The sequence below is a fragment of the Phocoena sinus genome, chromosome 16 (assembly GCF_008692025.1).
Source record: "Phocoena sinus isolate mPhoSin1 chromosome 16, mPhoSin1.pri, whole genome shotgun sequence".
Lineage (NCBI taxonomy): Eukaryota > Metazoa > Chordata > Mammalia > Artiodactyla > Phocoenidae > Phocoena > Phocoena sinus.
The window spans coordinates 2,292,210-2,364,298 of NC_045778.1; the positions used below are offsets into that span (position 1 = coordinate 2,292,210).

Here is a 72,089-nt window from a genome sequence, read left to right on the forward strand (position 1 = left end):
TACAATGAGAGCCACTTTTTTATACTTCAGATAAGTAAAAATTAAAAGAATAATACTATTCTGAGCTGGCGTGTTGGGGGAGGGAAGGAATTAGGGAGGAAAGGTCTTCTCCCTCAAGGTTGGTGATAAATTAGCACAGTCAACTTGGAGAACATGGCAGACACCAAAATCTCCACGTGTGTCCCTTCAATCCTGCTACTTGTCCGTCCTCAGCTTCTTACCCTAGTGAAGCACCCAAGCGTGTGTACAAAGAGGTGCAAACCTGAATGCTCCTGCAGCTTTTTTTTTTTTTTTTTGTAAATAGTTACAGATTAGAAATAGGTAGTTTCTTCATAGGTGACTGGTTGAAAAGCTATGGTACTCTGTGGAGATCATACATCACTGAATATACTAAAAACCTCTAATTTATAGACTCTAAACATTTCATGGCATGTGAATCATATCTCAATAAAATTGTTAAAAAATAGTAAATCAACAGAAAGGACTACACACAATGCAGCTGTAAAAAAAAGCTATTGAAGGTGATGAAGAAGCTGCCTGGGACCTCATAAGTGAAAAGACAAAATGGAGAGTGTGGTATGTTTAATACGCTGCCTTTGGGGCAAAAGGGGTAAAAAATACCAAGATGTATTCATATTTGCTTATACCTGCATGAAGAAATACTGGAAGGGGACACAAGAAACAAAAATGAAGTCGGAACAGATGGGAGAGGAAAGAGGGAGACCGGGATGGGGTCATAAAAAGACATCATGACATATATCTTTGTTCTGTCGTTTTGATTTTGAACCAAGTGTTATGTGTGACCTAATGAAAAACACAATAAAATAATAAACTACCATAAAATTCCTGCAAGTTCTATTTCTGATTCAGTTACATGCTCTGCAGTCTTAGAAATACTATGATACTTTCCTGATTTTCAGTCTTTTCTTCTGTAAAGTTGTCTCTGATCTCTTGGCAGTTACTGAGAATGTCTCCTTAGGGCACATACACCTGGCAAAATGTTTGCCTGGCTGTCCCCCCAGCCATACTCCACCTGTTACCTGCATCACAGGTCTGGTGTCTAGAGAGCACCGAAGCCCCCGAGCACTTGATCCACAGAACGTCCCACCACATGACTGCGGGGGGCGAGGGACCTCGGTGACTGAGAGCAAGAGCCCGTCTGGTCTCACAGATAAAATCAGTAAAACTGGAAATGGGAGGAAACACAACTTTGCGACAGCAAGAGGTGGCCAGAAAAGGGCGAGAGTCAAGACAGCTGGGGTACGAGGGTGACAAGGCAGAGACACGCAGATAACTCACGCCATCATCTCAGATTCAGGGTTGACTGTGGACCTGGACAGGATAACAGAGCAGCAGAGACCCTCTCGGGGCTCTCCCTGCGGCCAGTGCCCCGCCCCTGCCTGCACATCGCCTGCATCCCTGACTCCCCTGCACCGCAGCACCCACTGGATCACGGCTGCGCCTCCAAAAGACTCCTGTTCACAACAGACATGTAGCCAAGTGACGGGGCACTCTTGCGTGCATCAGCACGGTGACAGCAGAGCCCTTAGCGCCGATGCGGAAGGAAGCAGGACCTGGAATGGAGAGAGGAAAGAGGTGTGGGGAGGCCTGGGGGGCACCCCTGAGAGGGCAGCTGAGAGGCAGGAAGAAGTCCCGGTGCGCGAGAGGAGCTCGGAGGCCAGCAAAGGCTACATTTGCCTGGTTGACACTTAATACTTGGAAAGCTGTTGAGTTTCATTTTCCAGAAGGCATGCTGAACCGGAATTAAAAGGAGGAGGTGCACGGGTTCCTGGAAAGAACGTTCTACTGGGGCTGTGACACCAGACAGGCTGGCTCCTGGTGCAGGGGGCTTCCCGCCACTTGGCACAAGCAAGCCGGGACGTCAGCCTGCTGTCAAGGAGGCCCAGCTGCAGCGTCCACCCCTGGATGCAAATAAGCATCGCCAGAGGAGCTCATCACACATCAGCTTCCCTAACCTCATCCCTGGGGACCCAGGAGGCTTTGGTGCAGCGGTGCGGGAGCTGGCACTCGGGAGACACTTCGATAAATAATCTAAAAACGGTTCACTTCAAGATATTATTTTCTCTAGAGTTTGCCCTGTCCCATGGAGAGGTCAGTTATAATAATCCTTTCTATCTCTTTCCAGGGGAGAAAAGGACTTGGTCCTGCCACCTTTGTCTCCGTGCCATTTCTCATTGACTTCTGTATTTCATCCCAGCCCCACAGGAGGACACAGGGCACCGTAGCACTCCGCAGGGGAGCCCTGCGGTCACCTGGGGACAGGCTCTGCTGTGGTGCAGTGCCCTCCCTGGAAAGGACACCTGTCCTCCTCCAAGGCGGCTTGTCATTGCCCCTGGCAGCTAGACACAGTGCTGGGACCAGGGGACCAGGGCCTGCATCTTTTGTGACCTGACCCCTGGGCACATCGCCAGACTTTCCTGAGCCCCCGTTTTCCACCTGCAAACTAAAGCAGTTGCAGGAGGTGATTTTTCAGAAACAATTCAATTAAATCTGAAACTATAGTAACTACCATTTTCCGAGTACTTACCATATACAAGGCACACGAGGGGTCTCTCTCTAAGATGCGTGTGTGAATATATTTATATGCAGGTGTGTGTACACAATGTGTGTGCACATCCATGCACGCGTACATGCACACGCATGTGTGCTGTGTGTATACATACCCTATTTGGGTATATGCAATGCACACGTGTAGATACACACACCTGCGTATGTAAGTATATATGCGTATATATATGTGTGAAAGAAAATTCACATTTTATGGCAAGGCAAGAAAAATGTAAACATACAAAATCTTCTTTGCCCTTTGGCCTCCTCTCTCCCCATGCTGTGCCTTGTGTGTCTGCATTAGGCATCCACCAAACCTCCCCCACGGGCAGAAATCAACGCTAGGACCAACCTTCTCCCAGCGTCGAGACAACTCCTTGAAGATAACGTTCCTTCTTGACCTCGTAAGGGGCCACGATGACACTTAGATCTGGACTGTGTAAACTGTCAATAATATGTCATTTGCCCTCTGTCTCAAAAAACTTATATAACTGTGCTTGGACTGCAAACGGGAGGGACAATTCTTGGGACTTTCTGAGATGTTGTTCCCAGGTTATAAGCCTCAAATGTGGCACGAATAAAAATTTCCATTTTCTTCTTAAATCAATACATTAATTTTTCATCGACATATGTAGACACACAGGCATATAAGTATATACACACAAAGATACTTGCGCACGTGGACATACACCTATGGCTGTGTGTACGTGTCTATTTATTTCTCTTCCTTACAGTAGCCCCCAAGTCGTCATTATTCTTGTTTTGTGGCTCGGAAGGTGAAGCCCCAAGCCTGCGGGCCTCTTCAGGAAGGTCTCACGGCTGGTGAGCAGCTGAGCTCCTAGTTTGGAATCACCCGCCCTGGACTCCCTTCCTTCCAGGCTCCCTTGCACCGTCCTCCTTTGACAGCCGGGTCGAACCGTGGGGCTCCTTAGAAAGCGCCGTGGTCTGCACGCCACTGTCTCAGGGGCTCCCGGGCTCAGCCTCACAGATACACACCCTGCAGCCCATCTCTTGCAGGGGGCTTCAGGCTGCTCTGTCCTCCCCTTGTCCTCAAGGAGATAGCAGAGGACCCCTTTTTTTGTGCCCACCTGCACTTGGACCACTGACTTTAGTCTCCCTTGGCTGGACACCTCCCGGCCCCAGGCTCCCCTGCCTCACCTTCCCTACCCACCTGTCACTGCACAGGAGGAGAAGTTGAGCTGTCACTCTAGTCTGTCTGACAGTGGCAGCACCCAGGAGAGCTCTGGAGTTTTCCACGAGGAACCTCTCCTTCCCCAAAACAACTCCAAGTAGACACCGAATCTAAATTGAAGCAGTGGTCTTGCTACAGAAGTGCAAGTTCAAGGCAATCTCCTGTATCTAATTGGCAAAGATCAGAGTTTGATTATGTACTGGATGGACGAAGATGTGAGGAACAGCCCCTCATACATAACTGGTGAGATTGCAAATTGATTATACCTCCAAGGAGAACGATTTGACAGGATCTATCTAAATGTCAGAAGCATATACCCTCTGAGCCACCTATTCTACTTGTAGACATGCAGCAGCATAGTCGTTTCCAACTGCTTCTGTAACAGATGACCATAAACGTGGTGTCGAAAATAACGCAGATGTATCATCTCACAGTTCTGTAGCTCAGAGAGTCAGAAGGCTCAGCTCGTGTATCTGCTCCGGGTCCCACGAGGCTTAGATCAAGGGGGTGGCGGCCTGACCTCTTACGCAGAGGCTGTCGGGGGGGAATCCAGCGCCAGGCTCAGCCAGATTGTCAGCAGAATTCAGTTCCACGCGACTGTGGTGCTGAGGGCCCCGCATCCTTGCTAGCAGTGGGCCAGGACGCATTCTCGGCTTCTAGAGGCTGCCCGCGTTCCCCAGCTCGAGGTCCCCGCCACCTTTACAGCCAACAGTGGTGGGCGGAGTCCTTCTCACGATTCACATGTCTCTGGCATCTCCTCATCTCTACCACCTCCAGCTGGAAAAAAATCTGTGCCTTTAAAGGCTGATGTGATTAGGCTGTGCACCCAGGGAACTCAGGACCATCTCCCTTCCTTAAGGTCTAGACCGTAATTCCATCTGCAAAGTCCTTTTGCCGTGGAACGTAACGTATTCACAAGTACCAGGGATTAGAGCACGAGCATCTTGGGGGATAGGGGTGGGGGGGACCGTCTGCCTACCACAGCCTCACTTGTGCAAAATGGTGTATCTACCAGAATATTCCTTGCAATAACAAAACAATGGAAACAACCAAAGTGTGAAGCGGTAGGCGGCAGTGTATACAGTGGAATATACTATGCAGTTGTTAAAAAAATGGAAAGATCCCATTTTTGTATTTGGTGCAAAAAGGAAGCATAGAAATGCTGCTAGTTGTCTGAAGGAAGAATATGTAACTGTGTTATATATTTAACATACTATGCATGTTCCTGTGTGTATGTAAATGTATAAATGCCACGCAATATTTTTTTGGAAAAGATCCACAAGAACTGTTGACAGTGGTTGCCTAGAGAGAGAGGAGCTGGGATCCTGGAGGACAGAGCTGTCAGGACCTCAAGGTGAAGGGCCCGGAGCAGGGGGTGGGGCGCGGGGAGGCTGCCTGCATCCCAGCCCGGCTCTGCCCCCGCTCATGGAGTTTGGGAAGCTCATCTCTCTGTGCCTTAATCTCTTAACCTGTTCATCTTCTAACCTTCATCACTCTGGCCTCATATCCTCCTCTGTGAGTCGGGATGATAACAGCATCTCCCTCTGGAGTGGCTGGAAGGCTTAGATGAATGAATGCGTGTAAAGGTTTAGAGCAGGGCCCGGCGAGTAGATGCCATACACATGTTTGCTACTATGACCTGTTCACGTAAATGAATGAAACGTGGAGGGTGTGGGGAGACCACGGCTACACCCAGCAGCTTCCCTGGGGAATTTTGGGCCCTCCTGCTGATGCCTCAGGGTGAGGCTCAGAGAAGGGGGTGACTCACCTAAGTCACTGGGGGACGTAGGAATGTGGGTCGCCGTGGGCCAGGCCAAGTAGGGTCTCCTAGCTTTGGATCTGATGGCCCGTCCCCTCCCCCATCAGTAGCAGGAACAGGCACCGGAGAGGCGGTGAGCCTCTGCTCTCTTCTCATCGGCGAGGGCTTCCTTGGGGTTTTAGTAGCTGTAATAAGAATTTTCAGGAGAGGACATGTCAACCCAGGGTCTCTTTCCTGCTTCTCCTCGTGTACTCCTCTTGAACGGCTCTGGGTCTCAGGGTGTGTGGGCCAGATCTACCTGAACGGGGCCTTTAACGTCCCTCCGTCTGGCTTTGCAGGCGTGCAATGCGAGGATCCGCACAGTCTGAGCCCGAGGCTCTCAGGTTCTGTACAACTTTCTGAAGCTCTGAGAAATGGCCTCAGAGAAATACAAGAACCTTTTTAGAAGCAGTTATGACTGACTGCCAAGGAAAGTTCTGGGCCATGATCCTTTAAGGGGAAAATCCAGACATTCCCATGATTAATCAAAAGGGAAGTAAGGGAAACGGAAATAAGGAATTTGTACTAAATCATTCTGCTTGGAGCAGATGCTTCAACCTTGGCAACGGTTTCTCAGCACTAGTTCTACCAAAGGAAAAAAAGAAATAGCGTGCTGAAAATTTTCTTCACCTTTTCTCTCTTTCTCCTTCTTATTTTTTCTCCTAAAGGCCAAACATATCATCCAAGCTGCCTCAGGAAATACCTGCCTTCCCCTCAGAAGCTGACAAGGCATTGCTGAAAACGAAGCAAGTTGGTGAAAGAGGAAAGACCTCGGCCGACGGGCATCCTGGTGACCAAGCCCAGAAGGGACGCCCACCCCCTGGAGGCCGCATGACAGTCTGTGCAGAAGCAGACACTGTCACCAAGTTTGAAGGACTCTGCTCCTTTGTTTTCTCTCTTTTGGCTTCACATTTTACTTCAGCCTGTGGTGAATTATTTACCTGGGGTGGACCCAGGAAAAATATGGAGAATTCCGCGCCTTGGGGGCACTGAGGACATAAGAGGACACACGCCGCAGTGCACTTTCCAGCTGGGAAGCAGAAGACAGGGGTCTCTTTTTAAAATCTTACCGAGGCACAGGTACAGTCGATATTTGTGGAAGTGGGGCTTTTGTCACACTGTCAACATGTAGTAGCCATCCGCCAGGATGTGCCCAAGCCCTGGGGACCCACGGCAGGCCAGGCAGAGGGGACACTCCATCTCCCTACGGGGCGTGAGTTCCTCCATGGCAGAACCCACTTGGTAGAGTAAAGAAAGGGCCTGGGTTTTGCCCACACAGTTGCTAAACAGAATGAGACGTGGCCTCTGAACAGGGCTCCATGGGAACGAGACGTGAACCCCGGGGCCCCTGTGCTCAAAACGCCCTGTTGTTTCTAATTAAGTCGACTTACCTGCGCCCAGATGCCCGCCACTGGTGGATCAGGGGTGCCTGAAAAGCTCCATTCTGAAAAACTTAACACAACTTCCAAAGACTCATAAGCCTCACCAGCCATGAGACGCTGCTTCCACTTGACGGATGAGCAGCGGCTGGTGCTATTTTTGGTCCCATTTCCAATGTTTGCCGGACGTGAGCTAAATCACTAATTTTATGCTGGGGTTTTGAGTTATTTTCTCTGGAAGCTCTGTGCTGTGTGCTGGATGGGAGGTGCTAGTGGACTGGGTCCGGGGGGTGCCTCGGGGGACGCGGAGAGTTGAAGGACGCAGCAGACGGGACCCCCTCTCCTCTGCTCGGTGGCCAAAGAAAAGTCAAGTCCTGCTAAGAGTTACGTCCAGAGGGCAATGCTAGTTTTCATTCTACATCTCACAGCATTCTTTTTTTTTTTTTTCACTGTGCCAATAAGGAATATTTATTGTGTGCCTATTACATGTCAGACATTGCTGGCATTATTTTTAGAATTTTTATTGGAGAATAGTTGCTTTATTTATTTATTCTGCTAGTTTAGCATATATGTGGAACCTAGAAAAATGGTACAGATGTACCGGTTTGCAAGGCAGAAACAGAGATACAGATGTAGAGAACAAACGTATGGACACCAAGGGGGGAAAACAGGGTGAGGGTGGTGGTGGGATGAATTGGGAGATTGGGATTGATATATATACACTAATATGTATAAAATAGGTAACTAATAAGAACCTGCTGTATAAAAAATAAGTAAATAGGGCTTCCCTGGCGGCACAGTGGTAGAGAGTCCGCCTGCCGATGCAGGGGACACAGGTTCGTGCCCCGGTCCGGGAGGATCCCACATGCCGCGGAGCGGCTGGGCCCGTGAGCCATGGCCGCTGAGCCTGCGCGTCCGGAGCCTGTGCTCCGCAGTGAGAGAGGCCACAACAGTGAGAGGCCGGCGTACCACACACACACACAAAAAAAGTAAATAAAATTCAAAAAAATATATAAATGCAAAAAAAAAATTCTGTTACTTTATACTTTACATACAGCATTCATTTTTCTTTAATTTTTAAAAAATTTATTTTATTTAATTATTTTTGGCTGCATTGGGTCTTCGGTGCTGCGTGCGGGCTTTCTCTAGTTGCGGCGAGTGGAGGCTACTCTTCGTGGCGGTGCGCGGGCTTCTCACTGCGGTGGCTTTTCTCGTTGTGGAGCACAGGCTCTAGGAGCACGGGCTTCAGTAGTTGTGGCACGTGGGCTCAGTAGTTGTGGCTCGTGGGCTCTAGAGCGCAGGCTCAGTAGTTGTGGTGCACGGGCTTAGTTGCTCCACAGCATGTGTGACCTTCCCGGACCAGGGCTCTAACCCGTGTCCCCTGCATTGGCAGGCAGATTCTTAACCACTGCCCCACCAGGGAACTCCCAGCATTCAGTTTTGACTGAATGGAGGTAAGGGAGATAAGGTTTATGATGAAAAATACGGACTTGCCATAGAGTTATTCTTGTTGCATTTATTTAGAATCAGACTACCTGTGTTTGAATCCCTGCTTGCACGTTCGCCATCTCTGTGGCCTTCAGCACTTAATGTACACAAACGCTCCAGACCTCATAGCAGGTGCTATAAGTATCCTCATTGTATAGACTGAACAACAAAGGCTTAGGAAAAGTAGATGACTTGTTCAGGATCACAGAGTTAGTAAAGAATTTGATCCCAGGCCGTCTGAGTCTGAAAAGAATGTAACCAGCATGGGTCCTGGAACAGTTACAGTTACAGACACGCCCTGTCTTAGTCCCCTGGGGCTGCCATAACAAAGTACTGGCTGGGGGACTTAAACAATAGAAATTTATTTCTCACTCCTCTGGAGGCCGCAAGTCCGAGATGAAGGTGTCAGCAGCGTAGTCCCTCCTGAGGCCTCTCTCTTTGCTGTGCAGACGGCTGCTCTCTTAATGTGTCTTCACATGACCTTCCTCCTGTGGCCGCACTTCCCTGATGACTCTCTGTGTGTTCAAATTTCCTCTTCTTATAAGGACGCCAGTCAGATTGGATTAGGACCCACCCTGATGGCCTCATTTTAACTTAATTACCACTTTAAAACCCTGTCTCCAAATATAGTCACATCCTGAGGCACTGGGGGCTAGGGCTTCAACATATGAATTTTGGGAGGACACAACTTAGCCCATAGCACCCCCATTTCTCCGATGAGGAAACCAAGGCACAGAAAAGTTCAGTCACACAGAGAGCAGTGGTAGGACCAGCATTTGGATGTGGGCAGAGCAGTTCCAGGGTCCCACTGTTACCTCCACACCAGCCCCTCGTGCTGGGTCAGAACATCCCTTTACGTCTTTGAGGCCATGACACTGGACGTTAGAAAAAGAGGATGCTGGGACTTAGGAGGGCTGGTAGAGTCTAGCATCGGCACCCTATACCCAAGGCAAGAACAAAAAGGTGCCTCAGAGATTAAGTGCCTGATCCAAGGTCTTACAAGAAGGTCTGCAGGGAGAAGAGAGGTTTCCAGAAAGCAAGCCCTCTGGGTCAGCTTCTTCCAAGGGGCCCAGGTATCCAGACCCTAAAACCTGGTCCTGTTGAGAGCTTCGGCTGGAGTCAGACCGGGTTTCTACCAGCCTCGGGGCTGATGGTGAGTGTGGCCTGAGCTAACGAGGCTCCAAGCCCTGTGCGCGATGCCCGTCGACCACGGTGCGTTCTCGTGACAGTGAGCCCACGTCCCAGGCCCCCTTCCGGTGCAGCCGAAGGAGCTGGGAGAGCGGCGATGCCCAGGCTGTGAGGAAGTGGCTTCAGGCTGCGGCCTCGAGCCTTGATCTGAATCACAGCCTCCCCGGGAGTGAGGAACCCGAGGCTGACTCTCCTGCTTCCAACCTTCCCGGGGCCGCAGGCAGAGCCAGATCTGCTGAGAAGCTTAAAATTCCAGATGGCTTTCTTCTCTCCAGTGGTTTGCAAAAGCTGTGAGTTTGAAAAGAAACAAACTCAGACTCTGAGAGCGAGAGGGGGCAGTGGGCCATGGCGGGGAGGTGTGGGGGGAGGAGGTTGATGGAATTTTCTCAACAAAGAAACAAGTGGCACAGGCAGTGTCCCAGCCTTACTCTTGCACCGAGGGGACAGCAAGATTGCTTTGGCCTGGAGCCGAACTAATCCTCGTTTCCTGCCTTGGAATCGCAGTGGGCCGGAGCAAGATGCTGGTCCACGCAAGAGAAGGAGGCAGCCCCCTGGGGGCTGTCCCCGAGGGCCGTGAATTGCGATGGGACCTCCCTGTGCCCCGGACTGAACAAGAGGCGTCCTGCCTGGGCTCTAGGCAGAGCGGGGTCTCCAGCTGATTGCCTCGTGGCCCAGGGGAGGCCCTGTATCTCCTTCCCCGGAGGAGCACCTCCTCGTCTAGGAAGCCAGGCTGACGAGACCAGCACTGCCCACACATCCTGACACTGGCAGCTCTAAATAAGATGGAGTGAGTGCGAGAGACTTGTGAAAATAACGAAAAGGTGCTCCACAGAATCCAAGACGCTCCTGTGACCTGGTGCTTGGGCATCCTCCAAGAATGCAGCCCAGCCATCTGCGCCTCCCCACGTACCCAGTGCAAGCTGCAGGGCCCTAAACAGTTCATGGTGCCTGAAATAGTCAGCAGATACAATTGTCGTGAGCTCAGGGCCGTGCATTTTCCTTTATTCTCTCCCATAGGAAGTGGGTAAAAATAATGACACAAAATAAGATTATTATAATCACAAGCTCCATCAAATCAACAAACATTTATTGAGAAGCAGCAAGATATAAGACCAGGCTGTGTACTGCAGAGGACTCCAGAATAGAAGTGGCTTTGCACTACACCCACTTGTCCATTCTTCCTTTATTCAGTCCATAAGCACCTGTTTATTACCCACTGTCAAGCACAGTGCCAAGTTCTGGGGCCTCACACACTGTGATACAATCATACGTGAACATGATAAATGATTTGATGGATGAACAAAGTACCAAGGAAGAATACAGAAGGGAGTTAATCCTGACTTAGGAAATCAGAGAAAACTTCCCGGAGGAGGCACCACTTGAGCTGGTCTTAAGTGATGCTGGACTTTTAACACCTAGAGACAGAGAAGAGCTGTGCAGACAGAGGGAAGTGTCAACACGAGCAATGAGTCAGGAGGGCCCCTGGTGCCCGTCGGGGAAGAGCAGGAGATAAGACAAGAGCTCAGGGCTTCCCTGGTGGCGCAGTGGTTGAGAGTCCGCCTGCCGATGCAGGGGACGCGGGTTCGTGCCCCGGTCCGGGAGGATCCCACATGCCGCGGAGCGGCTGGGCCCGTGAGCCATGGCCGCTGAGCCTGCGCGTCCGGAGCCTGTGCTCCGCAACAGGAGAGGCCACAACAGTGAGAGGCCCGCATACTGCAAAAAAAAAAAAAAAGAAAGACAAGAGCTCAGGGTTTTCAGTCTGCCTTGGCTCCCCCCATCCTCCAGCCCCTCGCTGGACCCTCCTTCTCTCTTTCCCCAGATTCAGCTCTGCCCCAGTTCCTGCCACAGGCAAGAGGTGAAGAAAGGAATCATTCACCTCACTGCCCTCCACCCATCACCTCTGGTTCCTTTGGGGACCTGGGTCAAGCCCTCCTGCTGGGCTCTCTCCATGGGCCCTCACCTGACTTTGCATCACTACCTCCCCAGAAACTGAGGGGCCACGTGGGTGCCCCTCGGCTCCCAGGGCTTGTCCCAGCTTTCTGGACGCCCCAGCCCTGGGCCTGCCTGGGTCCAATCTGCTGTTCCCTCTCCGCCACTACTTCAGGCATCTCAGAGTGGAGCAGATGAGAGCCTGATCTCGGAGAGATGGCAGTGAGTGGTCCTGAAGCAGATCTTACTTCCCTGGCCAGGAATTGAACCTGGGCAGCCTGAGTGAAAACCAGGAATCCTAGCCACCGGTCCACCGGAGGCTAGAGGCGAGAAGCAGAGCCGCCCTGGCTCTTGTGTCCTTATGAAAACAAGAATTTTTCAAGGAGACAGAAGCTGTAAAAACAGGTACAAATTTCATTATTAGAGACAACGTGCGGGAGAGCACACAGAGAAGTCGTTTATTTATTTAAGACAGGAATACACACTCGAAGAAGGGTGTGGGCATCCTCTCTAACGAGGAGGAGAGCAGTAAAGGGGTGGTTAAATCACTTATATGGGGCAGGTCTTCCAGTCTTTGTTCTCCCCTGCCCGATCATCTCACTTCCTTTCCCACATCTGACCTGCCCTAGGGCCCTCCCCTATATGTGTGCACATCTTTTTGCCAAGATGGATTCCAGCACAGAGGCTAATGGGAGGTTTGAAAACACATGTTATGGGATGGCTCCCCCCTCCTTTTTGACCCCTGAGGAGCCTTCCTGCGCATGTGCAGTTGGGGAGGTTTCCCTGACCTCAGGAGTGGTAGATGTGGTCGTCTTATCTCTTTGCTCCGGCAGAGCTCAGCTCCGGCCATTAACTTGGTCCTGGGAATGTCGACGGAACACAAAGCTTCACTTTACTCTGCTTGACAGGCTCCAGCTGCCCAGCCCGGGGGCCCGTCTACCTCCTACCTCAAGCCCACCTGTGCCCCTCCTCAGAGCACAGACCTGGGGCAGTATTATGCTAACGGAGGAGCAGTTTCTTTCCTCCCTTTTGCCAAGTCCCCCACAAGGAGCAGGTGAGGGGAAAAGCCCTGTGCTCACCACACATGCCATGCTGATCTCCATCCCAGATTGACAGCATCTCATAGACAGATCTTAGGAGCCGTGGAGGGGATCTGGGCAGGGCAGGTGCACTTTCTGAAGGTGACCTGGAGTCCAGGGCCAATAGATCAGGGTCGGGGAAGGAGGGAGCAGGCAGTAAGGCAGTCTGGAGGCTTCCGCGTTATCCAAGGGAGACGTGGTGAAGAGCTGTACTCAGGAAAAGCCAAATGGCACGGAAAGAAATGAAGACGTGAGAGAGGCATCCTGGCATCGCCACGGCCTGCGGTTGGCAGATTCGGGGGAGGCAAGGGTTACAGACCAAGCTGAGGTTTTTGAGGCTGGAGGATGTTTGTACTGATAACTGAGTAAGGAAAGAAAGGGAAGGAGGAAAGCCTGAGTGTGTGTGTTGTGGGGAGAGGGGGCGAGGCAGTAGGCAGTTTGGTCGGGGCCCAGCTGAGGTGGAGCAGGTCTCGGCCGTGCTCTGGAAGAGGCTGCAAGGTTGGTTGGATGGCCCACCTGGGGCCATTGGTTCTCCACACTCCGTACAAGGTCAAGCCACAGGCCGGGGAGGAGAAATGGGGAAGGCCAAGGTCGCTGGGCTTCAGCACTGGCGGTACCACGTCCCTGCCCTCAGCCTACCACTCAGAGGGAGCTCCCAGCAAAGTCTGGTGTCCGAGAAGGCTGCCCAGAGCTCTGTGACCCCAGACCAGAGCAGAGCCATTTCTGCCCATCACGGATGTCTGTCTTGCGAGTCACATTCAGCACTCTGGGATTTTCCTATGGACGCCAGTGTGAAACTACAATTCTAGATAACGAAACCTCTTTCAGGGAGACTCTTTGGAAGAATGATGAGTCGCCGTTGGGTTGGTCCCCATGGCACGAGGACCAAAATTCGTCAGCAAATCCTAAAAGACGGCAGGTTAGAAGCAGACAGAGTACTGAGTTTTGCTGAAAGTGGGCTGGACGCGACAGGCGTTCTTATTTCTTCCCGGGGCTGGTTGTCGCCCATAGTGTTTGTCACCATTCGGCCTCAGACAGCAATGAGTCATCTGAACTTCCTGCTTCTCGGACTGAGCAGATGGCCTGAGGGAGACGGCAGGACCTTAGCTTTCCTTTACATCTTGGGTGAATGTCCAGCTCAGAATTGAAGGTAGGGGAGGCGAACTTTCTCCCCACTCCCTGGCCTGGCCCCTGACTGTCCCCCAGGACTGCGTGCTTTCACCAGTCACCAGCCTGGAGCAGCCTGCCCTGTGGCCCCAGCTCCCCAGGTGTGGCCTTTGTCCTCCCATGTGCCCCGTGCCCCCACCCCTGGGGTCCATATCCCTTGTATTATTAGTCAGCTAGGGTAACAGGGAAGAACAAACCTGACTCCACATTGGACGTTTCTTTTACATTAACCTTTGTATTCTGTTGCTTTGGCTACAAGTTCAGAATGTTGCCTGTAGCCTGAAACATACAGGGTAGCCCATTCTCAAGGCCCTGACCTTTAAAGGTGTAACACTTTCCATTCACATAGAGACATAAAGCTGCAGAACAGAGAATTACATTTGCCTTGTTGGAGGTTTACAGGGACATGGTGACCTGACCCACGTGGCCGAAGATTCCCGCACCAAGAATACTGCACCAACGAACCCAACCACACTTCCCCTGCTTTTAGTATAAAAGAATCCTGAATTATTTCTCAAGTAACATGGTTCTTTGGGACACTAGTCCACCATCTTCTCCGACTGCTGTCTTTTTGAATAAAGTCACTATTCCCTGCCCCAAGGACTCATCTCCTGATTTATTGGCCTGTCGAGCGGTAAGCGCTGCAAGCTTGGACTTGGTAGCGCAAGGTGTTGGTAACAGAGAACCCCAGACTGGGTGACAACAGAAATTGACCCTCTCACAGGTTGGGGCACAGAAGTCGGAGACCAAGATGTCGGCAGGGTTGGCTTCTCCCCATGGCTGAGGGGGACGTCTGCCTCAGGGCTCTCCCGTAGTTTCTGGGGATTTGCTGACCATCCTTGGTGCTCCTTGGCTGTGGAAGCAACACCCTGATCTCTGCTTTCTTCATCATGTAGTGTTTTCCCTGTGTGCATGCCTGTGTCCAAATTTCCCCTTTTTATAAGGACACCAGTCATACTGGATTAGCGGCCCAGCCTCGTCTTAATGAACGACATCTGCAACAGCCCTACCTCTGATTAAGGTCACATTCTGAGGTACTTGGGGGACTTCAACATGTGAATTTGGGGGCTCACAATTCAACCCGTAACAGCTCTCCTCTCTCTCTTTCAAAACCTTTTCTCAAAGCCCTCATTCCCAGCAGGAATAAAGGGTTGCTAACAGCCAGAGTGCCCCAGTCCTTCCCAGTATTTGCACACTAAAGGGGGACCAGAACTTTCCAGCCACTGAAGGAAGCTCCAGGTTGGAAACTTAGGCACCTGTCAGGGCTTATCTGAGCTTTGGGGAGCGCCAGAAACCTTAATGCTCCAGCACGTTGCTAGACCAGCTGTGCTTCCCTTCTCTGGAGACCTTAGAGGCAGGACCCACATCCAGGATTATTTCCCCTGAGAGAATTTCAGTCAGTCCTGGGTTCAGATGTTTGCTGGTCTATCCACTTAAAATATCCCTTTGAGTAAATATGATTCAAAGAAGACTTGGAGCTTTGGTCAGTGTAAAAGGACAAATAATCCGTTCCTGGAGTTTTCTGCTAATAAAACGGTTTCCCCTTCTTCTTCTAAACTGCCTTCATGCTTGGTACCCTCCTCGGACCCCCTCATCCATGAGATTTCAGAAGGACACCCTGTGGTTCGGGGCAAGGAACTTGCATCTAGCAGCAGCTGTCATCTTAACTCAGAAGGCCGTCTTGGGAGACATGGCTCGTGTGATGCCTGCGGAGAGCCCAGCCCCAGAGAGCCTTGCTAGAATTTCTATGCAGACCAAGACCAGTTTGCTGAGCACCCCCCGCCATCTCCAAAGGAAGCTCCAAATTATCTATGGGGAGGGGGGATTTGGGGTGGCATCAGTGCTGGAAGGCACAGCTGGGGATTCATCTTGAAGCCACATTTTCATAGCAAACACAATGGTTTTGCGGGCAGAATGTTCTTCTTTGTCTGACAGGTGTTTATGGAGGGAGTTCAAGGCCACAAGAGCTTTGGTGGAGCGGTGGACCCCTCTTCAAACTGGGCTTTCTTCTCAGTCTCCAGCTCTTCCCTGAGAGCCTGAGACCCAGAGTCACAGCTGCCTCTCACAGTCAGGCTGATCGACTGTTCCCACGCCGTTCTCCCCCGCCCTTCACCGCCTTTTGCAGGCCACACCCAGGCCCATGCCTAAGAGTGTGGACACAGCGTAAAGCGGTGGTCCCTTGGACCCCTGCTGAAGGCATTCCTCCACAGGTCACCTTCCTGCTTCCTGGGAAGAAACGCTTTCTAGATCTCTATCCTCTCTTCTCAAACTGCTTGTCTCTGGCATCTTAAACTGGTTTTGCCCAGTTTAGGTTTGCCAGTCAGCTTCTTATTTCCACTGACTAGAAGCCCCACAGGACGTGGCCTGTAAGCCCCTTACTCTGCAAGCAAGAGCCCAAGGAGCACGAGGTGACCCATCTAAAGCTGGGACACTGCTCACCAGTCCATCCCAGCTCTCTGAGACTTGGACTCGGTAACTGCAGCCACCCCAGTTTTCTCAAGTGTAAAATGGGGATCAGAATAGCATCCGCCCTGCAGGTCGTAAGGATGATGAAATGGGCGCAGCCCCGGAGAGCCCCCGGTGGAGGGCCTGCTGTGACACTGCCGCTGAGTCATTATCACTGAATGCCACCACTGCTGTCAGGGCGGCTCACACGCTCGACACGGCCGTGCCAGAGCCTTAGGGACGGGGACCTCCAAGAGCATGCGGTTCTGACCGGGTTCCCTGCAAGGCAGACCCTGAGCCAGGTTCCTGGGCGTGGTTGTTTGTTTGGGTGTCGACCCAGAGCAGGAGTGTGGGAAGGAAGACACATGGCGGGGGGCCCCTCTGGGAAGCTGAGGCTCCACCCACCCACTTCCCCATCAGCGTGGCTCCTGGGGGCTTTGAATCCCCCGGACTTCAAACTCAGGGCATCAGTCAGGGTCTGGGGTAGAAAGCAGAAGCACACAGGCCTGCGGCAAAACTCCAGGGTGGGCCGGTGGGCGCTCCAGGGGCGACCGCTGCAGGGCCTGAGACCCGAAAATGAGGCCACCATCCCCACAGCCGCTGAGTGTGTATATGGGTGAGCCTTTACTTCCTTATTTTAGTTTATTGGCCTTATCTTGTTTTACGAAAGAAATACACGATCATAGTAAAATTCAAATCATTTATAAGATTGTCAGATGTAAACCAGGTACAAGATGCCTCTCTTATCCAAACCTTTCTTCCCACTCTCTGAAGGACCTCCATTTTACAGTTTCTTGCATTCCCTTCTCGGTGCTCTATGCACATAAAAACACAAATACCTGTGTCTACCCACTTTTGTTTTACCCAGAATGAATTCCGACCATACATACCGCTCTTCTCGTGAGATAGCATCTCCAGACCCTATTTCACGTCAGCACATAGAGATCTGGTTCATTCTTCTTAACAGTTGAATTATTATTCGTCCATCGTGTGGTTCTACCGTAACGTGTGTAACTGTTGCCTATTAATAGACATTTGGGTGGGTTCCAGATCTTACTATGATAAACAATGCTGCAAGGACCATTCTTATGCGTATATGCTTGGCTTGCTTCTTCAAATATCTGTATATTTGAGTAAAATCTTGGAAATTGTTTCATGAAAGCTACTTTTATTTAAGATCTCGACATTCATTTAAAAGCTCTCTAAACAGGGACTTTCCTGGTGGCACAGTGGTTAAGAATCTGCCTGCCGTTGTGTTTTCATTGTTATTTGTTTGTGGGTATCTTTTGATTTCCTCTTTGATTTCTTCAGTGATCTCTTGGTTATTTCGTAGTGTATTGTTTAGCCTCCATGCATTTGTATTTTTTTACAGATTTCTTCCTGTAATTTATTATCTAGTCTCTTAGCGTTGTGGTCAGAAAAGATATTTGATATGATTTCAATTTTCTTAAATTTACCAAGGCTTAATTTGTGACCCAAGATATGATCTATCCTGGAGAATGTTCCATGAGCACTTGAGAAGAAAGTGTATTCTGTTGTTTTTGGATGGAACGTCCTATAAATATCAATTAAGTCCATCTTGTCTAATGTATCCTTTAAAGCTTGTGTTTCCTTATTTATTTTCATTTTGGATGATCTGTCCATTGATACAGCCACTGTGGAGAACAGTATGGAGGTTCCTTAAAAAACTAAAAATAGGACTACCAATACGACACAGCAATCCCACTACTGGGCATATACCCTGAGAAAACCATAATTCAAAAAGAGTCATGTACCACAATGTTCATTGCAGCTCTATTTACAATAGCCCGGACATGGAAGCAACCTAAATGTCCATTGACAGGTGAATGGATAAAGAAGATGTGGCACATATATACAGTGGAATATTACCCAGCCATAAAAAGAAACGAAACTGAGTTATTTGTAGTGAGGTGGATGGACCTACAGACTGTCATAGAGTGAAGTAAGTCAGAAAGAGAAAGACAAATACCATATGCTAACACATATATATGGAATCTAAAAAAAAAAATGGTTCTGAAGAACATAGGGTCAGGACAGGAATAAAGATGCAGACGTAGAGAATGACTTGAGGACACAGGGAAGGGGAAGGGGAAGCTGGGACGAAGTGAGAGAGAGGCATGGACATATATACACTACCAAACGTAAAATAGACAGCTAGTGGGAAGCAGCCACATAGCACAGGGAGATCAGCTCGGTGCCTTGTGACCACCTAGAGGGGTGGGATAGGGAGGGTGGGAGGGAGGGAGACACAAGAGGGAAGAGATATGGGGACATATGTATATGTATAACTGATTCACTTTGTTACACAGCAGAAACTAACACACCATTGTAAAGTAATTAAACTCCAGTAAAGATATTAAAAAAAAAAATACCCTTCTTCCCAAATGCTTCCAAATGCTGAATTCTAATAATGCTCCAACTTACCAGGACCCTTTCAGTCCCATGGGGTTCTGCCCAGTTAGGTTGTTGCATTTTCCCTAAAGCTGGGAAGAACCGATTGGCTGCAGACAACCTCCACTCCCAAACTGCCCGAGGGTGACTGCCTTTACTTCCTGCGACTTTGCCACTTGCACTGATCGTCACAGATTGCCCCTTTGCGAGGAGGTCAAGGTGGCTGCTCGCAGTGACCTTTTCTTTTTTTAAGTCACTTTGGATGAGGAAAAGAAATGGCAGTCTTGCCTCTAAGATGGTGAAGGCAGAGACAGGAACAAAGTATCTTACACTCAACTTTCAGGTAGCTTCTTACAGCTCTGCACGTGACCTTTTAGTTGACGGAACTCCAAAGTGAGGATGGAGCCTTGTTTATCCCTGTCCTCCTTTCCAACATTCCGACCCCCTCCCCTGCCCCTGCTTAATTTTTCTCCATTGCATGTGTCATCCTGGAGCATACTGGACATTTTATCTGGTTATTTATAATCTTCATGAGGACAGGCATTTTTGGTCTGTTTTATTCACCATTATCTTACCAACACTTAAAAGAGTTGCTGGCACAGTTTACACGCTCCATAAATATTTATTGAATGAACAAATGTTGAGAATATTGCTCAAGCTCTCTCCGTGTTTGTTTCACATGGAGTATTTCTGTAGATTTACTTCTTTGCTGATAAATTTCCTTCTTCCGCATCCTTTGTGGCAACCTGCTCTTTCCCTGTGGGTTCAGTTTCCTTGCTCCTGAAACATATATTTAGTCATTCTTTCAGCGAGTTTCTGTTAACAGAAAACCATTTTAGGGCGTCCCTGGTGGCGCAGTGGTTGAGAGTCCGCCTGCTGATGCGGGGGACGCGGGTTCGTGCCCCGGTCCGGGAAGATCCCATGTGCCGTGGAGCGGCTGGGCCCGTGAGCCATGGCCGCTGAGCCTGCGCGTCCGGAGCCTGTGCTCCGCAACGGGAGAGGCCACAACAGTGAGAGGCCCACACACCGCAAAAAAAAAAAAAAAATCATTTTAGTCCTTGTTTGTCTAGAAATATCTTTGTTTACCCTGATTCTTAAATAATGTTTATATTGACATAGATTTCTAGGATATCAGTTATTTTCTTTTAGTACTTTGAAATGAAATTCCAATGTATTCTATCTTCTGCTGTTGCTATCGAGAATTGTACTGTCAATCTAATAGTACTTACTTTTTATACTAGGTGTCTATTTTCTCTTGTTTTTTAGAGCTTTATATTGGGTATTCTGTAGGTTCTGTATGACGAGTCAGCACGTGAATTACTTCTCCTGATCTTGCATGGGACACACTGTACGTCATGAATCTGAAGATGTGTGTCTTAAATCAATTCTGGAAAATTCTCAGCCGCTTTTCTTCAAACATCAATCTTTCCCTCTTCTCTCTTGAAAGTCCTATTAGACAGAGTTAATTCTTGTTGTTTGCGGTAGTCACATTCTGCAAAGTCGAGAATCACTGCATTAGTGAATCATTGCTCCCAGGGAAAATACAATTAGGTTCCTGCGAGCCTCTGGTCACAACATTTTCGTCAACTGATCAACACATAATTTTGTTGTCTGTGTGTGTGTGTTTAAGGATAGTTTACTAAATATTTTTGTGTATTCATTAAAGTTGAATTCACAGCCAACAGTTCTATAACTCATGCCTGAATGAGGCTTATCGAACACGTGTATTTTCTCCATAAGGCATGTCACAGCTCTGTCACACTTAGGAACACCAGACTGCACTTCAGCATGACAGTTGGGAGCCATTTTAAACAACGAAAGCAACAACACAGAGCACTTAAATGTGAAAATGTAGCACTAAACAGACTGTAGAAAGGACACCTGTCTATAGTGTGAGAGCCTAGACTAGAGCATCACCTTGATCAGCCTCAGCTGGCCGTGCACACAGGGTGACTCACATTTTTTTTTTTTTTTTGGCTGATCTGTACACATCTGCACATGACCATGGGTGCTCCCCAAGTATTGATTTGGGAGTTACAAATAAATTCTGCAAATAAGTAAATTAGCAAGTATGGGATACATGAATAATGAGGGTCACCTGTAGCTATTTGGTTTTGCCTCTGGGGAGTTTTCCTAGTTGCTTGAAAGCTTGATTATGCATTTCAATAAACAGTTGTGTCACCGAACCAAACTTGGGTCCACTCGCCCGCATGAAGTAAAACCAGTCTACTGACACTGGGTTGTGGTGAAGGAACGTGCAGCGTTTATTCCAGTTGCCAAAAAAGGAGTCTTGGCCGCTGGTGCTCGAAAAACCGGAACTCCCTGACGGGCTGCAGGGAAGCATTTTTAAAGGCCATGTGAGGGAGTGGGGGCGTCAGAGGGTATGTGAGCAGCTCATGCATAGTTCTCTGATTGGCTGATGGAGAGGTAGCAGGGTGGTGTCACAGGGGTTCACATCATCAATCCCCAGGCTCCAGCTGGTCTGCTGGCTATGTGCTCGTGGTCATCACGCAGTTAACTTCTTCGACCTGGTGGGGGTTTTAGCACCTGTAAAACTCAGGAATGTGCACCAGACACTGTTACCTATGTTCTTCAGGGAGGAAGTAAAGAGTCTGTGACTGCTATATGGCTGATCTATAGTTTAAATTGTTATCATTTCTCCTGGCCCAACTGCTGTTTTTTTGTTGTTACTACGTGTTCACATTCTTTTGACCATTAATTCTTGAGCCAGGCTTTTGTGACTCAGGGGAGGCCTGGGAGACTAAGGTTTTCTACAAGCAAGAGGCAGGTGGAGGATGTGGGGTCTCTGCCCTGGGAAGGACCCACAGGGTTCAGCTTGGTTACAGTTGTAATATTTTGATCATTGTTTCCAGGACCTTCTATAAGCAGGAAAGTCTTCAGGTTGTCTAATCCAGCATATTGCCAGAAAAGAAAGTCTTTGCTATCACAAGTGAGTAATGAACAAATGCATCTTGGTCTCACTGTATCTGAACAAGCCACACAGGAAAGTGTCTTGCAAGTCAAGTGGGCCCACCCATAAAATAATCCGGAAGGTCTAGCCATTCCCCTCGGCAGGCTGCATCTGCTCATTCAGCTGTGTGTGAATGACAGCGAATGTTCACTGAGCACCTACTACGTACGAGGCTCGGAGCTAGGAACTAGGAAAAAAGAAAATGCTGTGCATCCTTGGGGCCCTCACAGCCTAGCTGTGAATATATTGTGGAGAGAACAGTGAAATCACTTGGGGAACACACGGCCTGAGCGGCTCACTCTGGGAAGCTGAACTTGGAATTGCAAGCCTGGGTTCAGCACCTACTTTCCTCTAGGTACTACACTGGGCCTGGCAACAAGGTATAAATCAGGAAGACCCAGTCTCTTTCTGGAAGATACTTCTGGTCCAGTGGGGGACCTGGGTCAGGCGTATCTCCAGACCTCTCGGTTCCGACATCCCCTGGACCTTCCAGGGACAGACCCACGGTGAACTGCCCTGGGAATCCAGCTGTCTCCCTGGGTTCAGAGTTGATGTCTTCTCTTGCCACTTCCAGACATGAGGTAAAGGCCACCACACTGGTCTGAAAGTCCAGCTTCAAGTGGCCGGACCATGCAGCCCAGGGACCAGTGGAGAGAGAGCAGGACAGAGACCCCACGCTCCCTTGTCTCTGGGTGGCCTGTCTGGCAGCAGTGCTGCTCTGGGGGCGGAGCAGGGGATCCTGCTGAGTGGCCGGCTGTGTCCCCTGAAGTCCCCAGAAGCTGCCCCAGCGAGCAGTGTATCACCGGGCACGTGACGCCTGCCCCCCACCTCTCTTCCTTTCTCTCTCTCACTGCCTCGAACTTGTACCTCCCGAATACGTTGCCACTAAATCTTGGCCTCGTTCTGTTTTCCAGGGAACCGAAGCTAAGGCAATAATCTTAACTTGTGCTGGGTTCTCTGAAAGAAATAAAGGGAAAAGCCTTCCCCGACCATTGCCTTCTCCAAGGAGGTGACTTTTAGGCTGAACCTGGAAAGAGGAGAAGGGTGGAGCCCAGAGGAGCAAAGGTGTGTTAATCGTGTTTTTTAGTTTCTGTTTTCTGATGTGTTGACATCTGGGCCTTGCTGACCCCAGAGGCACTGCCCCCTGGGCTGCCCATTTCCTACAGAGTGGACAGCTCTCCTGTAGGGCACCTTTCAAATGCAAACCAACCACCCAGAGCCCACAGCCCACCACCTCCTCTGTGGTTCTCACTCTCCAGGCCACTGTCCCCTGCCCTAAGCACCAGGGCTGGGTACCAGACAACCAGGGCCAGCTCCTGTGCCCCAGAGCCTGAAATGATCCAAACCAGCCAGTCCTGAGCCTGCTGACCCTGCCTCACCTGTTCCTTCCCCCAGAAACCACAGTAAAGGCTCCTGCCCATGTTTCCCCCCTCCCTCTGCCCCCTGACCGACCCTCGTGCTTCCCCCACATGCCCCCCACTCACCCATGGCATGGTGTGCCCCCTTCTCTTGGGATGTGTGAGTACAACTGTCTGAGTATATCTGTCTCAAGGCTGCTATAACAAAAAACCACAGACTGGGTGGCTCATAAACAAGAGACATTTACTTCTCACAGTTCTGGGGGCTGGAAGTCCAAGATCAAGGTGCCAATAGACTCAGTGTCCCGTGAAACCTGCTTCCTGGTTCCTCTCACTGTGTCCTCAGATGGAGAAGGGGTGAGGGAGCTCTCTGGGGTCTCTTTTTTCAGGGCACTAATCCCATTCACGAGGGCTCCACCCTCATGACCTGATCACCTCCCAGTGGCCCCACCTCCTAATACCATCGAACTGGGCATTAGGTTTTCAATATAGGAGTTGAAGGAAAGATACAAACCTTCAGTCCACAGCAATAGCAGACTCTTTTCAATGGCAGTCGTCTCCTGATCTGTTGGCCTCACCATACTTGAATAGTGATGAAATCTACAGCTTAAAACAAAGGGAGGGGGCTTCTCTGGTGGCGCAGTGGTTGGGAGTCCGCCTGCTGATGCAGGGGACGTGGGTTCGTGCCCCGGTCCGGGAAGATCCCGCATGCCGCGGAGCGGCTGGGCCCGTGAGCCATGGCGGCTGGGCCTGCGCGTCCGGAGCCTGTGCTCCGCAGCGGGAGAGGCCACAGTAGTGAGAGGCCCGCGTATCGCAAAAAAAAAAAAAAAAAAAAAAGGGAGGAGAGCACTCCTGACACCGAGAGGACTAAAATCAAAGAACCTGGTGGGTTCCAGAAACTACCAAGCCCAGTGGGGTTGCAGCAGGGAGAGGGGGCTTCAGGGGCCCATCCCTGGCACCCAGCAAGGCCCAGGCTTAGATGAGACCAGGGGCCTCAGGCCCTCCTGTTATCTTTCTGCTTCTACCACATTCCGCTATTTGCCAGACTCCGGCGACCTTGTGTTTCCAGAGGCCCTTCGCTATGGGACCTCGCTGGGCCTGTCCCAGCCTGGCCCCTGGAATCACGCCCTGTTACGGATCTTCCTCTTTTCCCTGAACCCATTCCCCCTCCCCCCAGAAAAGTCTGTGACTTTTGTCCCACCACTTGATCATGGATTTCTAGGGTGAATTCATCCAGGCTAATTTATTGTTGGGTACCACTGGGTTACTATCACATTGCTGGTCCAGGAGACACATCCATCCATCCTTTCAAAGACTATGTAATGTATTTATTAAACATATACTATGGGAGGGCTATATCACAGTTACAAGAGGGCATTGCAGAAAAAACATAAAAACAAAAAACAGCTGCATTTAAAAGAGTGACCCTAATGGGAAAAGAATAAGGACACCACAGGAAGCTGTCAGCGCAGAAGCTTTGGGGGCAGACACCTAAATACGCCAAGGGGCTGCCCTGCTTACCACAGTCCACTACTCATGTTATTTCCAGGAGGCCCAAGTCCATCCTCTGGTCATTGTGGATCCTCTGTATCTCTACTTGTCTCCTTTATTTAAAAAGCAAACCCAGCATCATCCAAAAGTCTACAAACAACACATGCTGGAGAGGGTGTGGCGAAAAGGCAACCCTCTTGCACTGCTGGTGGAAATGTAACCTGATACAGCCACTATGGAACACAGCATGGAGGTTCCTTAAGAAACTAAAAGTAGATCTACCATGTGACCCAGCAATCCCACTCCTGGGCATATATCCGGAGGAAACCATAATTTGAAAAGATACACGCATCCCTATGTTCATTGCAGCATTGTTTATAATATCCTGGACATGGAAGCAACCTAAATATCCATCAACAGAGGAATGGATAAAGGAGATGTGGTACATATATACAATTGAATATTACTGAGCCATAAAAAAGAATGAAATAATGCCATTTGCAGCAACGTGGATGGACCCAGAGATTGTCATACTGAGTGAAGTAAGTCAGACAGAGAAAAGACAAATATCATATGATACTGCTTATATGTGGAATCTAAAAAAAGGGTACAAATGAACTTATTTACAAAACAGAAGTAGAGTTACGGATGTAGGAAACAAACTTACGGTTACCAGGGGGTAAGCAGGGGGAGGGATAACTTGGGAGATTGGGATTGACATATACACACTACTGTATTTAAAATAGGTAACTAATAAGGACCTACAGTACAGCACAGGGAACTCTACTCAATATTCTGTAATGATCTATGTGGGAAAAGAACCTAAAGAAGAGTTTCTATACGTATATGTACAATGGATTCACTTTGCTGTACTGCAGAAACTAACCCAACATTGTAAATCAACTATACTCCAATACATTTTTTTTTAAATAAATAAGTAAAAAGCAAACTCTTTACACTGGATGTTGCCTCAAACAGGGTGCATCAGAGGGCGCTGTCAAGCTTGGGTACCATTGGGTCTCCCGGCTTCTCGTCTTCTTCGGATGAGAAGAGCCTCTTGGCCCCGACGAGAGGTTTGGGTTTCAGTGGACAGGAGTCGATAGAGAGCCATGGAAGGGTCTAAATCCCAGGAGTGGCTTCAGGAAGCTCATCCTGGCAGCACCTCAGAGCGTGTCCTAGAGGAGGAGAGCGATGAGGCGTCAGAGAAGGCGTGTGCTGGGAGGCAGGGCGGGGCGGGGGGGCGGGGCGTGAAGAGGAAGTGGCAGAGTAGAAATGGGAGCTGAGTGTGGGTGACGACGTGAACGATGGTGGCATTCGTTAAAAGAGAAAAAATAGTAGGAGGATATTTAGAAAAGAGGGCAACAAGTTCAATGTGGGGCAGATTGAGTTCGAAATGTCTGGGGGACATTTGGTAAGAGATGTAATAGGTACTGAGCTTTGAGGGCCTGGAGTTGCATGGAGAGGTTCCGAGTCATGGCCTGAGGTTTGAAAATTGTGAGGGAGCCGCAGGCAGTTAGAGTCAAGAGAGCAGACAAGAAATACTCACATCTAAGAGGCAGAGAATTCGGGAAGGAACTGCCTATAGATGAGAGGAAAGCAAGGATTGCTTCGGCCCCAGGAGCCGGAAGAGTCCAATAAAAAGGAATTTAAAGCTCTGCATTGGATGTAACAACTGGAGGGACTGGGGGGGACAGTTTCAGAGGACGGTGTTGTGGGCCAGCGAGCAGGTGGGGTGAGCCAGGCACCAAGGACGCGTGTGTGATGTGGGGAGTCTCCAGGTTCTCCAGGTGAGAATGACGGGGTGAAGGGAGCCGCAAGGGCAGGCCGACTGCAGCAGGAACGAGGTCAGAGGAGGACTGCTTTCCCTCGGCATTGAGAGCATTCCTCTGTAAGGGGGAGTTTTCTTCCCCTCCGCCGTGCCTTGGAGATACAGTCGTCCTTCCCTCATGACAAGGAAGGATAATGAGAAAAGTCTGAGAAAAGAGAGAAAAAGACAGTCTCGTGGAACAGAATTATGCTATGAATATTAAGGAAAGAAAGCTTGAGGGCTTCCCTGGTGGCGCAGTGGTTGAGAGTCCGCCTGCCGATTCCGGGTACACGGGTTCGTGCCCCAGTCCGGGAATATCCCACGTGCCGCGGAGCGGCTGGGCCCATGAACCATGGCCGCTGAGCCTGCGCGTCCAGAGCCTGTGCTCCACAACGGGAGAGGCCGCAACAGTGAGAGGCCCGCGTACCGCAAAAAAAAAAAAAAAAAAAAAAAAAAGAAAGCAAGCTTGGTCTGCCTTATGTGTGTTTCATCTGGAGGCTGCACCACGATGAGCCATCTTCCTCCATCCCCTCCCTCCGCCCTCAGGACCCAGAGCCGTGCACCCTCCTCCAGCCCAGGAGGGAGACCAGCTGGCGCTCCGGAGCCAGCACCCTAGCCCCAGTCCCAGAGCCAGAAGCTGCAGGACCTGAGGGCGGAGGGCCACGGCCAGGGGAGGAGCAGGATGGAGGGGCCAGACGGTGTCCTCTCGAGGTGGGCTGGACGGGCCGGGGGGGGGAGGCTGCCCCGCCCTGGGTCATGTCTCCTGACTGCCAGGTACAGCTCTTCTGCCGTTAACACACCGTTCTTTCCTGTACGTGCTCCCCAGTCCAGGTGCTCACGAGTTGAAGGGGATGCGGCGGCTGAGAGAGGGGTCCGGGGCGCAGGCCCTGAGGCCGGAGGAAAAGAACCTAAAAAATAGTTTCTATATGTATATGTACAATGGATTCACTTTGTGTACAGCAGAAACTAACACAACATTGTAAATCAACGATAATTGAAAAGATACATGCGGGGGGATCAGCGGGGACGGGAGGACGTCGCTTCCCGACGGCCCCGCTTTCTCTGTGGAGTAAGTACAAGGCATGGGGAGGTCTGAGGAAAGTGGCGAAGCTGGAAATCCTGACGGGAAGCAGTGAGAGAAAGGAGACGGGCAGGGCCCGCGGGACCTGGACAGGTGCCCACTGCCTCGGAGCGGGTGAGGGCAGGAAGGACGGGCGTAGAGGGGGACCGAGTGGGGAGGGAGGAGGGCGGAGAGGCCGGAAGGGGGACCACATATTGCCCAGTGCATCTGAGAGCTGGAACCAAAGCTGGAGAGGAGGCCAGGGTTGAAAATCGCCCCCCCCCCCCAACTCCAAGAAGGCTCATGAGATGTCACTCCTCGGGGGCGATTTCAGTTTAGTGTCAGGGCTAACAATCAATTATAACTTGGTGACATTCTGAAATTTGGGGATTAGTGGTTTGTACCTCAGCATTCTTGCAGATTTATTATACACCCTATTCTGCATAATAAATCCTTTCAGCTGTTTCCTGGAAAGTGCCAGTTTTTTATTGATTTCCTCTTTGGAGACAGGAAGGTCAATTCTGCTGTACTTGCCGTGGGGATGATAATGATCATATAGGAAATGGTCTGGAGTTTAAAAAGTCAACACGGGTTTTAGGGCAGCAGGGTGAGGTGACAGGCTCCCTGCGGCCCCAGCGTCCTCATCCTCTTCCAAGCAGCACACTTCCAGCAGGGCCCACACCCACCTGGGGTGGGTGAGTTAGAACCTGTGGGTAGGGGCTGCGGGGAGGGGTCAACGCGGCACAGAGTGGGAGTGCTCACTTGCACATACCTCCCCCATCCTCTGTGAGGCTGATTGCCCATCCCTCCATCACCACCTTCCAGGTGAGGACCACAGCTCTAGCCCAACACCTCCAGTTTACAAGGGAGTGAACGGAGACCCAGAAGGACGAGGTGACTTCCCAAAGTCGTCAGACCAGCCAATCAGGGAGCCGCGAGGGACTCCAGGCCTCCGGATCCCTCCAGCCTCTGGTCATCTCCACAATGTACCAATTCAGCGGACAGTGAGAACTCTCCCTTACTTCTACCCAGTGCATGTGGGGTACAGAGGAACAATAACGGCTTGGGTTGTACCCATCTTATTTCCAAACTGAGAACGCATTGGGAGCAAGCAGGTTTGAGCGTCTCTGCCCACCCCCTGGCTGTAGGTGCCGCTCACTCGCCCACCTGGGCTGATGGGATGTGCACCAGGGCCGTGGTTTTGCCTTGACAGCAAATACCCTCCCCCACACCCCTGAAAGGTGTGGTTTGTTCCCTGGAATCCTATGCATTCTAAGAAGCTTCAAATAGAGGCTTTGGGGAGCTGGGACCAGGACTTTCACTAGGGCAAGGGTCATCGAATCAGGCCCCAGGCTTGAGCCAGCTGTGTGTGTGTGTGTGTGTGTGTGTGTGTGTGAGATCCGGCTGACTGCCCCGGGGGCAGCTCGGAACCTCCCCTGGGCTCCATCTGAGAACCCTCAGAAGCGCCTCTGCTCCGGGAACTCTGCTGCCCATCCACCTCCCAATCCACTCCCGAATCAGCCCTGACAGCGAGGTGAGCATCGCCGAAAACCGAGAGACTTATTCATTCTCCTTGAGTCTGCCTTCAAGGGCAGTGGCTCTGCGCCTCTGAATCAAAGTTGCACGCACGCAGGCCAGCTCCTTGATCCACCGCAACCTGCCAGCTCCCCCCACCCCCTCTTTCTTCTGGTGCGTTCACAGCTCTATTCAGAGGCTCCCAGCATGCGCTGCACATTCTTGCCTCGCGGCGGTTGCTCTTCTACCTGATCCAGATCAAACACACAATAGACATCTGTTGAGCAAATAAGTTTTTAAATGAGTGAGTGAGCCCTAAAGAGATGCTTCCTCATCCTTATAGGCTGAAACTCCTCAAGCTACCCAGACGTTACCTCGTTCTCAGAACTCATCCGACACCCACTGCCCAAATTTATCCTGTGACCCCTTTCCAACAGGGCCGTGCACACCACGGAGTATGCCCTTGGGTGTCCTGTGTTCCCTGAGCTCTGCCAGTGCGAGGTGCCCCTGACACATGGTCAATTAGCTTATACAACTGCTTTCTATGACTGTTTACTGTATAACCAGTCTCCTTTGATAAAGACTAACTAACATCTATGGAGTGCTTTACTGCTTATGAATGGCTTGGGTTTTCGACCCAGGTGGTGCCTGTAACCACCACGATGGGTAGGAACGGGTTCTCCACTGGCTAGGTAAGAAAACTGAGTATCCCATAGGGAGTCATAGATTACGAGACAGACCTTCCAGGGGCAAAATTCACTGCCCCTTCCATCAGATCAGGACTGTCAGATTAAGCCTGTGAGGACCCAAGATGGGCACCCTAGCTCATTCTCAACATCCTTGCCAGGGTGTCACCGGCTCTCCTGTCTGCCTGGGCCAGGGGTTCCGGTCAGCGAGTGGACACCTCATTATTCCCCAGCAGCGAGGTAACCCAGCACATTCGTGATCTTCCCCCTGGATTATTCCCTCTGCTCCAAAGGGTCGCTCCCAGCAGGGAATGATTACTGGACGCTTTGAAACTACTAATTATTCCGGTAAATATATGTTTTCTTATTTGTAATACATTATGCAGAGGCTGGAAATCCTGGATTTCCATATTGCGCTGATTGCTTCACCTGATTGTTTTAAATTAGATTAAGTTTTGCACGGTCAGATGGAAGGCAGTAATAAATTGATTGGCTGACGAGGTTTAGACTTGCCAGCGGGTGGAGGAGAGGAGTACAAGGACACAGAAATGGTATCCATTTACATTGGCTTTAGTTGAGCCACTCAAAAAAGGGAACTCCCAGTCATTTTTATCTAGAATCATCCTGGGCCACAGGGAGTAGATCAGCAGCTGAGGAAGCCTGGTGAACCCCGAGAGTCTGGGGGCCCGAGGGAGAGCTCCTCCTGTCAGACAAGACTTGGGTTTGATGGTTTGGGACAGTAAAATGCAAAGTCCCTAGGAGTGGCGACACCTAAGGGTATTATCAGCAATCCTCTGGCCTTGGTGGGAGGTGGGGTTGGAGCCCCTGAGTTTTGCACATCAGTCCAGATCGGCGTACACCCCTTCTCAGTGGTACCCAGCCTGCACCCTAGAAAGATTAAGAACTAGGCCCTAATTCACTAGAAAAAATGTACTAATGAACCTATTTGCAGGGCAGGAAAAGAGACACAGAGATAGAGAACGGACGTGTGTACACAGAGGGGGAAGAACGGGATGAATTGAGAGAGTAGCACGGACATATATACACTACCTTGTGCAAAATAGATGGCTAGTGGGAAGGTGCTGTATAGCACAGGGAGCTCATCTGGGTGCTCTGTGATGACCTAGATGGGTGCGATGAGGGGGTGGGTGGGAGGAAAGCTAAAGAGGGAGGGGATATACGTGTACATATAGCTGACTCACTTTGTTGTACAGCAGAAACTAACACAACATTGTAAAGCAATTATACTCAAAAAAAAAAAAACAAAACTAGGCCCTAATTCAGTTTAATATTTTTCCTTCAGTGCTCTCATTTTATGAAGCCTGTGGAGGAAAGGGGGTGTCATCATATTCCTTCTCTTCCAAAAGCCATTTAAAGAAGGGCTGGGCTTCCTGGCTTGCATTTCCCTGGTGTCTTCCTGGACCTTCGTTTGCATGTCTCGGTGTGCACGTCTCTGCCTCTGGAGAAAGCCTACTGCTCTAGGAGATTCCACGTTTGTTCACGACTTTCTACTTAACCGCCTGCTGCCTGGAGTCTCAAAGGCCCCCAGGTGGGGAGCAGGGAAGAAAGCCTGGTTCTTCCGGGTTCCGGGTGTCCCAGGAGGGCTGATTCCCCTGTTAGCAAATGACTGGGAACTCCCAGGCACTCCCGAGCACTGGGTCCGGAAACCTGGGTCTCAGGGACACCCAGCCTGTGCCCAGCATGGGGGATGATCGTTTTTCTCACCTGGCCGCTCAACAGCTTGGTTCTCTCTCAGTCAACCTCACACCACATTGATTTAAGGAAATCTCACTGTGACATATTGCCCCATGGAAGAAGCAGAACCCAGTCCTCCTAAGGTCACCTCAAGGCGGAGGCCCACCATGACCACTGTCAGTTTAAGCCGTGCCCCATATTCTACCTTAGGAGTAAGCCCTGCCCAAAATGAATTACCTACTTCCTTGCTCTGGTATTTTCTGTTTGCTAACACCCTATTCTGCATCTCAATTCCCCTGATATGCTGGTGACCAGCCTGGTACAAGCAGAAGTGTTGCATCCTTACAATTTCCCCATGTGCAGGGCAACCCTCCAACAGCTGCCACCCTGTGCTAGACAGCCCATGCTTTTATATTGCAAGGAGTTGCCAGTAGGTCAGGAAACCCTCAAACAACCCCCAGGGAAGATTTCGTGTTAAGTCTTTCATTAGCCAGATCTTTTTTCCCCAGTTTTATTGAGATACAACTGACATAAAACATTGTATTAGTCCAAGGGGTACAGTGTAATGTTTTGACATATTTATGTGACATGAAATGATTACCACAGTAAGTTTAGTTAACATCTATAACCAAGTTACAAATTCTTTTTTCTTGTGATGAGAACTTTTAAGATCTCTCAGCAACTTTCAAATATACAATATGGTGTTGTTAACTACAGTCATCATGCTGTATATTACATCCTCAGAACTAATTTCTCTTATAACTGAAAGTCTGTACTTTTTGATCACTGTCACCTATCCCCGCCCCAAACACCCATTCTGGCATCAGTATGTTCTCTGTAGCTATGAATTTGATTTTTTAAGGTTCCATATGTAAATGAGATCATATAATATTTGTCTTTCTTTGTCTGACTTATTTCACTCACCTAATGCCCTCAGGATCCATCCACGTTGTTGCAGATGACAAGATTTCCTTCTTTTATGGCTGAATAATATTCCATTGTATATATATGCCACATCTCCTTTATCCATTCTTCCATTGACAGACACTTAGGTTGTTTCCATGTCTTGGCTATTGTAAATAAAGCTGCAAAGAGTATAGGGGTGCAGATGTCTTTTTGAGATAATGATTTCATTTCCTTCATTTGAATGCCCAGATGTGGAATTGCTGGATCATATGGTAGTTCTATGTTTAGTTTTTTGAGGAAGCTCCATACTGTTTTCCATAGTGGCTGCAACCAATTTCCATTCCCACCAACATTGCACAAGGGTTCCCTTTTCTCCACATCCTCTCCAACACTTGTTATCTCTTGTCTTTTTGACAATAGCCATTCAGACAGGTTTGAGGTGACATATCATTGTGGTTTTGATTTGTATTTCCCTGATGCTGAGCAACTCTTCATGTACCTATTGGTCATTTGTATGTCTTCTTTGGAAAGATGTCTATTCAGTTCTTCTGCCTATTTTTTTTTATCAGATTATTTGTTTTATTGCTATTGCGTTGTATGGGTTCTTCAATTTTTTAGATATTAACCCCTTATCGGATACATGATTTACAAATATCTTCTCTCATTCAGTAGGTTGCCTTTTAATTTCCTTCATGGTCTTCTTTGCTAAGCAGAAGCATTTTGGTTTGATGCCGTCCCACTTGTTTATTTTTACTTCTGTTACCTTTGCTTTTGGTGTCAAATTAAAAAAAATCATTGCCAAGACCAATGTCAAGGAACTTACCCCTATGTTTTCTTCTAGGAGCGTTACGGTTTTAGGTTTTACGTTCAAGTTTTTAATCCATTTTGAGTTGTTTTTGTATATGGTGTAAGATAGCGATCCAGTTTCATTCTTTTGCATGTAGCTGTCCGGTTTTCCCAACACCTTTTATGGAAGAGACTATCCCTTCCCCCAGTATATTTGTGGCTCCTTTGTTATAAATTAATTGGCCATATATGTGTGGGCTTACTTCTGGGCTCTCTATTCTGACCTATTCATCTATGTGTCTGTTTTACACAAAAACCACACTGTTTTGTTGAGAGGTTTTATAATGAATGGATGCTGAATTTTGTTAAATATTTTTTCTACATCTATCAAGATGATCATATGATCTTTATCCTTCATCTTGTTAATGTGGTATATTGCATTGATTGATTTGCAGGTATTGAACCATCCTTGCATCCCTGGAATAAACCCCACTGGATCATGGTATATGATCCTCTTAATGTATTGTTGAATTCAGTTTGCTAATATTTTGTTGAGGATTTTTGCATCTATGTTCATCAGGGATATTGGCCTAAAATTTTCTTTTTTTGTGGTGTCCTTGTTTGGTTTTGGTATCAGGGTAATTCTGGCCTCATAAAATGAGTTTGGAAATGTTCCTCCCTCTTCTATTTTTTGGAAGAGTTTGAGAAGGATTGGTATTAATTCTTCTTTTTTAAATGTTTGGTAGAATTCACCGGTGAAGCCATCTCATCCTGGACTTTTGTCTGTTGGGAGGTTTTTGATTACTGATTGAATCTCTTTACCAGTTAGTCTGTTCAGATTTTCTATTTCTTCATGATTCAATCTTGGTAGGTTGTAGTTTCTAGCCAGATCTTATCTCTGATTACTCTCTGATCTAATCTCTGATTTCTACTGGGCTTTTTAGGAGGTCTTTTAGAGACCTCAAGGCTTATTTTCCCCTCTGAACCTGAGCATTGCCTCAGAACTCTGGCTATTACTAACCGATGTGGACATGGAAATTGAAACCCATTTTCCTTCTTTGAAATAACCTCTTTAATGACTAGAAGGACTCAGTCACCATGGCCAGAGAAATGTATTTTAGTACCATATGGTATAAAAGAGTAATTTTTCTTTTTTTGGCTGCGTTGGGTCTTCATTTCTATGTGCGGGCTTTCTCTACTTGCAGCGAGCGGGGGCTACTCCTTGTTGTGGTGTGCGGGTTTCTCATTGCAGTGGCTTCTCTTGTTGCAGAGCATGGGCTCTAGGCACACGGGCTTCAGTAGTTGCAGCAGGTGGGCTCAGTAGTTGCGGCATGCGGGCCCTAGAGCACGCAGGCTTCAGTGGTTGTGGCGCACGGGTTTAGTAGTTGTGGCGCACGGACTTAGTTGCTCTGTGGCATGTGGGATCTTCCCAGACCAGGGATCAAACCCGTGTCCCCTGCATCGGCAGGCAGATTCTTAACCACTGCTCCCCAGGGGAAGTCCTTAAGAGAGTAATTTTTGCAAAGAGGCAGTATATTATCCAGAAGGAAGGTAAACGTATAGATTAATGTTAGCTTATGATAAATTAAGAACATACATTATGATTCCAAGGGTAGCCACTGAATGAATAGAAGCAGACTGCATAACATCCCAACTAAAAGAAGGAAACTGTGAAAGCCTGAGAGCTGGAGACTGAGCTCTAATTGAATAAGCGGTCAGAAGTCAGAGGTCAGAGCACCAGCAAATAAATTGGACTATGAGGTGGATGGTAGCCATGTTGCTCTTTGGGATGGGAACAAAAGTCATAGGGAAACAGGAAATGTAACTGGACAGCTGCAGCTTCCCCAGTCTCTACTTACACTCTATTGCCCCTCTGGATGTGTCACTAATAGCCAAACAGGCTTATTCCTTTGGTCCTAAGACGCCTTCAGCAAGGCGGTTGCTGCTGGTCTCAGAGTGGGACCGTGCTCTCAGAAACAGTTTGATTTTGGAAAAATCTTAAAGGGTCATTTGCCAGGAGTTATTTTCTTGTTTATTTTTTAAAAATTTACCGATATCTTCACTTTCTGACCCAGAGCTTAGAGCTCAACAATTACGACTACTACCCCCTCCCCATTAGAATCACAAATGAGAAGACTAATCTTAGGAAGTAATTCCTGATTGTACCAAATGATAGCTAGAGAGTGTCTGCACAGCTTTACATGCAAATATGGAAAAGGGAACAGTTCAGACAAATGTGGTTCATGTGTGCTGGCATTCACTCAGCTAACACTCACTCAGTGGCTACTATGTAAAATTTTAACTAGCATTTATTGAGCACTTACTATGCTCCAGACACAGTTCCAAGCATATTACATACATTGATGCATTTGGTCCTCCCCACAAACCTACGGAGTAGGTCTTATTATCATGTCCATTTTACAGATGAAAAACTGCGGTACAGAGAAGTTAAATAATGCACAGTATAGTAACGGGGCAGACCTGCAATTAAACATGGACTCTCTGGCATTGTCCTTGCAGTGTCCTCCACACTGGACAGTCTCTGCCCTCAGCAAACTTTTGGCTTAGTAAGGAAGTAAGCAGGTACACACCCAACTCTAAAACCAGACAGGATGAAAAATATAAAAGAGTTACAGGTAGTGTAAGAGCAAGGGAGGGACCATGAACAATAAGGAAGAGAATGGCTTCGGGAGAATGAAGAGGATGTATTTCACCAGCCTCATCAATAAATATTAGCCGTAGAGTCAGTTGTATGAAGACATGGGGCAAGCACGCCAAGGGTAGAAAACTGTGAGCAGAGGCACAGATCAATAACCAAGCTGTGTTTGGGAAATGGCCAGTACGGCTGGTTCGCCTGGAATGTAGAAGTAAAAACAGCGATGATAATACATGCAATTAATACTTCCAATGTATCAGGCACAAATCTAAGCACTTCAAGTATAATGACTAATTTAACCCTCTCCACACCCCATGAGGTGGGTTCGGTTATTATCCACATTTTAGAAATGAGGAAGTAAATACAACAAGGACAATACTTGCCTGAGGTCACAAGACTAGACATAAGGCAAGTTCAAATCCAGACAGACTGACTCCTGCAGTGCGATGCCTGCCCCTCCTCTGGAGGGTAGGTGGACGTTAGTGAGGGTCACTTAGGAAAAGAACACATGCTTCACTGATCTGAATTCAAAGACCCATCTACTAGTGATGTGACCTTGGGTAAGTGATGAAACCTCTCTCAGTATCAATTTCCATACTTATAAGCTGACAATAAGACAATACCACCAGCCTTGGTCCACGGTAAGGAATGGTAAAGAGCCCGATACATAAGTAGAAGAAGGGTCTTGGAATGCCACGTTTGGAAATAAATATCTAATTCAGTACATGCTCTTAAAGGCCTTCTGCAAAGGACGGGATTGCAGCTGAGCCGTAAGAAGAATTATTGGAAAGTTTATTAGATGCACAGGCTCTTAATTGGGATGTCCTAGACCTTCAAGGGATATTCAGAATCCTACGTTTATCTTGTCAAAAATTATAGCATATCATCCAGGAATTCATCCTATGGAAATAGAGATGTACTGAAGATAAATACACGAGGATGTATTATTTATGAGCAAATAAATAGAAACAGCTGAAACATTTTTCAAAAAATAGGATCTGGGTTATAATGTCTTTAATGCTATAAAGACATTAAAAATACTCTTTTGGGGCTTCCCTAGTGGCGCAGTGGTTAAGAGTCCGCCTGCCAACGCAGGGAACACGGGTTCATGCCCCGGTCCGCGAAGATCCCACATGCCGCGGAGCGGCTGGGCCCGTGAGCCATGGCCACTGTGCCTGCGCGTCCGGAGCCTGTGCTCCGCAACGGGAGAGGCCACAGCAGTGAGAGGCCCGCGCACAGCAAAAAAAAAAAAAAAGAAACAGATTATAGAACAACATATATTGTATGGCCTCATAAACAGGTAATCTGTGTACATGTCCATTAAAAAAACTGAAAAGCTATAAAATAATGGTGACAATAATTCTTCGCCAGTGGAATTATGGGTATTGTAGTTTTCTTCTGTGTATATTTTCTGTTTTCCAAATTTTCAGAGGGAATATTTACTACTTTTTATATTTTAAAAGTGTTTATATTTTTTAATGTATTAAAACCTTGGGTATATAGCTTTAATTGGGAAAGTTTTAGTAACGATAATAAACCCATAAGAGGGAAAGTGATTCTGAAACGTATATCTGATCAATATGGCAGGATAACAGGTGTTTTGCTTTGCTTTTATCTTGTTATATGTTAGTTATTTTTGTTTTTAGGGTAAGGATTCAGAATTTGAAACTTTTTAAAATAAATTAGCTAGGTCAAATGCAAATACTGAAATCCTTTTTCTTTGCTAAACTTTTCAAGAACTGGAGCTTTCGTCCTGATCAGCCAGGGAGGAGATGGGCATCTCAAATCAGTGCCCTGGTGTGAAGAGACTTTGCACAGCGGAGCAATATAAAGGTGGCAAAAGAGGCATTATTTCTGCTGCCATGAAAATGGGGGAGATGTAGGCTTCTTCTTACTGCGGGCTTTCCCTCTGTTTCAGAAAATCTTAGTGTCACCGCAGAAAAAACATTAAACTATTAAAGTCTGTGCTTCAGAAGCTGAGGAGAGGTGTTTTATGAACACCACTGTGACCATTAAATCCATTTGTGGACAGTGATTTTATTTTCTTAAACTCACAGTGACATGCTCCTTTGACTCGTGTAGGGTAGCTGGCACATTGCTTTATGAAGTATTTTCCTGGATTGCAGAGCAGCCTGGAACCAAAAGAAGAATGGATAGCAAGGGGAGGCTTGCTTGTCTGGACAAAGGTCCCAGCGGGCATGTTGTCTCGTGATCATGCCTGCACACGTGCTAAGGGCTGAGCTGGAGAAGGGCTGGAGCTGTCATGGGGATGGGGAAGGGGTTGCAAGGCACATTAATGCTGTCATATTATGCGGGGTGGGGGGTCTCCTCTATGTGGCTGTAAACCTTACACTGGATTAGATTGGAGGGTAGTGAGTATAAACTTTCATTGGAGTTGCAACACTGACGTTCATTTGATTTTTTACTATAATCATGTATTGATATCTCTCACACATCCCGTCTAGTTATACGGTATATATTGGGTTTAAATTAAAACAAGTTTAAACTCCTTTCTCTTAAGGTTTTCTTTCTATCCCGTGACAATTTAAGACACCCTGGGGTGCCAAGACTGGGTTGGGTCTGGGTTGTTATACTTGGAAGTGGTGAGTGAGATCCTGTGAGGGGAGGCATGTGGGATCTTCCTGGACCAGGGCTTGAACCCGTGTCCCCTGCATTGGCAGGTGGATTCTTAACCACTGTGCCATCAGGGAAGCCCGAGGTATAATTTTAAAGCCAGTTACACCCACCAATTTTAAGTGTACATGCTGATGACTGTTGACAAATGTGTATATACAGTCATCCCTAAGTATCCTCGGAGGATTGGGTCCAGCCCCTACCCCCAACCCCGGACATGCTGGAGTCCCTTAAATAAAATGGCATGGTATTGGCACATAACGTACAGAATCTCTGTATCCTTTAAATCATTTCTAGATTACTTATGACACCTAATACAATGTAAATGATGTGTAATTAGCTGCCAGTGTGTGGCAAATTCAAGTTTTGCTCTCTAGAAGTTTCTGGAATTTTTTGTCCAAATATTTTGGATCCAAAGCTGGTTGAATCCAAGGATGCAGAACCCGTGGATACGAAGGGTCGACTGTAGTTGTATAACTGACACCGTAATCATGTTACAGAACAATTTCATTTTTCCAAAAAGTTCCCTTGTGCTCTTTTCAGTCAATCCTCTGTTTCCTAGCAACACTGATCTACTTTTTGCCATTACAGTTTGGCCTTTTCTAGAATTTCATGTAAATGGAATCATGTTTTTTGTATGTGTGTGTTTTCTTCTGATTTTCTCCACTTAGCATAATGCTGTTGACATACATCCATGTTGTTGTGGGTTTCAGCAGCTTTCTCCTTTTTCTTGCTGAATAGTATTCCTTAGCATGAATATACCAAGAGGTATTGATCCATTCACCAGTTGATGGATATTTGGTTGTTATCAGTTTGGGGCTATTATGAATAAAACTGCTAGAAATATGAGAACATGTGGACATATTTTTTTCATTTTTCTTAGATAAACACTTAGTAAAAAGATTTCTGGGAATAAGATAAGTTTACATTTAACTTTACAAGCAATTTGCCAAACTGTTCACAAAGTGACTGTACAATTTTGCATCCCCACCAACAATGGGTGAGAGTTCCATCAAAAATATTAAGTTTTGGCAAAGAGCTACACATCTTTGCTAAAACTTGATATTGACAACTTCTTTAAATTTAGCTTTTCTAATGGGTATGTAGTAGACTATTACTGGGATTTTAATTGGCATTTCCCTACTGATAAATAATTTGAACATCTTTTTATAGGCTTATTTATATGTCTAATTTGGTGAAGTGTCAATAAAAATTGCACCCACTTTTTAATTGGGTTCTTTGTCTTCTTATTATTGAGTTGTAAAAGTTCTTTGTATATTCTAAATTGAAATTCTTTATCAGATATATGCTTACAAATATTCCTTCCCAGGCCGTGGATTGCCTTTTCATTTTCTTAACAGCATTTTTAAAATAGCAAAATCTTTAATGTTAATGATGCTCGGTATATCAATTTATTCTTCTATGGTTCATGATTTTTCCTATTTTTCCCTTCTAGAAGTTTCCTCTATAATTTTACATCTTAAATTTTGGTTTATTATCCTATTTGAATTAACTTTGAATATGGTCCTAGATTCATTTTTATGTGATGTCCTAGTATTTGTTAAACAGACAATCCATTCCCCATTGAATTTATATCTTTGCCCAAAATCAATTCAACATATACGTATGGTTGCCTTCCTGGTCTCTATTTTTTCTCTTTGATCTAATCATTAATTTCTACAGTTGTATTTTAAATCAGTCAAGAGAAAAAAGAGAATAAGAGCCAGAAAAATAAAAGTACATTTATATAGTCTTTTATATTTACCTGCATAGTTACCTTACTGGAGCTCTTTGTTTCTTCATGTTGATTTGAAGCCCTTTGATTTCAGCCTGAAATGCTCCCGTCAGTAGTTGTAGGGTGGGTTGGCTAGAAACAAAAAGCCTCAGGTTTTGCTATATGAGAATGTCTTAATTTTTCCTTCATTTTTGAAAGATTACTTTGCTACATACAGAATTTTTTTTTTTACTTTTTTTTTTAACATCTTTATTGGAGTATAATTGCTTTACAATTGTGTGTTAGTTTCTGCTGTATAACAAAGTGAATCAGCTATACATATACATATGTTCCCATATCTCTTCCCACTTGCGTCTCCCTCCCTCCCACCCTCCCTATCCCACCCCTCTAGGTGGTCACAAAGCACCGAGCTCTTCTCCCTGTGCTATGCGGCTGCTTCCCACTAGCTATCTATTTTACGTTTGGTAGTGTATATATGTCCTTGCCACTCTCTCACTTTGTCACAGCTTACCCTACCCCCTCCCCATATCCTCAAGTCCATTCTCTAGTAAGTCTGTGCCTTTATTCCTCTTACCCCTAGGTTCTTCATGACATTTTTTTCTTAGATTCCATATATATGTGTTAGCAACCCAATCCAAAAATGGGCAGAAGACTTAAATAGACATTTTTTTTTACTTTTTATTTTTGGCTGCGTTGGGTCTTGGTCATTGAACGCGGGCTTTCTCTAGTTGTGGTGAGCGGGGGCTGCTGTTCGTTGTGGTGCGCAGGCTTCTCATTGCAGTAGCTTCTCTTGTTGTGGAGCACAGGCTCTAGGCACACAGGCTCAGTAGTTGTGGCACACGGACTTCAGTAGTTGTGGCTCGCGGGCTTCAGTAGATGTGGCTCATGGGCTCTAGAGCGCAGGCTCAGTAGTTGTGGCCCACAGGCTTAGTTGCTCCGCGGCATGTGGGATCTTCCCAGACCAGGGCTCGAACCCGTGTCCCCTGCATTGGCAGGCAGATTCTTAACCACTGCACCATCAGGGAAGCCCCATATAGAGTTTTTGATTAACAATCTTTTTCTTTCAGGACTTTGACTATGCCATCCCACCACCTTCTGGCCACCGTAGTAAGAAGTACACTGTTGATCTTCACGCGGTTCCATACCGATGTGTTGCTTATTTTTTTGCTGCTTTTGTGGTTCACTCTTTGTCTTTGACTTTCAGTGGTATGATTATGAGGTACCCAGGTGTGGATCTCTTTAATTTATCCTACATGAAGTTTGTTGAGCTTATTGAGTGTGTAGATTAATGTTTGGCATCAAATTTGGGAAGTTCTCAGCCACTATTTCTTCAAATATTCTTGCTGCCTATTGCCTTCTCTCTCCTCTCTTTCAGAACTCCCATTATGCATATGTTAGTATGTTTGATAGTATCCCACAGATCTCTGTGGCTCTGTTCATTGTTCTCATACTTTCCTTTAGTTCTTTATATGCAATTTCCTTTAGTTCTTTGAACATATTAAAAATATCTGACTTAAAGTCTTGTCTATGGGGCTTCCCTGGTGGCACAGTGGTTGAGAGTCCGCCTGCCGATGCAGGGGACACGGGTTTGTGCCCCGGTCCGGGAAGATCCCACATGCCGCGGAGTGGCTGGGCCCGTGAGCCACGGCCGCTGAGCCTATGCGTCCGGAGCCTGTGCTCCGCAACGGGAAAGGCCACAGCAGTGAGAGGCCCGCGTACCGGAAAAAAAAAAAAAAAAAAAAAGTCTTGTCTACTAAGTCCAAAGTCTGGACTCCATTAGAGACGGTTTTCTGTTGACTGATTTTTCTTTCCTGTGCATGGGCCATACTTTCTTTTTTCTTTGCATCTCTCAAAGCTTTTTGTTGAAATGATATAATGTGGCAATTCTGGAAGTCAGAATCTCTCTCTCTCTAGGGTTTATGGTTGATGGTTTGTTTAGTGACTTTTCTGAACTCATTCTGTTGAGTCTGTATTTTTTTTTTTTTTTAATGGCTGTGTTGGGTCTTCGTTTCTGTGCGAGGGCTTTCTCTAGTTGTGGCAAGCGGGGACCACTCTTCTTCGCGGTGCACGGGCCTCTCACTATCGCGGCCTCTCTTGTTGCGGAGCACAGGCTCCAGACGCGCAGGCTCAGTAGTTGTGGCTCATGGGCCTAGTTGCTCCGCAGCATGTGGGATCTTCCCGGACCAGGGCTCGAACCCGTGTCCCCTGCATTGGTAGGCAGACTCTCAACCACTGCGCCACCAGGGAAGCCCCAAGTCTGTATTTTTTGATCATGTGTGCACTCTGAAGTCTCTGCTTGGTCAGCTTAGAGGTCAGCTCATCAGAAATTTCCTTGAATGCCTAGAACCGATGTCTCCCAGTCTTTGCTGTGGAGTTCTGTGTGTACGTTGGGGAACACATTCGACACTCAGCCAGACAGTCTACCTTTCTGCTTTGGCCTTCACTTGCTGCTTGCACACAGCCTGAAGGTCGCCAGAGGTGAGAGCAGAGAGCCTTCTCAGGCTTTTCCCGAGGATGCACATAGCTCTGAGCATGCATACAGCCCCTCGCGGGCATATGTCAGAGCTTTTCAAAGCCTCCCGTGGCCATCTCACTGCTCAGCTTTTAATTAAAACTTTTGGGGAACACATTCTTTCCCCAAATGCTAAATCACTCCTTCAGACAGCTGCAGTGTTAAACAATTGCTTCTGACTGTCTCCAACAAACGTCCCTGGGGAAAAGGCTTTTTGCACTGGGCAAGCTCCTAGTCAGGTCAAATGAAGAAAAAGCTTGTGAGTGGTCTCTTTCAGTGAGCCACCAAATGGGTCGAGTAATGATAATCTCTGGGAATGAGGCTTCAAAAGAGTTCCAACCCCATTCTGCCCCGTCTAGTGGCTGTCAGGCTGCCGGTTTCCACTGTGATTGTGGGCTGTGTGTTTTCAAAGCTACTGAAGAGTTGGGGAAATGGGCATGGAAATTGGGTGGGTTAAAACATCACAGAGGCTGTGTTCTTACAGAAATTCAGCTATTTTTCTTCATAAAGACTCCCCGATTTGCTGCAACTCTTTGGTTAATTTCCAGGGATAAGAAAATATTGAATCTGCCACATATTCCCAGTGGTCTCATTGTCCTTATGGAAGAGAAGAGTTTCAGAGGTTCTTACTCTGCCATTCTTGCTGCCATCCTGTCTCTTTGATCTATATGCTTACCTAAACACAAATACTGTATCTTTACGGTAAATCTTAAAATCAGGTAGCACGGGTATTCCGACTCGGTTCTTATTTTTCAAAATGGTTTTGGCTATTTTAGGTCATTTGCATTTACACATAAATTTTAGATACGGCCTGCCAATGTCTACCCAATGAGCCAGCTGTGATTTTGATTGGGATTCTCTAACTCTATAGATCAATTTTGGGAAAAGTGACATTGAAAAATATCAGGACTTCCAACTCATGAACATGATATATCTCTCCATTTATTTAAGTCTTCTCTAATTTTTCTCAACACTATTTTGTAGTCTTCAGTGTACAGACCTTGCACATATTTTCTGAAATATATCACTGAATGTTTTTGATGTCATTATAAATGGCATCATATTTTAAATATAATTGCTCATTGCTAGTATATATAAATACAATTGATTTTTTTCTATCAATATTGCTAAACTCGCCTAATAGTTTAACTGCCATTTTTGTTAATTCATTAATATTTTATACATGTACAATCGTGTCACATCATCTGTGAATGTAATCAGTTTTATTTTTTACTTTTGATGTCTATGCATTTGACTTCTTTTTCCGGACTTACTGAACCAATGAGCACTTCCAGTATAAGTGAAATGGAAAAAGCAGGAGCAGATATTCCTGTCTTGCTCTAAATCTTAGGGGTGAAGCATCTGGTTTTTCATCACTAAGTATAATTGTTAGAGGTATCAGGTTGAGGAAATTCTCTTCCATTCCTGCTTTCCTGCTTTCTATTCCATTCCATTTATTTCTGAATTTTTCAAAATCATAAATGGGTACTAAATTTTGTCAAATGCTTTTTCAGCATCTATTGAGATGATCAAATGGTTTTTCTTTTCAAATCTTTTAACGTGGTGAATTCCATTGATTTTTACATGTTAACCAAACTTTGCATCCCTAGCATAAACCCCACTTCGTAATGATGTATTCTGGACCATATTACTAGATTTTATTTGCTAAACACTTGTTAAGAAATTTTCGGGACTTCCCTGGTAGTGCAGTGTATAAGACTCTGTGCTCCCAATGCAGAGGGCCCGGGTTCAATACCTCGTCAGGGAACTAGATCCCACATGCATGCTACAACTAAGGAGCCCATGTGCCACAACCAAGGAACCGGTGAGCCGCAACTAAGGAGCCCTGGAGCTACAACTAAGGAGCCTGCCTGCCACAACTAAGGAGCCCTGCTTGCTGCAACTAAGACCCAGCAGAAATAAATAGATAAATAAATAGAAATTTTCCTATGTTCCTGAAGGATATTGACCTGCAATTTTCTTTTCTTGTAATGTCTTTGCATGGTTTTGTTATCAGGACAACACTGGCCTCACAGAATGAGTTGGAAAATGTTCCCTCTTTCATTTTCTTGAAGAGTTTATATAGTATTGGTATTATTCCTTTTCTAAATCTTTGTCAGAATTCACCAGTGAAGTGTTTTTTTTAAAAAATACACTTTTTATTTTAGAATGGTTTTAGATTTACAGAAAAGCTATGAAGATAATACAGAGAGTTTCCATATACTCCACATCAAATATATCTTACCATTAACATTTTGCATTAACATGGTACATTTATCATAACTATTAGCTGATATTGATACACTATTATTAACTAATGTTCATAATTTATTCATATTTAAATTTTTTTACCTAATGTCCTTTTTTTGTTCCAGGATCTCATCTAGGGCACCACAGTACTGCTAGTCATCATGTCACTTTACGATCTTGTTGGATATGACAGTTTCTAAGACTTTCCTTCTTTTTGATGATCTTGAAGGTTTTGAGGAGTACTGGTCAAGGTATTTTATAGAATGTCCCTAAATTGGGACTTGTTTGATGTTTTTTCATGATTAGACTGGGGTGATGAGTTTTGGGGAGGAAGACCACAGAGGTAAAAGTACCATTCTCATCACATTATACTAAGAGCACATGCTATTAACATAACTTATCGCTATTGACACTAACTTTGATCACCTAGCTGAGATAATGTTTTTCAGGTTTCCTCACTGTAACTTTACTCTTTTTATTCTTAGGAAGTTTTAAACTATAAATTTAATTTCATTAATAGATATAGGGCTATCAATAACTTATCTCTTCTTCAGTTAGGTATGTGTTTTTCAAGGACTTTGCCTATTTTATTTAATTTGTTGAATTTGTTGATGTAAATTGTTTATACTATTCCTTCATATCCTGTTCATGTTTTTAGAATCTGGAATACTGCCCCTCTCTCATTCCTAATATTAGTAATTTGTGTCTTTTCTCTTTTAATTTTCTCTGTCTTTTCTTATCCTTTTAATGTCTATTTATCCGTCAGGCTGAGGGGGTTATAAATTTTACAGATCTTCTCACAGAATTAGCATTTGGTCTCATTGATTATTCTCTATTGTTATATTTTCCATTTTATTCATTTCATTTTGTTACTATTTATTTCCTTTTATCTGATTACCTTGGCCTTCATTTGCTCTTCTTTTTATAGTATGTTCAGAAGGAAGCCTAGTTCATTGATTTTTTTGAGCTATGTATATCATATAAGCATATGATGCTATAAATTTTCCTCTAAGCACTGTTTTAACTGAAACCAACAACTTTTGATGTGTTATATTTCCCCTTTTTTTCCTCAGATATATTTTAATTTCCCTTGTGATTTCTTCATTGACCCATGGGCTATTTAGTAGTATGTGATTTAATTTCTAAATGTTTCTGCATTCTTCATTCCTTTGTATTGAGCCAAATTTCCATCTGGTACCATTTTCTCCCTGAAGAATTAACTTCCTGTAATATTTCTTATGGTGCAGGTTTGAGAGTGATAAATAGCTCCAATTTTGTTTATCTGAAAAAGTTTTTATTTCTATTTCACTTCTGAAAGCTATTTTTCTTGGGTATGAAATTCTAGATTGACAGTTTTGTTTTATCAGTGCTTTAAATACATCATCCCAGGGGCTTCCATGGTGGCACAGTGGTTAAGAATCCACCTGCCAATGCAGGGGACAGGGGTTCGAGCCCTGGTCTGGGAAGATCCCACATGTTGTGGAGCAACTAAGCCCATGCACCACAACTACCGAGCCTGCGCTCTGGAGCCTATGAGCCACAAGTACCGATCCTGCACTCTGGAGCCCCCAAGCCACAGCTACTGAGCCCACGCACCACAACTACTGAAGCCCACAAGCTCTAGGGCCCGTGCTCCACAACAAGAGAAGCCACTGCGGTGAGAAGCCTGCACACCGCAACAAAGAGTAGCCCCCACTTGCCACAACTAGAGAACACCCATGCACAGCAACAAAGACCCAACACAGCCAAAAAATAAATTAATTAATTTTTTAAAAAGAAAAACATTTTTTTAAAATATGTCATTCCAGTGTCATCTGGCGGACATAGTTTCTGACAAGAATTCTTCTGACATTCTTATTTTTTTTTCTCTCTGTCTTTTTCTTTTGGCTGCTCGAAAAAATTTCCCTCTGTTTCTGGGTTTCAGCAATTTGATTATGATATGCCTTCGCGTACTCTTCCTTGTTTCTTATGTTTGGGTTTTGTTGAGATTCTTGAATCTCTGGTTTACAGATTTCATCAAGTTTGGAAAATTTTGGCCACTATTTCTTTTCTTCTTCTCTCTCTCTTTTCCACAATTTCTGGGACCCTACTTACATGTTTATCAGACTGCTAGATATTTTCTCACACATCACTGATACTCTGGGGTTTTTCTCCAATCTTTTTTTCTCTCTGTACTCGATTTTGAAGAGTTTCCATTGCTATATCTTTTTTTTTTCGGCGGTACGCGGGCCTCTCACTGTTGTGGCCTCTCCCGTTGCGGAGCACAGGTTCCAGACGCGCAGGCTCAGCGGCCGTGGCTCACTGGCCCAGCCGCTCCGCGGCATGTGGGATCTTCCCAGACCGGGACACAAACCCGTGTCCCCTGCATCGGCAGGCGGACTCTCAACCACTGCGCCACCAGGGAAGTCCCATTGCTATGTCTTTACGTTCACTAATATTTCTTTCTGATATATCTAATCTACTGTTAATTCTAGTGTGTTTTTAAATTTTGGATATTGTATTCTCCATCTTTAGAAGTTCCATTCGGATATTTTTATATTTTCCATTTCTTGCCTCATCATATTTGTCTTTTCCTGTACTTTCTTGAACAATGAAGCATATTTATAATTCTTAATAACCTTGTCTGCTATTTCTATCATATCTGTCATTTCCAGGTGTGTTCCTACTGATTATTTTTCCTCCTAATAATAGTTCACATTTTCCTGTTTTTTGCATGCCTAGTAATTTTTGGTTAGATAGTGGACACTGTGATTTTTACATTTTGAGGGTGCTAGATTTTTTGTTGTTGTTCCTTTAAAAAGCGTAGGACTTTGTTATAGAAAGCTGTTAAGTTCCGTGGAATATCTTTGTTCCTTTCATGCCTTGCTGTTAAGTTTTCTTAGGGCAGGTCTCAAGCAGTCTTTAGCCTAGGTCTAATTTATCCCAACTACTAAGGTGTATCTTCCTGGGGATTGTACCTGATATTCTGCATGTTACAAAGTCTGTCCAGTCTCCCTGTTGAAAACACAAGTGATTCTTGTCCACATGTGAACTCTGAAAATGTTTAGCTTTTTGTTTGGAGGATTCTTTTCCCATATTCAGGTAACTTCCTTTCACACAGAGGAAGATCAGCATTCATCGAGACACTGGAGTGGTTCCTTCTACAGATATCCAGAACTCTTTCTCTGGGAAGCTCTTTTTTTTTTCCTTCAGCACTCTGTCCCACAAATTCCAGTCACCTTGCCTCCCACCTCCCCCAGTTCTGATCTCTTTATCCTGAAGTCAGCATGATCGTCAGATTGTCTGGGACCCCTTCCCTGCAACGCCACCTGGAAATTGTCTGCAGGCACGAAGCTGGAGCAATTGTAGGGCTAACCTTGTTTGGTTCCATTCTCGCAGCAAGATCAATCCTGTATTGCCTGCCGTCTGATTTCTAAAACACATTTAAAAAATAATTTTGTACAAATTTCTATGACACTTTGCTTAAAGCATGAGAGTAAATCTAGTCCCTGTATTCTATAATGGGAGAAAGCAGAAGTCCATGGTATTCTTTTAAGAAATTTTGTGTTGGAGGGGGGAGAAACAGTAGCTTAAAATTTAGACAGAGGCAAGGGAAACTTTGTCTTTCTGTTGGAAAACATGTTTCCTTCTGTGGGCAAGAGAGAATGAACAAAGGATAAATACCATTAGAGCTAAAGTCTGCAAGTAAAAGAAAAAAAAGCAACAGTTTTTCTCTACCCTCACAGTACTTCTGACACTGTACATTAGACAATTCTCACACTAACTACCCGGAATTAGCACAGACCCCCCAGGTTAAGGGCTGAGCCCTACAAAACTGTCCCCACTTTAGACACCAATTGCAAGTCCCACGTTGTGACCTGCTCTTCTGACCAAGCAACTGTAAATCACGGCTCCCACAATTCCCTCCTTGGGTTCAATAATTTGCTAGAAAAGCTCACAGAACTCAGGGAAACACTTACTTATGTATTTTATATATTATAAAGGATACAACTTGGGAACAGCCAATGGATGAGATGCATAGGGCAAGTCTGGGGGTCAAGGTACACAGAGCTTCCACACCATCTCCAGGTGTACCACTCTCCCGACACCTCACTGTGGTCAGGAACCTGGAAGCTCCCTGAACCCCTTCGGTTAGGGATTTTATGGAAGCTTCATGACATAACACAATTGATTAAATCACTGACTATCAGTGATCCATCAACTCAACCTCCAGCCCCTCTTCCCTTCCTAGAAGTGAGAGGTGGGGCTGAAAGTTCCAACCCTCTAATCATATGGTGGTTGCAAAGAGTCCCCCATCCTCAGAGACAAGGCATAAGTCACCTCATTAACATAAACTCGGGTATGGTTGAAAGGGGGTCCTTTCACCTCGATCACTCCACTCCAAATATTATAACCAAAGATGCAAGAGCATCTTATCACTTAGGAAATTACCAGGGTTTTAGGAGCTCTGGCCAGGAGCCAGGGACGAAGACCAAAATACACATTTCTTATTATATCACAGCAATACTGGGCAGAAAGTTCCAAGATGCTCGTTTCTGGTGACATTTATTTTCTCTGTGATGTGGGAGTTACAGTAATCCAGTAAAAATGGTAAAAGACGTAAGGTTTAGAGAGCAGCTGGTGGAGGCACGGCGTGCAAAGTAGAGCTAATTAGGGAAGATAAAAACAGACTGGTGACCAGACTAGAGGACCCGGATTGGAAACTGCACATTTGTAACGATGCCAGTCAAGGAGAAAGGTAAGTTGGCTGGCAGGAGCACGCCCTGTTTGAAATGATGTGCTTGACTGTGGAGATCACTGCTCAGGAAACCCAAGGTTCACATACGCTGAGTGCTAATGACAGTCGCTCTCAGGGCTGCCTCAGCCACCAGACACCCAAGCAAGGGCGATGCACCATTAGTGGAAGGGGCTGCATTCCCAGCCCCATTCTCAGGTCTGGCTGTAAAGCCTTCCTGGGGTTCCCGGCTCTTGTTACTCTACTAAAAATAGAATAGAGTTCATCCACGGTCAGACGTTGAGGTCAGAAACACGCCTTTAACTCTTGGGAAACAGCACGCACTGCGGGGGTGGGGTTGGGCTGCTGGAGCTTTCAGAGAGGTGCTGGGTGGACAGGCCAGTTGGCTTCACCTGTATGGACCACACACGAGGCCTTTCCTCTGGGCCTAGTGTGCCTGGCAGTCCTCCCCAGCTCTAGCTTTGGATTTGCCTATATTCTCAGTTTATTACCCAAGGTTTGCCCAAATTTCATATGACAAGTGTCTGAGTGTCCCCAGCCAGGTCCCCATTCTTTCCTTCACAAGCTGAGGTCTGGCCTCCCATCAGGGGCTCTTCCAGACCTTGCATGAATTAGTAAAATGTGCCCCTTTTTTATAAATGTGCGTAGTCCCACATGAGGGCCCCTAGCTTCACAGGTGGAATGGAGGTGAGATCTCAGCCCCTGCCCACCTCCTTGGCCAGCTGCCCTGGCACCGTGTATGACCCACACACCTGTGCACAGCTGCCACGTGCCCTTGATCTTTTTACCTTGTTTTCCTGACTTCTTTCTTGGTATGAACAATTCATAGTGGCTTTGCCTGCCCAGCAGGTCCCTGGACTCTTAATTTGCTGGGTGTTGTTAGTCAGTTCATTTGATCCCCCAGGCTGGCCCCAATCCCGCCCAGGTTTCCAAATGATACCTGCGGCCTATCTGCTTCATACTGCTAATCCTTGAACCAGTGCTGGTCAGGACAAGAATTGTCTTAGGAGAGACCGCCTCTCCACTGGGGGCGTGAATCTAGCGTCTGCCAGGGTTTGCCGTCCAGGTTGCGTGCAGTGACCTGAGTTCCTGGGACCCCTTATGGGAACTGAGCTGTGGCTTCCCCACCCACCCCACCCTCAGCTGTCAGTCCACACGACTAGCCAGGCCTTCCCCGCTTCCGTGTTCCGGCTAGCCACTCCCATTTCCAAAGGAGCCCAGACCATGCCCTTCAAACACACACTGATCAGCTGGCCTTGTTCTGACCCCTCCCCCGCATGCTGCCAGGCCTCCCCTGACCCTGAGCCTGACCCGCAGGGTCTTTGTGGGAGGACTTCATTGCTTGTGGGGTCTGGGCGTCCTCCTAAGCCCAGCATTTGCTTAGGGATCCTCCCCTGCTCCTGAGCTCCACCCTAGCGCCTGGGAGTGTTGACACATGCAAACGTGAAAGTCCCATGTCAAACTTCAGTTCTTTGAGAAAGTTCCGGTAGGAGAAGATTCTGAAGCTGATAGCCAAAAACGAGGCCTGGGAATGGGCCAAGGCAATATTTCTCTATCGTGTCCTTTTGACGCAAAATGAATCAACAATAGATCTAAGAAAGAAATGGACCGTTTTATTCGCGCCAGCCTGAGGCTGTAACCCGGGAGACAGTCTTTCAGAAAGCTATGAGGATTATTCTGCCCGCTAGAGGTCAAAGTAGAGTTATGTAAGTTTTTGAGACGAAGGGTTATATCAATACATCGAATGACATACTGACAGCTTATACAATCCAGCTCTGTGTGTATAAAGCGAGGAGTGGGTCATCGTGAGCCCTTGGAGGATTAAGAAGGAAGGATATCTCCCGAGGAGGTCTGGTTAATACACACTAAAGGGGAGGGAGGAGGCCCAAACAGGCAGAGAAAATTCAATGCTTAAATTAAAATTCTATGCTTAAATTTTTCTCATCTTGCCATAAAATATGAATTTCATTTTGTCAGTCCTGTGAAACACTAGCTCCACAGGGCATTTTACGGATGAAAAAAAAAGAATCCATCTGGTCAAATATATTTGAGAAATCTGAAATTAGAAGCGGCTAAACAGACTCCTTTGCTGCTGGACTTCTCAGGGCTGTTATTACGCTAATACCTGTAATACACCTGCAGGGGAATTGGAGCGCAGCAGTTCCCAAACTTACCTGATTACGGAGCATCTGCAGAACACTCTTGGGGAAAGTTGGGGCGTGGATCTTCGTCTTGCCTGTTTCCCGTTGTTGCTTTATCCGGGATTGTCACGAGGGAGCCCTCAGGTGAGGGGGAGCTGCCTGGGCCTCTCTGCGATCACGTCGGTGTCTTGTGAAGCTGAGAAATAACATACAGGACGGCGGCTGCTGCTCTCTGGATGCAGCCCCTTCAGCACCAGGCCTGGGTGATCTCTGTTTACATGCAGCGTTGATTGTCTCGCTTTTGCCTTCTCAAACCTGCCGTAACAGTGCTGTTCTTGAAATATGCTAATACATGCCTTTGAAACAACTGGCCTGCTCATTTCAGAACGATGGGTTTTCTCTTCCAGCCCTTATTGAACTCTTTGATTAAAGCTGTCTTTAAGATAAGTCCTCTTCTCAGTTCTCATCCCCACCCCACCAGCGAAAGAACACGTCGGGGAGGAGAACCTTTTAAATAATGAATCACCACTTCCACCCCAGACTACGTGCTCGTCTGATCCCACTGGAGGCCGCTTTCCACAACAAAACAGGTCTCCCACCCTGCGTCACTCCATCTGTAATGAGCAGGTGAGGGCTCTGCTTCCTGGGATAAAGATGCTCCGTGGTGACTGACCTCTAAGGAGAGAAGTGCTCACGGGGGATGAAGAGTGTCCAGGGAAATCTGGAGGCCTGAGACCTCAGCACTGTGCAGTAGACTTTAAAAAACACAAAAAGTTGAGATGTTCACATTTCCATAGCGCAAGTTCTCACAAAACAGAGTTTCTGGTAGACCAGGCTTCAGGCTCCCAGTAGGGGCTGGGATCAGGAACTTGGAGGGACTGGGTGCTCAGCAGCCCCTCTCTCCTGTTGGGTGCACCACGGTCTGCAGGAAGGGGACTTGGAGATGTGCAAGGCAGGGCCCTGGCCTCTTCCAGCAGCACTGTCGGGGAGATGAATAGGTACAGGAATAGGTACCGTAGAGTAACATATGGGCTGTATGCACGCATGCTGTACCAGGTAGGCAGAATAGAACTGGGAGGAGAAAGAGCCCCGTGGGGACGTAGAGAACAGACTGATGGTTGCCAAGGGAGAGGAGGGTGGGGGAGGGATGGACTGGGAGGTTGGGGTCAGCAGATGCAAACTGTTACATACAGAATGGATAAACAACAAGGTCCTACTGTATAGCACAGGGAACTATATTCAATATCCTGTGATAAACCATCATGGAAAAGAATATGAAAAAGAATACATATATATATGTATAACTGAATCACTTTACTGTACAGAAGAAATTAACACAGCATTGTAAATCAACTATACTTCAATAAAAAGAATAAAAGAAAGCCCCATGGCTGGGTCTGCAGCAGGGCTTATGCCAGAGGCCACCTCTGAGCTGAATTTCAGGTTTCGTGGGCAGCCAAGGCACTTCTTGGCGCCTCCCCTGCCCCCATTTCCCTCACATTTCCACTTCCTCACAGAAAACCGATTTAATTCTGGCATCTGTCTCTTGCCAACACAGTCCGTGTGCTTTGTGAAATGTCTGACTCTCCTTAAGCCAATCAGCAGCTTCCGTTCCCCTGGCCATATCATCGTTTTGGGGTGGGGAGTGTGCTCCGTGTGGGTCTAATCAGGGTACGTTTCTAGAGTCTTGCTTGGGATTCTGGGACAGAAGCACTGCTTCTCCCACTGGACACCAATGAGAAAAGTCTGCCGTCTTCTTGCACATGTGAGCCATCCAACAACCACAGGGGAGCCTCCTAAGCCGGACAGCTAACTGGAGAAATAGAAAGTCTCCAGTGCCACCCCTGAGCCTCTGATGAACTAAACCTGAAGCCTCTCTGTCTGGTCAGAGCTCCCTCCAGCTCTCAAAGGAAATAAAATCTTAGACAATATTCAGAAGCCCAGAAAACGCTGGGAAATTGCATCTGTGGTGCATTTCGAGACACAACTCCCAGCACTCACTCCTCTGAGAGACTGGTGTGAAGGGAGCTGCTATAACCGTCAACCCAGGCCACCCCTGCCCAGGCCAGCAAAGTGGGTGCCCAGCCCCCGTCCACTCCACACACAGGAGGCCTCAGTTAGGGATCAGATCAGCCAGGGTTGCCGAGGACTTTGCCGATTCCAGCACTGAAAGTCTCACGTACCATCAGTGCCAGGGAAACGAGGACAGCTGGTCACCCACCATCCAATCGAGTCTGCAGGAGAGCACAGCTGACTGGCAGAACCCCTGCCAGCCAGCAGGAAGGAGGTGGTGCCTCTGGGTTGCAAAGGTGGGGTTCACCGCCTGAACAAAAATCAAAACGCGGGGAGGGTGTTTGAGCGCTCTTGAGCAGCTGAGGATGACAAAAGTACAAGAAACCACCATCTCCAGACTCCCCAGGTCCGTGAGCAATAGCTGTAGCCGCTTCTAACTGCGCTCACAGCCAGAGCATCCCACCGGAGCCAGGAGGCTTTCTGGCAGCTTGAGCTGAATTGCCAGTGGCTGCCCCAGTGATATTCACAAGGGGGTAGGTCACGTGGCCTTCTTCCTGGGATTGCAGATCTAGCACGTTGTACCTTGGGGCGCTGGGACAAAGGAGTGAAAACTGAGTTGAGTCGATAGAAAGGGAGAGTCATAAAATTTATTTTATTTATGAAATGAAACGAGATTTAAAGTTTTAACCCTCGATGAGAGTGAGTTGGGCCACCTTTCTGTGAATATGGTGTTTTGACTCTGGTGCCAAGGTCCAGACCACCAAGCAATAAACTCGAAGACCCTGAGCACAGATCTATCTACATGAACCAGCATGGGAGTGGAGGAGGGGCGCAGGAGGCGGGGTCTCACAAATGGTTTATAAAACTGTCTCGCGGTGCATTCAGCAGCTGAAGCACGCCCGTCAGCGTCATTTACAGTTGCTGCTGAAATACGCGTGACAGGACCAGGCCTGCGCAGGCAGCCACCTAGCCTGCAGGGCAGTGACACCCCGTATGAAGCCCCGTTTGGGGCTCGTCTGATGGGACAGCAGCGAGTCTCCCGCCCGCAGCCGGCCACCACCTCTGACAGCAGCGGTTGTAGCACAGAAGCCACCAGGGAATGCCATCTCAGGGGCAGAAGGGCTGAGGGACGGATGAGCTCTGCTCTTTGCCAGATCCTTCTACCATGCTCTCAGGTAGCCCAGGTGAGTGTCAGGTAGCCTGGCAAGGCAGGCAGGACAGGTAGTGTGATATCCGTTTTAGAGACGAGTAAACTAAGACTCCAAGGGAGTGTGACTCACCATCATCTGCAGGGAGTAAGACGAGGCCCAGTGAGAAAAGATTTGTCACGGGTGACTCTCTGCCTTTCACGGGTTAGAGGCAGAGAAAGGAAGCAGAACTCATCTTATTTGCTAAAGTTCAATCAGCAACAGCAAAGTCCATCATTTTTAACTGTTTGAATATCTCCGAATATTCCGCTTCTTTGGGCAGATTCATTTCACTCTGCGGTGGATTGATTTCTGCTTTAGGGCCAAGCTGTCAATATTTGATAAACGCATTCTCTGTGGCATTTTTTTTTTCTTTTATTCCACAGAGAAAGAACTAAGTGGCCTGAAGTTGCCCGACATATTCTAAACACAGGAAAGGAGCAATACCAGAGCAACTTGCCCGTATCAACCCCTGGAAAGTGTCTGAGGCCCCGCGCACTTCCCTGCAGTTCTGCCTCAGGCTGATGCACTCACGTTCTATAGAACTTCACCACCTGCCTAAATCATCTCGCCAGCGGAAACTTCACTCTCCTCTCTGCGCGTTTCTGGACCTCCCCCTCCCATACCATTCAGAGCCATCTTTGCTGCCCTCGTCCCTCACCGGCTGCCATCTGCTCTGCACAGGGGCTCTTCCGGGTTCCCGCCAGTGCCCAGCTCTGACTCCTCCCCGCCCGCCCCCGCCCCTCCCCTCACTGGCAGGGTCCTTAGAGTCCTGCCCACACCGGCCCTCACCGAGGGCATCCCAGGATGGACCCTTCAGCCATACTTGTATTCCATGCGCTTAACTGTTTGGGGGAGGGGGATGCATTTTTCTCAATCCAGCCAATTGGATTTTCAGTTCCTAGGGATCTGGAATTGAGCCTCGGAGATCACCCCTAAAATCTGCTAGGTGGCAGGACTGGGCCTGGGAGGGCCACAGCTAGCCCATCAGCCCTGAGGTAGAGGGAGCAGGGACTTTACTTGAGAAGTGTGAAGCAGACCCGGGAGGCCCTGAGAGGTGGTGGCACGCCGGTCTTGTGGAGATCTCCGCCCCGAGAGCCAGCCCCTTTGCAGCCTGGCCCCATTGCCTGTCTTCGCCCTTATTGCCTACTTATGCTGGGGCATTTCTGTGTCTTGTCCCCATAACCATTGCTGCTGTCGACCTCACTTTTAATTTGGTGGGAAGATGTAGCTGACGGCCTCTGCCCCGTCTTAACTGCAGCTTTCTCCGACTCTAGCTTTGCCTTCTCAGGGGGAAATGGGATCTAATCTGATCTCTGTGTGTTATGGGCTAAATTATGTTACCCCAAAATTCATGTATTGGTTCCTCAGGATGTGACTCTCTTTGGAGACAGGGCCTTTAAAGAGGTAATTATGTCAAAATGAGGCCATCAGGGTGTCCCTAATGCAATCTGACTGGTATCCTTATAAGAAGAGGAGATTAGGACATAGGCAAGCGCAGAGGAAAGAGAACAGGAGGATTTTGTGAAGACGCAGGGACAAGATAGCCATCTACACACCAAGGAGAGAGGCCTCAGGAGAAACCAGCCCTGCAGACACCAGGATCTTGGAATTCCAGCCTCCAGAACTGGGAGATAATAGCTGTTTAATCCCCTGGTCTGTGTAGCTTGGATGGCGGCCCCAGTGGACTCAACACTATAGACCTCCGTCTTCCTTGCCTGGGGCTTGCTCACATCATTCCTCACGAGGCCGGCCCCTGGCCCTTCAAGGAGTCGCTGCCCCTCCAACGTACCTGGGAGCCATCACCCTGCCAGGCTCTTCTGCCCCGTCTCACGCCTTTACCTCCCTGCCCAGGTGAGGTGCCGGCCGGCTACCGTGCGTGGCTTCCATTTTCTCTAAGCCTACAGACCCCGCCGGTGGCCTCGGTGGTACAATGCCCTCCTCAGTTGAGCACGACACGGTTGACCTTGACTGACATTCCCACCGAGAGGGCCTCCTGCCAGCTCCCCTAACAAATGCCCGTCACCAAACACAGCATGAGTGTCCGGATTCCTAACTCTCCCATCACCCCGCTTCCTTGGCCTTCCTTACGGCAAAGCTCCAAAGAGTTCATTAAATCCTCTCCCTCATTTCCCCTCCTCCTTCTCTCTCTCTTTATTTGATGTTAGACTTCCAGCTGTATCTTATTGTGTTAGACCCAGAGCTCGGTCCCTGGCCACCTATGCCCAGCTTCACTGCGTCCTTGGTGTCCTCAGCCGTCCCTCCGTGCCCGGGACTCACACGTCCATCTCAGGCCTCGCCTCCCTCCCAAACTGCAGACACTCACATCCACGGCTCCGTGACGTCTCAGGGGAGTCTCTGCAACGCCTTGCACTCAACACATGCAGCAAGCAGCCCCTGGTCGTTTCCCAAGAACTGGCCCTACCTCCCGCCTTCCTGCTCTGCTGAGGGCAGCTCGGGGCAAAGACCTCAGGGTCAACCTTAGCTTCTTTCTCTCTCCCAGATCCCACTTTCCACCTGCAGGAAATCTTGTTGGTTCTACCCTCAAAACACCCAGAAGCAGACCCTTTTCACCTCCTCCACTATCCCCACCCTGGTCTGAGCCACCTCCCCGTCTCAGAACCTTCCTGAAAGATCCTCTTGCTCCTGTCCTGCGAGCGCCCCGCCATCAGACCTCAGCAGAGCAGCCAGCGTCCATCAGGTCTCCTCTGCCCCCAGATTCCCCGAGGTTTTCGTTTTACGCAGAGTAGAAGCCAAGTCCCTACGGCAGCCCGCGGGGGTGCCACGTGTCCAACTCGCTGCAACCTTTGACCTGGCTCTGACCTCCTTCCCTCCACTCCCGTTTTGTTCCAGAAACACCGGCCTCCCCTGTTCACCCCGCAGGCCAGACAAGCTCCCGTGGGGAGCTTCCAGCTTCCTGCCTGGAAGGCCCTCCCCGGGGCTTGTTGGCTAATTCTCTCACCCCCCTCCAGTCTGGGCGCGGTGAGGCCCGCCGGGTCACCCCTTCATGCTGCAGCCTGACACCCCCCGTGCCCTCCCGCACTCTGCTTGCCCTTCCGTCCGCCCCACTTCCACCTTCCAACGCAGTGTTCACTAAGTGCCTTACTCGTTCCGTGTCGTCTCCCGGTCAGTGTCATGGCTCATCTCATCACTGTGCTGGAACGTAAACCCCCGAAGGAACCCGGGCCGCTTGGGGCTCTGATGTCACCCAAGTTCCCAGGACAGCGCCCAGCGCCGGGCCTGCACCTCAAAATACTGGTTGAACAAGTAAACAGAACTCTTCACCCAGGCCACCCACCACTGTCCTCCAGCCCTGCAGAAACACCCTTCCCCGTGGGGACCAGCCCCCACTTCTCCACAGCCTGCCCTTGACACTCCTGCCTGGGAGTCCAGCCAAGGTCAGACGCACTGCAGCCGACCCTGGCAGGTGCGTAACCACAGTATGTCCTGAAGTCATCTATTAATCTTTTTGAAAACCCTGAGCTGCTTTTAGTCTGTCACTCTGCCCCCCATGCCCATTGGATCAAGTTCAGACTACAGGCCTGCAGGCCTGCCTCCACCTACGGAGGCCCTCCGTCCAGGGGCCGCCTGGAGCGCAGCTGTCCGCACACCTCCGTCGCCGCCGCCTCTCTGCCTGTCACCTGTCCCACTTTTTGCGTCCCCCATCCTGCACTCCTCCTCCCAGAATGCTCACACTTTTGGCTAAATTATACTCATCCTTCAAAGCCCAACTCAAACTCTCCTTCACGACCCTTCCCGGGCACTCCAGTCCACACTCACCTGTGCTTTTTCTGAATTCTCATAACCTCAATTGAGGGCGGCTTCTGATTTAAAGCCAGATCAATGCAGCGGCCAATTAAGGACAGCAAACCTTTTCTCGTTTGGAAACCCAAAAGAGGCTTTGATAGAAACCTGGCTTGCTCTCTATCACATACATTGCGTTTAAAACTTTCTGTTGACCTCTTAATTGTCCTCGCCCAGCATTTTGCCACTTTATTTATTGCCTTCCTAGCTATTCCTTGTGTCTGTGTTCTGTCTTTCAAACAAGGCAATAAGTTCCTCGAGGGTAAAGGGTGTTTTATAGAGCGACACCTTGATTAGAAATTCCTCAGGAGCAAAGTTCATTGATTCAAAGTCGACTATGTTCAAAACTAAAAACAAAACCTCTTCAGGACTTCCCTGGTGGCTCAGTGGTTAAGAATCCGCCTCCCAGTGCAGGGGACACGGGTTGGAGCCCTGGTCCTGGAGGATCCCACATGCCGCGGAGCAACTAAGCCCGTGCGCCACAACTACTGAGCCTGTGCTCTAGAGCCCGCGAGCCACAACTACTGAACCTGCGTGCCACAACTACTGAAGCTCACGCGCCTAGAGCCTGTGCTCCACAACAAGAGAAGCCCAGGCACCGCAACGAAGAGTAGCCCCCGCTCGCAGCAACTAGAGAAAGCCCGTGCGCAGCAACAAAGACCCAATGCAGCCAAAAATAAATAAATAAATTTATTAAAAAAAAAACCCAAACAGAAAACCTCGTCATAAGTCATTCTAAGCAGAGCTGCCTGCTTACAGCTGCATGTCAGAGATACTTCAGTGCTCTTTCTGCTTGTCTCTACCCGTCCTGGAGTCAGCAGGGCCTGCTGAGGGGGTGTGGGAGTCTGGAGGTTCGCCCCGGATGCCTGGAACCGCTCCGTTCTCATCTGCAGCCTCAGCAGCGCCCTCTCCAGGCCTCTCGGGCTGATCTCTGGGGCCCACCTTCACCTCCCCGCTCCACAGCCCAGTCTGGAGCAGAGGGACCTGGGGGGGCTGCCCTTTCTGTTTGGTGATGAATTGAAACCCATCTCCTCTGCCTTGTACACACTACACTAGAAGGTATGAGATTTTTCTCTGTGTTCTTCATCCATGTTCCCAGTAATCTAGAACAGAGCTTGGCAAAAAGTGCATAGTCACAAAAGTCTTTGCAGAATGGGTGACCCGGTTCAGTGGGAGTTTATACTTTGAACCCTTTACCCCCCATTACTCAATGAAATGCTCAGGAATTATCTTCTTGGGGGAGAAATGTTCTCCCTTCCTGTACCTCTTTAAGCAAAAATACCCCCAGAAATGACCCCTAGGCCTGTTCACCTGATCCTGTAGCTGGCCTGACCGGGCCGGGGGTGAGCTGATTCCCAGACCAGCTGTGGCCGCCCCCACCACCAGCCGAATCACCAGCCTGCAGGCTCGTTAGGCCTCTCCCTCCAGCCCTCTTCTCTCCAGGACTACCCCGTCCCTCACCCCTACAGAAGTCAAACCTTTCTTCTGCTCCTTCATCCTTAACATTGACCCAGCTCTGCCCTCACCTCCTTCCTGGGACCTCTAGACACACCACGGCACATGTCCAGCACCTTTGGCCTCACTTGGGATCTGATTCGAGAATTACTTTAGTATAACCTCTCTTTGCTGACATTCTGGAACATCCTGGATTATTTCTCTTCCTGGTTAAGAAGTTTCTAAAGAGACATTCTTCTCGGGGGTGAAACCTCTTTGCTAACAGAGGTATGGATAATTTAGGTGTTTGCGTGAACCTCCAAAGAAATTAGATCCAGAGCAAAACAATGTTGTGGAGCTGAGTTTAATCCTTAGCAGCTCGAGAACAGGAACCCCATAGTGTACACTTTTGGTTCCCTTTCACTCTTTAGAGAAGTTCTAAACCCAGCACAGACCTGTGATAAACAAGTGTTGAGTAACTGATTGACAGACAGCCGGATGTTTCTGTCTGGCTGCAGCGTGTGAGTTTTTTTCTTCTTTTTTTACTTAAGGAAAAATTGTGATTATTTTCACTGCAATTATTCTTCAGATTTCCCTTCTTTTTTCTTTATTCTTTTTTTCTCCCGAGTTTTCAGTTTGAACATTTTTAAATAAACAACGCTGAAAGAATAGGATAGTAACCCTATTATGCTCTCCACCTGGATTCAACAATGAACATGTTTCCGTATTTGTTTTCTCTATATATGTTTATAACTCTATATGTTTATAAATACTTCTTCGCTGGGTCATTTGAAAGTAAGTTGCATAAATAAATTTATTTTTAAAAAAAGAAAGAAAGGTGCAGACATCACGACACTTCACCCCTTAAGTACTTCGGCCTGCATCTGCTAAGACTTAGAACATTTGTCAACATAACTACGACGGCATTATCAGAGCTAAAAAGTAATAACCATTTCAAAATATAATCTAATATCCCTTCGTTTATTCTTAAAGTGGAGACGTTTGTCTTTTGATTACACAATAACTTTGTTTTCCAAAATTGAATTCTACTCACTGTTCCCTGCAAATTCACCAGATTTCACAGGGGTAGGAAAGACCTATAGTTCATTGCAGTCTCTGGTTCTGGGGTGATAACGGGTTAGTCAAGCCCAAAGGATGGGTTGTTTCTGGAACAGGCCATGTCCATCCTCAAGTACGAGCAGGAGTGTTGTTTTGGGCCACTGGGGGCTGCCTGGATCCCACATGGCTGTCGCAGCCTCTGAGCCCTACAGCTGTAAGTGTACGACCTCGCTCTCTCTTCGATCTGTTACGAGTGTCCTTTACCTACTTGCCTTGCAGAATTTAAACACTGTAAACGAGCCAGCTCCCCTCTTGCCAATTCTGATTTGGTAGGTGTGGGGTGGGAATCTCAGGACATCTTATTTTTACAAAGCTCTCCAGGATTAGAAGTCTGGCGGGGGGAGAGGGGGGATGGAAAACCCCCATGACACGGTCTGCCCACACAACACTTCTCTCTACATCTTACGTGTATGTGTTTGTGGGTTTTGTAAGATGATTCCAATTATCTTCGGATGTGAGTGGTGTATGGACTATAAATAAATGAGAGACTTTCCCAGCACACCATGCACACGTTCCAGTCTTGGGACTCTGCAGCTGAAGCAGGGAGGGGGCGTTGCTGTGAGCTTAGAGTGAACGACCTGGTTCTGCACTTGGCCCTGCTAGGTTGTAGTTGCATGGACGATTTGGAAAACTCACCTGAATTCTCTGAGCCTCAGGTGGTCCTCCAAGATGAGCAGAGTAATACCTCATGAGGATTCAGTGAGATGTGCCTGTGAAAGCACTTTATAAAAGATGCAGTAGGAGTCCAGCCGAGTTGGAAGTCTATTCACCCAGACCCCAGGTGTATGCAGGGGACCGCTAGGGCAAGTGTGCCAGGGGTTCAAGTACCCCAGGAACCGAGCCCTCCTGGGAAGAAGCCCGTCGTAAAGGAGGGCAGCAACCGTGGGCTGGAGGGGAGGAGGGAGAAGAGTACTTCTGAGGTTAGTGGAGTATAGCTGCTGGCCACCAGAAGGTTCTCCCCCAAGCCCCCGCTCAGGATGTGCAGTACAAGAGTGTACAACAACTCGTCATCTCTGTGGAGTGTGGACAGAGCAAGGCCCGCAGTGCGTCCTCGGCAGCTCTCGGGCTCACTCTAACCACGGGCAGCCCGCCCTGCACATGCTCCAGCAGAGATGGCACTGCGGGGAGCGCTGGTGGCACCGCCACCCCCGGGACGGGTTTTCTGGGAGCCCTGGGTGAGAGGATTCACATGGGCAGGAGGCGGGCGAGAAGAACACCCTGGGCTGACAACAGGGCTGTCGTGGCGATGTTCTCCTTGTCCCAGGCACTCAGTGGGGGAAGAGCCATCTGGAACGAAAGGGACCATTGTGCTGACTCCCCAGCTCTAGTCTGGACCAGGAGAGGCTGGGGTGACTCCCGGCAGAACGATCCAGAATGAAGAGCAGGGATGAGGCATGTAGCCTCCCCATGGCTTGATGTTCCCCTAACGTGGGACGAGGAGGCTGTGTGGACGCTTCCGGGCTGCTCTGTTCCCAGAGGGTGGGTTGTGATGGCTGTTGAGGACGGGAAGTGGTGACGGGGGCGGCGATGCTGCCAGGGTTCTGGACGGAGGCTGATGAGCGGGGCTGAGTTTCACTGACGTGTTACAGAGACTGAAAGGGAGGCAGTGATTCCTCCTCCTTTCTGATTATGTTACTAAAGCGTAACTTGCATATAGCAAGTGCATCTGTCATAGGTGTCCAGTCCATTGGACTTTTTCACAAACTCAGCACATCCGGTAACCAGCGCCCAGACCCAAACCCAAAAGGTCCTCGATTTCCCCAAAGACTCTCCTGCTCGCTGAGCTGGCTTGGGCAGGTAATACAACAGCGCTGGGCCGCACGATAAAACTGGAATAATAATAGTGTTTATTTCATCAGGCTGTTGTGAAGATTAATAATAATCACGGAAAGTAATACACGAACAGCACTTGGAACAACGCCTGGCGTGTAGTAAGCACATCGTTAATGTTTACATCTTCAGGGCAATTGAATTCTTTAACCTAAGTGACATCGATGAATTATTTCTCAGTCTCAATTCAAGTCAGGAAATTTCTGGGAAGATTATAGCAGGTGGTCAGTGTATGTATCCACTGGGTATGGGAGGGACAGCAGTCCTCGACTCACCGTGGATGGGACTGTTGTACTTCAAAGTGTCCCCTCGCACTAAAGCCAGCTCATGGGAGGACCCAGGCAGCACTCTTTAGTATCTTCTTTTTACAATAGCCTCTGTATAAACACACTTCAAAGTTTGTGGGGGAAAGAGTTCGGATTATCCAATTTCAGTGTATAATATTTTAGTCCTATTTAAGCAGTTAAAAGTTTGTTTTTCTTTTCTCTCCTAATTTCTCTCCTTATTTTCCTCCTATTAAAATATGTTAGAAAAAGGAAAATTGAACAATCAGATTACAAAAAAGGTTCTTGCTGCGTAAAGACACAATATACCAGCAAATTGTACCGGGCTCCTGACATCTCTACCAAAAACAACTGGGACGATGAACGGCTGCAGAAGTACCTCTGCCGCACTGATGTGTTGCTCTGAGTAAGCGCTGTTCCTGCTGTATCATACACTCAAGAAAAATGCCTGAGGGCTTCCAGCAGAAAAAGATGACCCGGAAGAATGACAGCCACAGAGCCGCCCAGGCTGCGCAGAGGACAAGGCAGCACTTAAGGAGAGTTTGCACTCAGCCCATCACCGAGAAAAACACAGGACCTGTGCACAAGCAGGTGTGTGTGGAGGTGTGTCGGGAAGGTAAACAGGCAAAAGAAACGGAAAGGAACCTTGCCTAGGGAACCAAGACGCAGTGAAGTTTAGAGGCCTGAGTTGGGTAGCTTTACCCAAATGATGTCAGGGTTCTGCATCTTTCCTAATTTGTAAAATGCAACGAATCATCAGGCTCAACCACACTGTCAGTTAAATCACTTTTTAAAGAAAATAAATCAGACTTGCAGGAAATTTGCCAAAACAATTCCTATACATTCTTTACCCAGACTTATCACCTTTAAAAATTATGCCATAGCTGTTTTGTTATCCTCTGTCTATATTTTTCCTGAGGGTGGCTTGTGTTTATCATGTCACTTTAACCTTTGATACTTCAGTTCCTATTTCCTAAGAACAAGAGTCTCCTATGTAATCCTGTTACGGCTATCACAACCAGAATACGTAACCCTCTACGTAAGCTGGCACGTGCTATAGCATTGAGCTATGCTATCACCTATTCTGCATCTCTCATCCACTTTTGTTTTTTGTGTGTGTTTTTTTTTTTGGTAATTTATTACTATTTAATTTTGTTGGCATTCTTGAATAAGCTGAGGACGTCTAGGTGTATATCTTTGAATTTTACAAAGAGAAAGACAAAGGTGAATAAGACAAACCAAGATTTGACTAAACTTTACTTTGTTTTCATCCATTTTAAAACCACAGCATTGGGGCTTCCCTGGTGGCGCAGTGGTTGGGAGTCCGCCTGCCAATGCAGGGGACACGGGTTCGTGCCCCGGTCTGGGAGGGTCCCACGTGCCGCGGAGCGGCTGGGCCCGTGAGCCATGGCCGCTGAGCCTGCGCGTCCGGAGCCTGTCCTCCGCAACGGGAGAGGCCACAACAGTGAGAGGCCCGCGTAACGCATTAAAAAAAAAAAAAAAAAAAAAAAAAACCACAGTATTCTTTCACATTTCCAAGAAAATTCCAATTCCAAAGCCATGTTATCTCATTCCAGAACCCCAAAAAGATGCAAGGATTTTTCACATCGTACTACACAGTACCAAAACTCTTACTCTTAAACCTGATAAACAACAACAAATATGTGATCCATGTCATTTATAAACTTGGATTCTGAATCTAAAGAAACATTCTAGTAAAAGAAACAACATTTGAAACATACTAGTGTAAAACAGGAACGCAAAGAAGATATATATTATGATCTTTCCAGCCCCAGCTTAGCCTCTCACTACTTAAAAGATTGGCAGCGTTGGTCAAACCCAAAGTGAAGAAGCTGCCTCAGACCTCACTAAGGGTGGGAGGAACTGCTAGACATGACCTTGGAACGCGCACTGGTCTCGTCCACTTTTGTAAATTGACCTCGTCACGTTTTCAGCCACTCGTAGGGCATCACGTACTCATGCAGTCTGGACCAGCTCCTAACCCTTTCCTTGTCTTGCATCATAGTGACATTTCTGAAGAACACAAGCCAATTATTTTACAGACTGTTCTTCAATTTTGTTTTTTTTTCAGTATTTATTCGCTATGAGATTCAAGTTATGTATCCTTGGCCAGAATACCAAAATGGTGTGTCGTGTCCTTCTCAGGGTTTTTCTGCAGACACAGGATGTCCACCTGACCCTCACGAGTGAGTCATTTGATCACCTGGCCAGGGTGCTGCCCAGTCTCTCCACTGTACAGTTACTGGTTTCCCTCTGTAACTAATAAGTATTCTGATGAAAGACATTTGCAGACCTTGTAAATATCCTCCCTCTCATCAAACTCCCCTGTTCCTCCCCTGCAAGCCCCGCCACACACACACACACACACACACACACACACACACACACACACACACACACTTTAGAATCTATTGATGAGTCTTCTCCAATCATAACTATGATGGTTGCAAAACAATGATTTTCACCTTCACCCTCCCTTCACCTTTATCAGTTGGCATTCTACTGAAACAGCCCTCCCATCTCCTCTATTTATTTATCTATTAATTATCAGCATGTACTCATAGATTTCTATTTTATTCAATATTTATTGTGACACATATATGTCCTAGATTTAGCCAATGGGTGCCCTTCAAGCTGGCTCCTGTGACCTTTTAACCAGCCCCTCCCCCTTTCTTTTTGGCTGCGCGCGGGCTTTCTCTAGTTACGGCAAGTGGGGCCTACTCTTCTTTGCGGTGCGCGGGCTTCTCATTGCAGTGGCTTCTCTTGTTGTGGAGCACGGGCTCTAGGCTCGCGGGCTTTGGTAGTTGTGGCTCGTGGGCTCTAGAGTGCAGGCTCAGTAGTTGTGGTGCATGGGCTTAGTTGCTTCGCGGCATGGGGGATCTTCCCGGACCAGGGATCGAACCTGTGTCCCCTGCATTGGCAGGCAGATTCTTAACCACTGTACCACCAGGGAAGCCCCTCTACCTTTTTAAAACTCTTCCTAACTTTCTATTACAAGATGTTCTAGGCTTCTCTATTACCTTCTAGGCTCCAGTCATGGATCAAACGCTGCTCCAAGGAAACCTTCTTATAGTGGAGATCGGTATTTAGCAACCGAGATCTGCTTGCCAGGTGTGCTCATTGCTACCAGTGTATCATTGCTCTGGGCTCTTTCAGTGGGCAGATCTAGGAAATATGTATATACATGCATATGGTATATGTAGAAATATTTGTTTACATGTGGACACATAGATGAGCATAGATACGTGTGTATATGTACATGTGTATATAAAACAATGAGTTCATACTGTTCTGATTCCAAATCTACTCCAAAGGAATCTTCCTTGCCTTCTCTCATTCCATACTGTATGTCCCTTCTTCCATGATGAAAACCCTAGATCTCTGAAACAAGGCGTTTTCTGGTTTGCTCAGTTCCACAATATGTATAGAATAGTTTAATTGAGGCAACGATAACACTATGAAAAAAGCCATAAAGAAGAGTTCAAAAATTGCTTGTAGTTCTTTTGTTCTCTAGGCTGAGGGTATATAGCCCAAGTACTTTACTTAAAAGTTATTCCTATTAATCCCTTTATCCCCTTTCAATCTAGTTATATTATACATTTGCAATATAGCTGGGTTCAGGCATTTCTGTTTGGATTCAATTTTTAGCGTTCCCCCCATAGTTTTGCTGTGTTTACTTTAATTTTTTTTTTTTTTTTTTTTTTTTTTGCGGTACGCGGGCCTCTCACTTCTGTGGCCTCTCCCGTTGCGGAGCACAGGCTCCGGACGCGCAGGCTCAGCGGCCATGGCTCACGGGCCCAGGCGCTCCGCGGCATGTGGGATCTTCCCGCGCCGGGGCACGAACCCGTGTCCCCTGCATCTGCAGGCGGACTCTCAACCACTGCGCCACCAGGGAAGCCCTTACTTTACTTTTGAATATGTAGGACATTAACATGTTTCCAGAAGTCAAGCCTAGAAGAAAGGTGACAGGTGTCAGTCCTCCTGTCCCTTCTGCCTCTTCCTACCACTCCTTACAGGTAACTCATTTCATTGTTTTCTGGTTTATCATTGGTGTGTGTGCTGCCCAAATAAACAGATATTTGTATGTTTTCTTATTTTCTCTTCTTTCTTACACAAAAAGTAGCACGAAATATATAAGCTATTGCACTTTGCATTTAATATTTCATTTCATGTTTAATAATATATCCTCTAAATCACTCCATATCTGTTCACAAAAGTCTTCCTTAGTCTTTTTTATACCCCTGCCAATACAGTATCTGGTCAAGTTTTCAAATTTTTGCCAGTTTGTTGGGGGGGATAACCTGTACCTCTGTAGTTTTAATTTGCATCTCTTTTTTTTTTTTTTTTCTTTTGCTGTACGTGGGCCTCTCACTGTTGTGGCCTCTCCCCTTGCGGAGCACAGGCTCCGGACGCGCAGGCTCAGCAGCCATGGCTCACGGGACCAGCCGCTTTGCGGCATGTGGGATCTTCCCAGATCAGGGCACGAACCCGTGTCCCCTGCATCGTCAGGCGGACTCTCAACCACTGCGCCACCAGGGAAGCCCTGCATCTCTTTTATGAGTAAAGTTTAACCTCTTTTCATATATTTGTGAACTCATAAGATCTTTACTGTGAATTGCCTGTTTATGTGTTTTGCCCATCTCAATGTTTAACTTCTTTATATATTAGTGATATTACCTTACCCCTTTATCTATGATAGGTGTGGAAACAATTTCTTCCAATTTGTCATGTCGTTTTATTGTGGTAAAATATACATAACATAAAATTTGAATCATTTTTTAAAAATTAATTAATTTATTTTTGACTGCGTTGTGTCCTTGTTGCTATGTGCGGGCTTTCTCTAGTTGCAGCGAGCGGGGACTACTCTTCGTTGCGGTGCTCAGGCTTCTCATTGTGGTGGCTTATCTTATTGCGGAGCATGGGCTCTAGGCACTTGGGCTTCAGTAATTGTGGCACGTGGGCTCAGTAGTTGTGGCTCGTGAGCTCTAGAGCGCAGGTTCAGTAGTTGTGGTGCACAGGCTTAGTTGCTCTGTGGTGTGTGGGATCTTCCTGGACCAGGGCTCGAACCTGTGCCCCCTGCATTGGCAGGCAGATTCTTAACCGCTGTGCCACCAGGGAAGTCCCTGAATCGTTGTTAAGTGTACATTTCAGGGACTTTAAGCATACTCACATAGTTCTGCACCAGAGTCTATCTCCAGAACTTTGTCATCTCCCCAAACTGGAACTCTGTACCAACTAAACAATCACTCCCCCTTCCTCCCTCCCCGCCCCTGGCAACCACCCTTCTACTTTCTGTCTCTGTGAATTTGACTCCTCTAGGAACTTCATGTAAGTGGGCTCATAGTTTTTGTCCTTTTATACCTGGCTTATTTCACTTAGTATCATGTTATAACTTACGTCAGAATTTCCTTTCCTTTCTTTCTTTTTTTAGACATTAAAAATTATTTAATTATAAAACTTTGGAAAACAGAATCCAAACTTGAATTTAACTGAAAACATAGTTCCAGTCACAAATTATTCATGAAGAATTGATCATAAAACACGTAAAGACAGAAAGTAGGTCTCTCATTATGTAGGGCTAGGGGCAGGAAGAGGGAGTCACTATAAATGGGTACAAGGTTTCTTTTTTGGAAGGTTAGAAATGCTTAAAAACAGATTTTGGTGATGTTTGCACAATCCTGATAATGTACTAAAAATCACTGAACGTTACACTTAAAATGAATCGACTATATCTCAGTGAAGCTGTTAATAAAAAATCAGAGCATTTTAAACAAAGGCAACTTGTCTTCTAAAGGGGTGTGTGGCCATTGAGCTCTTCTAATGGCATGCATTACTATTTTTTTTTTAACATCTTTATTGGAGTATAATTGCTTTACAATGTTGTGTTAGTTTCTGCTGTATAACAAAGTGAATCAGCTATATGTATACATATATCCTCATATCCCCTCCCTCTTAAGTCTCCCTCTCACCCTCCCTATCCCACCCCTCTAGGTGGTCACAAAACACCAAGCTGATCTCCCTGTGCTATGCGGCTGCTTCCCACTAGCTATCTATCTTACATTTGGTAGTGTATATACGTCCATGTCATTCTCTCACTTCGTCCCAGCTTGCCCTTCCCCCTCCCCTTGTCCTCAGGTCCATTCTCTACGTCTGCGTCTGTATTCCTGTCCTGCCCCTAGGTGCATCAGAACCATGTTTTTTTTTTTAATTTCCTTTCTTTTTAAAGCTGAATAATATTCCATTGTATGTCACATTTCACTGATCCATTCATTTGTTGATGGACACCGGGCTGCTTGCATGTTTTGGCTCTTGTGAATAACGGTGCCATTGAACATGGGAGCACATGTTCAAGTCCTTGCTCTCACTTCTTTTAGGTATGTACCCAGAAGTGGCATTGCTGAATCATATGGTAATTCTAGGTTTAAGTTTTTAAGGGACAGCCAAAGTGTTTTCCACAGCAGCTGTACCATTTCGTCTTCCCACCAGCAACACACAAGGGTTCCAATTGCTCCACATCCTTTTCCTCTTTTTTTTTTCACATTCAGTATTTTCATTTAAGTTTTTAGCAGACAAGTTACATATTTCCCCTACCCCTTCCTTTAAGCTAGTGTGACAATTTTCCATAATATACTACTTAAAGAGAAGCTTTGGTCAAGAATGGAATGGAATAGCAAAACAAAAAAAACAAAAAATAAAACCCAAATCACTGCTGCTTTTAAAAAACCGACACTTTCACCAATTATTCTCAAACAAAACACAGAACAAGGTTTGCGCCATATGTGTCTTCAGTGTTTCCTGGCGGCTGGCTCTCCTCCCCGTGATGCGAATGGCGGAGCTGCCCGGCGCAGCCTGTCCGTCCTCATGCTGGATCTGGGAGGCTCGCCCTGGATAGAAGACTCTAAGGTCTTGAAATCCCAAAAGGTCATGGCTCCATCGATGCCAGTAGTGCAAAATTTGCGACAATCTTGCCTGTCTACCTCATAAATAGACATTTGAGTGATACCGTCCTGGTGCAGCATCTCCAGGGCCGGGTTGCGGTCCTCGGTCGTGGCCCGCTTGTCCATGTTGCAGAAGCACTCCGTGGCTGACACGTTGCGCTGGATGCTCTGTTTCGGGATGTCTAGCTTGGAGACAAAGGTCAAGCAGCCGCGGTCAGCGCAGCTAAAGAGCATGGGGCAGCAGTCATGGCCAGCAGCCAGGACGCTATCCTCCGAGATGAAGGACACACTCAGGAGGGGCGGGAACTCTGTCTTCAGAGTTGAGATCTGCATGCTTTCTGAGGCATCGGCAATGGACACGGTGCCCTCGTGGCTGACCCAGGCCAGGCAGCTCCCGCTGGCGGAGAAGCTGACCTTGCGCACCCAGCCGCCAGGGCCACTGCCACCAAACTCTGACATCAGCTGACCAAAAGGCATCTTGCTGCCCCTAGGCGTACTGGCTGGCTTCTCATCCACTTCTTGAATGTAGGCAGAAAACACTCTGCCTTTGAAATCACAGGATCCTGCTGCCAGCAAGACATTGTTGGGATGCCAGTCCAAGCTGAGGACCGTGGAGCGAATGGGTTTTTTAACGTGCTTGCTTACCCACCGGTCATTTTCGGACTGGAAGTAACAAACAGAAATGAGTCGTGCTCCGCTGCCCACAGCAAATTCGTTCTCTAGCGGGGACCCCTTGACAAAAGCGGCTGCACGGTTAATTCTCAGAATCACCAGGGTCAGCTTCCAGACACCATCCTCCTGACCCCAGACGTAGGCATTGCGGTCAACCCCGCAAGTGATGACACAGTCACTCTTGGGAGCCCATTCGATACCTGTGATGTGTCTGTTGTGCTCTTTGAGTTCATGAGTTTTCACCCACTGCCTCCCGTTCTTCTCATAGATGTGCATTTCGTGGTTATTGGGGCTAAGGGCAATGGGTACGATCCCTGTTCCAGGCATGACAGGTGATTGGCTCTAGCAAAAATTGATGCAGGGACATTATTCTTCGTGTTTTCAAAGGACAGAAAGCTGGGGGTCGGGGCCATCCGGATGGGCTTGGAGTGTGAAATTCCCGGATTCTGGTCAATCAACGTGAACAGGCTCCAGAGGGCGTGGGCAGAGGACCGAGGCCCACATCCTTTTCAATATTTGTTATATTCTGGTTTTTTGTTTTCGTTTTTGCTTTTTAAAAAAGAATAGCCATGGGGCTTCCCTGGTGGCGCAGTGGTTGAGAGTCTGCCTGCCGATGCAGGGGACACGGGTTCGTGCCCCGGTCCAGGAAGATCCCACATGCCGCAGAGCGGTTGGGCCCGTGAGCCATGGCCGCTGGGCCTGCGCGTCTGTGCTCCGCAACGGGAGAGGCCACAACAGTGAGAGGCCCGCATACTGCAAAAAAAAAAAAAAAAAAAAAAAAAAAAAAAGAATAGCCATACTACTGGAGATATCTCATTGTGGCGTTTGTTTTGTTTTGTTTTTTGCATTACCGATGTTGGAGGTAGGTTCCAGTTTGCCCTCATGGATTTTAGTGGCTGTCATGAGGTCTATTTATTCTTGCAGTTTCTTTGTCCTTATGCTTCCCCTCTCGCTTCTAGCCTTTCTTCTGACTTCAGATTTACAAACTACAGGCTTCAGACCCACTGCCACGCACAATGGAGTTGAAGCTTTGGCCATAGATCGTCCTTCTTCACCTCGGATGCTCTTTAGCCTGTCCTACTTTGTTTGATACCAGGATCACAGCTTCTGTTCTTTTAGAGTTGGCTTTTCCTTTATGACCAAATTTGGAAATCTTTTAACAGGCAAATTAAGTGCATTTGTAAATTCATATACTGGTATGCTT

General features: G+C 47.4%; 1 protein-coding gene across 1 annotated transcript; it reads right to left on the bottom strand.

The window, feature by feature from the left end:
* Nucleotides 1-70,060: 70,060 nt before the first annotated feature.
* LOC116741898 (actin-related protein 2/3 complex subunit 1A-like) lies at nt 70,061-71,288 on the bottom strand. Its single transcript, XM_032609065.1, has one exon. The coding sequence runs from the start codon at nt 71,210-71,212 to the stop codon at nt 70,061-70,063; it is 1,152 nt and encodes a 383-aa protein (XP_032464956.1). The 5' UTR covers nt 71,213-71,288.
* Nucleotides 71,289-72,089: the final 801 nt, after the last annotated feature.

What these genes read in the sequence shown, in the direction of transcription:
- LOC116741898 (XM_032609065.1), bottom strand. Translation starts at nt 71,212, where the DNA reads ATGCCTGGAACAGGGATCGTACCCATTGCCCTTAGCCCCAATAACCAC.